Below are 70,197 nucleotides of genomic sequence, written 5' to 3'. Positions count from 1 at the left end.
TTGTCCCACTTCCATTTTCCCTCTTCCCACCAGGTCCTCTGATTAGCTAGATTCACCAGAGAGGAGTGTGGGGTGTGGACCAATGGCTGCTCAGGACCAGAGGTAACAGTAGGTGGGGTACGGTTCCTAACCTGTGATTGGTCAGAGGTCCCAAACCCGTCCCTAAAGTCACATTGGCTTACAGTAGTGGTTCAGGGGTGGAGAGGGTTGTGTGTGTACAGTATGTCAGCGTGTGTTTGTGTCTGTTGGTGTGTGTGTGTATGTGTGTGTGTGTGTGTGTGTCTCAGACTAAGGTGGTGGTCCTCTGTAGCTCAGTTGGTAGAGCATAGTGTTAGTAAAGCCAGGATAGAGGGCTCAATTCCCAGGACCACCCTTACCTAAAATAAAAAAATAAAAATCAAATCAAATGTTATTTGTCAGATACACATGGTTAGCAGATGTTAATGCGAGTGTAGTGAAATGCTTGTGCTTCTAGTTTTGACCATGCAGTAATATCTAACAAGTAATCTAACCTAACAATTTCACAACAACTACCTTATACACACAAGTGTAAAGGAATGAATAAGAATATGTACATACAAATATATGGATGAGAGATGGCCGAACGGCATAGGCAAGATGCAGTAGATGGTATAGAGTACAGTATATACATATGAGATGAGTAATGTAGGGTATGTAAACATTATATGAAGTGGCATTGTTTAAAGTGGCTAGTGATACAATTATTACATACATTTTTCCATTATTAAAGTGGCTGGAGTTGAGTCAGTATGTTGGCAGCAGCCACTCAGTGTTAGTGATGGCTGTTTAACAGTCTGATGGCCTTGAGATAGAAGCTGTTTTTCAGCCTCTCGGTCCCCGCTTTGATGCACCTGTACTGACCTCACCTTCTGGATGATAGCGGGATGAACAGGCAGTTGCTCGGGTGGTTCTTGTACTTGATGATCTTTTTGGCCTTCCTGTGACATCGGGTGGTGTTGGTGTCCTGGAGGGTAGGAGGTTTGTCCCCAGTGATGCGTTGTGCAGACCTCACCACCCTCTGGAGAGCCCTACGGTTGTGGGCGGAGCAGTTGCCGTACCAGGCGGTGATACAGCCCGACAGGATGCTCTCGATTGTGCATCTGTAAAAGTTTGTGAGTGTTTTTATGCACATGTGGCTGTAAATCGCTTAGCCTACTGATACTGCCCTTACAGAAAAACCACGTTTTCACATGTGGAAAATCACGTAAAATCATGTGAAAACGTGTTTTTGGAACACGTCACATGTGATCACATGATTTCACATGTGGAAAATCAGGTAAAATCATGTGAAAACGTGTTTTTGGAACACTTTACGTGATCACATGTGTAATTTCATGTTATTACATGTTGCTTTACATATTGCCACATCTTATCACATTAACTTCACATAAGATCACATGTGATCACATGAAAACATGTTTTTGGAGCAATTCACATGATCGCGTGAAATTCGTGTGGTTTTTCCATAAGGGTGTACATACTGCATTACATGTTGACAATGCTGATAATAAGGCCATTATCAATGCAATTTATTTTACTACTGATATCACTACTGCAAAACATTTCTATAGGAACACCCACATTGATGAAATGCTGCTGCCAATTATAAACTAGGGGTGAGGGAAGGGTTGCATGTTTTTCTCAGAACTTCAAGGGTGAGAAGATGCACATGACACACACACACAGTGAGAGAGAGAGAAAGTGTGTGAGAGAGAGAGAGAGTGCAAGACAGAGAGCGTGAGAGAGAGAGCGTGAGAGAGAGACAGAGGGCATAGACAGCCGTTAGGATTGCAGCAGCTGTCCAGTGGGATGGGTGTAACTGTGACACTCAGCACATTCCTCTAGTCTATGAGCCCATCACTGATGAACAAACGTAACCACACCACAGCGCTCATCCTCACAGAGGCTGCATCTCAATAGTTTGAAGCTGTCTCCTTGCCCTGTTTCCTCTCCTTCATCTGCACTGATCTGAAAGCACAGGATAGGACAAAGGAATACAGCAAATGCATAGAGTCGCCTGCCCTGTTCTTTCGGACAAGTGAAGGAAAGGAGTTAAGGAGACAGGAGAGGAAGCCACATTAGACTATTGAGATGCAGCCCAGAGTCTCTTCTTTCATTACCCAGTTCCCCCCTGACCCTGAAAATAACCCACTACCACCCCTTGTGTTTATCAATGAATACTGTTACACAACTGATGGCACTGTAGAGTGTGGAGTGCTACAATGGCTTAATTTGCAGCCATTTTTATTTCAATATCATATCCTTTCTGGGTAACAATTGCGTACCTTACTGCGATTCTTTTCAAATAAATTGTAAAAAATAAACAAAATCAGCTTTTTAGCTAAGAGCAATTTCTCAAGCAATAATTTGTATAAAACTGTCTAGGAGTGGGTGGGGGAAACAGGAAACTAGCTACTATTGGTAGAAAGCTTTGGAACATTATTTCTTATTGGTCTATTAACTAATTTACCACCTGGTGGTGTCATCAGGCAGACCAAAACTCCATCCCACCAACACAGGCTGAAATTTCAGGCTGTCTTTTCAAACAGCTCTTGCACTAAAAGGGCATTATAATAATTCTCTCAATTTCACAGGATCCGATCCATTGTCCTGGGTGGTGGACCAAACAGAGGATCCGCTTTGGGAAAGTTGTATTCCTGGTCGTAATGTTCGTAAGTTGGCGTTGCTCTTATATCCAATAGTTCCTCCCGTCTATATGTAATAAAACTTAAGATTTCCTGGGGTAACAATGTAAGAAATAACACATAAAAAAACGAAATACTGCATAGTTTCCTAGGAAAGCGAAGCGAGGCGGCCATCTCTGTCGGCGCCGGAAGAGGCCCCAGCCGGCGACCCAAAACAACGGCGCCGCAGAAGGGGCAGACGGAGCGGTCTTCTGGTCAGGCTCCATAGACGGGCACATCGCACACCGCTCCCGAGCATACTACTCGCCAATGTCCAGTCTCTTGACAACAAGGTAGACGAAATCCGAGCAAGGGTTGCCTTCCAGAGAGACATCAGAGATTGTAACGTTCTTTGTTTCACGGAAACATGGCTCACTCGGGATACGTCATCAGTCGGTACAGCCACCTGGCTTCTTCACGCACCTAGCCGACAGAAACAATCATCTCTCTGGTAAGAAGAAGGGCGGGGGTGTATGCCTTATGATTAACAAGACGTGGTGTGATCATAACAACATACAGGATCTCAAGTCCTTTTGTTCAACTGACTTAGAATTCCTTACAATCAAATGCTGACCGCATTATCTACCGAGAGAATTCTCTTCGTTTATAATCAGTCGTGTACATCCCCCCCAAGCAGACACTTCGACGGCCCTGAAAGAACATCATTGGACTATATGTAAACTGGAAACCACATATCCTGAGGCTGCATTTATTGTATCTGGGGATTTTAGGCTAATCTGAAAACAAGGCTCCCTAAATTTTATCAGTATATCGAATGTGCGACCCGGGCTGGAAAAATCCTGGATCATTGTTACTCTAACTTCCGCGACGCATACAAAGCCCTCCCCCGCTCTCCTTTCGGAAAATCTGACCATGACTCCATTTTGTTGCTCCCAGCCTTCAGACAGAAACTAAAACAGGAAACGCCCGTACTCAGGTCTGTTCAACACTGGTCTGACCAATCGGATTCCATGCTTCAAGATTGCTTCGATCACATCGACTGTGATATATTCCGCATAGCGTTGGACAAAAACATGGATGAATACGCTGATTCGGTGAGCGAGTTTATTAGCAAGTGCATCGGTGATGTTGTACCCACGGCAACTATTAAAACCTTCCCCAACCAGAAACTGTGGATTGATGGCAGCATTCGCGCAAAACTGAAAGCGCGAACCACTGCTTGTAATCAGGGCAAGGCGACCGGAAACATGACCGAATACAAACAGTGTAGCTATTCCCTCCCCAAGGCAATCAAACAAGCTAAGCATCAGTATAGAGACAAAGTAGAGTCGCAATTCAACGGCTCAGACACAAGAGGTATGTGGCAGGGTCTACAGTCAATCACGGACTCCAAAAGAAAAACCAGCCCCGTAGCGGACCACGATGTCTTGCTCCCAGACAAACCAAACAACTTCTTTGCTCGCTTTGAGGACAATACATTGCTACCGACACGGCCCGCTACCAAAACCTGCAGGCTCTCCTTCACTGCAGCCAACGTGAGTAAAACATTTAAACGTGTTAACCCTCGCAAGGCTGCCGGCCCAGACGGCATCCCTAGCCGCGTCCTCAGAGCATGCGCAGACCAGCTGGCTGGTGTGTTTACAGACATATTCGATCAATCCTTATCCCAGTCTGCTGTTCCCACATGCTTCAAGAGGGCCACCATTGTTCCTGTTCCCAAGAAAGCTAAGGTAACTGAGCTAAATGACTATCGCCCCATAGCACTCACTTCCGTCATCATGAAGTGCTTTGAGAGACTAGTCAAGGACCATATCACCTCCACCCTACCTGACACCCTATACCCACTCCAATTTGCATACCGCCCCAATAGGTCCACAGACGACGCAATCACACTGCACACTGCCCTAACCCATCTGGACAAGAGGAATACCTATGTAAGAATCCTGTCCTTCGACTACAGCTCAGTATTTAACACCATAGTACCCTCCAAACTCGTCATCATGCTTGAGACCCTGGGTCTCGACCCCGCCCTGTGCAACTGGGTCCTGGACTTCCTGACAGGCCGTCCCCAGGTGGTGAGGGTAGGAAACAACATCTCCACTCCGGTGATCCTCAACACTGGGGCCCCACAAGGGTGCGTTCTCAGCCCTCTCCTGTACCCCCTGTTCATCCATGACTGCGTGGCCATGCACACCTCCAACTCAATCATCAAGTTTGCAGACGACACTACAGTGGTAGGCTTGATTACCAACAACAACGAGATGGCCTACAGGGAGGAGGTGAGGGCCCTCGGAGTGTGGTGTCAGGAAAATAACCCCACACTCAATGTCAACAAAACAAAGGAGATGATCGTGGACTTCAGGAAACAGCAGAGGGAGCAGCCCCCTATCCACATCAACGAGACAGTAGTGGAGAAGGTGGAAAGTTTTAAGTTCCTCGGCGTACACATCACGGACAAACTGAAATGGTCCACCCACACAGACAGCGTGGTGAAGAAGGCGCAGCAGGCTCAACCTCAGGAGCCTGAAGAAATTTGGCGTGTCACCAAAAACACTCACAAACTTTTACAGATGCACAATCGAGAGCATCCTGTCGGGCTGTATCACGCCTGGTACGGCAACTGCTCCGCCCACAACCATAAGGCTCTCCAGAGGGTAGTGAGGTCTGCACAACGCATCACTGGGGGCAAACTACCTGCCCTCCAGGACACCTACACCACCCAATGTCACAGGAAGGCCAAAAAGATCATCAAGGACAACATCCACCTGAGCCACTGCCTGTTCACCCCGCTATCATCCAGAAGGCGAGGTCAGCACAGGTGCATCAAAGTGGGGACCGAGAGACTGAAAAACAGCTTCTATCTCAAGGCCATCAGACTGTTAAACAGCCATCACTAACATTGAGTGGCTGCTGCCAACATACTGACTCATCTCTAGCCACTTTAATAATACAAAATTGGATGTAATAAATGTATCACTAGCCACTTTAAACAATGCCACTTTATATAATGTTTACATACCCTACATTACTCATCTCATATGTACAGTTGAAGTCGGAAGTTTACATACACCTTAGACAAATACATTTCAACTCAGTTTTTCACAATTCCTGACATTTAATCAGAGTAAAAATTCCCTGTTTTAGGTCAGTTAGGATCACCACTTTATTTTAAGAACGTGAAATATCAGAATAATAGTACAGAGAATGATTTATTTCAGCTTTTATTTCTTTCATCACATTCCCAGTGGGTTAGAAGTTTACATACACTCAATTAGTATTTGGTAGCATTGCCTTTAATTAACTTGGGTCAAACGTTTCAGGTAGCCTTCCACAAGATTCCCACAATAAGTTGGGTGAATTTTGGCCCATTTCTCCTGACAGAGCTGCACGCTTTTCAGTTTTCTATAGGATTGAGGTCAAGGCTTTGTGATGGCCACTCCAATACCTTGATATTGTTGTCCTTAAGCCATTTTGCCACAACTTTGGAAGTATGCTTGGGGTCATTGTCCATTTGGAAGAACCATTTGCGACCAAGCTTTAACTTCCTGACTGATGTCTTGAGATGTTGCTTCAATATATCCACATCCTTTTCCTTCCTCATCATGATGCCATCTATTTTGTGAAGTGCACCAGTCCCTCCTGCAGCAAAGCACCCTCACAACATGATGCTGCCACCACCGTGCTTCACGGTTAGGATTGTGTTCTTTGGATTGCAAGCCTCCCCCTTTTTCCTCCAAACATAACGACGGTCATTATGGCCAAACAGTTCTATTTTTGTTTCATCAGACCAGAGGACAATTCTCCAAAAAGTACGATCTTTGTCCCCATGTGCAGTTTCAAATCGTAGTCTGTTTTTTTTATGGTGGTTTTGGAGCAGTGGCTTCTCCCTTGCTGAGTGGCCTTTCATGTTATGTCGATATAGGACTAGTTTTACTGTGGATATAGATACTTTTGTACCTGTTTCCTCCAGCATCTTCACAAGGTCCTTTGCTGTTGTTCTGGGATTGATTTGCACTTTTTGCACAAAAGTACGTTCATCTCTAGGAGACAGAACGCGTCTCCTTCCTTAGTGGTATGACGGGTGCATGGTTCCATGGTGTTTATACTTGAGTACTATTGTTTGTACAGATGAACATGGTACCTTCAGGCGTTTGGAAATTGTTCCCAAGGATGAACCAGACTTGTCTATACATTTTTTTCTGAGGTCTTGGCTGATTTCTTTCGATTATCCCATGATGTCAAGCAAAGAGGCACTGAGTTTGAAGGTAGGCCTTGAAATACATCCACAGGTACACCTCCAATTGACTAAAATGATGTCAATTAGCTTATCAGAAGCTTCTAAAGCCATGACATCATTTTCTGGAATTTTCCAAGCTGTTTAAAAGCACAGTCAACTTCGTGTATGTAATTGTTTTAATTAACAATAATTTTGATCCAAATGTGCAAATTGTCCAAACAGATCCTCAAGGTAGATGGATTATTTTAAATATGTTATTGGACAATAAACAAATATGGCTTGTTAACCTATACCGTCCGAATAATGATGATCCAAGCTTCTTTGAAAATATATATAAGAATTTATCAACTCTACAAGCAACACTAGACTCTATTATTATAGTGGGAGATTTTAATACGGTCTTAAATACCTCTATAGACCGGAAAGGAAATCACACTACAAACTATCACCCTCAGGCACTTAAGGAAATCATGAATGTCATGGATATATTGGAATTAGTGGATATATGGAGACTTAAATACCCTGATTTAGTGAGATATACATGGCGGAGGCTGAATCAAGCTAGTCGTCTTGACTACTTTCTTATACCATTCTCTCTGGCACCAAAAGTTAAAAAAGTGTTGATAGGGGACAGAATGCGGTCGGATCATCACATAATTGGCATATATATTTCTCTTACAGAATTTCCACGTGGGCGAGGATATTGGAAATTTAATCAAAGTCTACTAGATGATAAATTGTTTAGAACTAGGACAGAAAATTTTATAACTGACTTTTTCAGACATAACATAGGTACAGCAGATCCCCTTATTGTATGGGACACTTTTAAGTGTGCCTTTAGAGGCCATGCAATTCAGTACTCATCTATAAAACAAAGGGAATTTAGATCAAAAGAGTCCATATTAACAAAGGAAATTGAAGGACTAACAGTACAGTTAGATAGCAATAAAAACGGTACCATAGAGGCACAGAATAAGTTAGAGGAAAAACAAAAAGAAATGGAGGATCTTATTCAAGAAAGATCCAGTGTAATATATTATAAAAATAAAGCGAACTGGATGGAATGTGGGTAAAAATGCACCAAATTCTTTTTCAATCTTCAATATAGAAATGCTACCAAAAAAAATGTATTAAAACTTGTTACAAATGATGGAGTCACGCATGATTCACCAAATGATATTTTGAAAGAGGAAGTAAAGTACTTTAAGAATATGTTTTCGTTTCAGGCTCCTCCATCTCCACTAACTGAAACTAATTGTATGGATTTTTTTCCTATTAATAATGTAAAATTAACATCTGTACAGAAAGTCTCATGTGAAGGCCAAATTACAGAGGAGGAACTGCTTGATGCAATTGGGGCCTTTAAGGATGGGAAAACTCCAGGGCTGGATGGCATACCAGTGGAAGTATACAAAACTTTTTTTGATATACTCAAAGGACCATTATTAGCTTGTTTTAACCACTCCTATATAAATGGTAGATTATCAGACACGCAACAAGAAGGTCTGATATCGTTATTACTGAAACAGGACCCAAGTGGTATATATAAAGATCCAGTCCAATTAAAAAATTGGAGACCTCTTACACTTCAGTGTTGTGATGCAAAAATCCTAGCAAAATGCTTGGCGCATAGAATAAAAAAAGTTTTGTCAGATATTATTCATCCTAATCAGACAGGTTTTTTACATGGACGATACATTGGAGATAATATAAGGCAAGTACTGGAAACAATAGAACACTATGAAATATCGGGGACACCAGGTCTGGTTTTCATAGCTGATTTTGAAAAGGCTTTTGATAAAGTACGACTGGAGTTTATATATAAATGCCTAGAATATTTCAATTTTGGGGAATCTCTTATAAAATGGGTTAAAATTATGTATAGTAACCCTAGGTGTAAAATAGTAAATAATGGCTACATCTCAGAAAATTTTAAACTATCTAGAGGAGTAAAACAAGGTTGTCCACTATCGGCATATCTATTTATTATTGCCATCGAAATGTTAGCTGTTAAAATTAGATCAAACATTAATATTAATGGATTAGAAATCCGTGGCTTAAAAACTAAGGTGTCATTGTACGCTGATGATTCATGTTTTCTATTAAAACCACAACTAGAGTCTCTCCACGGCCTCATAGAGGATCTAGATACCTTTGCTATCCTCTCTGGATTAAAACCAAATTATGATAAATGTACCATATTACGTATTGGATCACTCAAAAATACACATTTTATATTGCCATGTAGTTTACCAATTAAATGGTCTGACGGAGATGTGGACATACTCGGTATAAAAATCCCAAAAGAAAGAAATGATCTCACTCTAATAAATTTTTATAGAAAGTTAGCAAAAATAGATAAGATCTTGCTACCATGGAAAGGAAAATACCTGTCTATTTGTGGAAAAATCACCCTGATTAACTCTTTAGTCATATCACAGTTTACCTATTTGCTTATGGTTTTGCCTACACCTAGTGACCTGCTTTTTAAATTATATGAACAAAAAATATTCCATTTTATTTGGAACGGCAAGCCAGATAAAATTAAAAGGGCCTATTTATATAACGAATATGAATTCGGAGGGCAGAAATTATTAAATATTAAAGCATTAGACCTCTCACTAAAGGCATCAGTCATACAAAAGTTATACTTAAATCCAAACTGGTTCTCTAGTAAATTGGTACGAATGTCTCATCCTATTTTCAAGAAGGGCCTTTTTCCCTTTATTCAGATTACACCTGCTCACTTTCGGTTGTTTGAAAAGGAAATAATCTCCAAAATATCCTTATTTTTTAAACAAGCCTTAGAAAGTTGGTTGCAATTTCAGTTTAATCCACCTGAAAGGACGGAACAAATAGTACAACAAATATTGTGGTTAAATTCAAATATAGTAATTGATAAAAAAACTGTATTTATCGAAGAAATGTTTAAAAAAGGTATAATTTTTGTGAATGATATCATAAATAGGACTGGTGGAGTTATGTCACACATGCAGCTAACACAGACATATGGAAATGTCTGCTCTACCCAAAATTACAACCAATTAATTGCAGCATTACCACAAAAATGGAAGAGGCAAGTAGAAGGGGAAAAAAGTAAGGAACTTGTATGTCGGCCCTGTATTAAAGAACATAAATGGTTAAAGAAAAGTGTGATAAATAAAAACATATACCAATTTCATTTAAGGACCAAAAAACTGACAGCTGTGCCATATAAATTGCAAAATAGTTGGGAAGAGATTTTCGATGTACCCATTCCATGGCACATGGTTTATGAATTGATACGGAAAACAACGCCGGATTCAAAACTTCGAATTTTTCAATTTAAATTACTGTACAAAATTCTTGCAACTAATAGAATGTTATATACAGTGGGGAGAACAAGTATTTGATACACTGCCGATTTTGCAGGTTTTCCTACTTACAAAGCATGTAGACGTCTGTCATTTTTATCATAGGTACACTTCAACTGTGAGAGACGGAATCTAAAACAAAAATCCAGAAAATCACATTGTATGATTTTTAAGTAATTCCTTTGCATTTTATTGCATGACATAAGTATTTGATACATCAGAAAAGCAGAACTTAATATTTGGTACAGAAACCTTTGTTTGCAATTACAGAGATCATACATTTCCTGTAGTTCTTGACCAGGTTTGCACACACTGCAGCAGGGATTTTGGCCCACTCCTCCATACAGACCTTCTCCAGATCCTTCAGGTTTCGGGGCTGTCGCTGGGCAATACGGAATTTCAGCTCCCTCCAAAGATTTTCTATTGGGTTCAGGTCTGGAGACTGGCTAGACCACTCCAGGACCTTGAGATGCTTCTTACGGAGCCACTCCTTAGTTGCCCTGGCTGTGTGTTTCGGGTCATTGTCATGCTGGAAGACCCAGCCACGACCCATCTTCAATGCTCTTACTGAGGGAAGGAGGTTGTTGGCCAAGATCTCGCGATACATGGCCCCATCCATCCTCCCCTCAATACGGTGCAGTCGTCCTGTCCCCTTTGCAGAAAAGCAGCCCCAAAGAATGATGTTTCCACCTCCATGCTTCACGGTTGGGATGGGTTCTTGGGGTTGTACTCATCCTTCTTCTTCCTCCAAACACAGCGAGTGGAGTTTAGACCAAAAAGTTATATTTTTGTCTCATCAGACCACATGACCTTCTCCCATTCCTCCTCTGGATCATCCAGATGGTCATTGGCAAACTTCAGACGGGCCTGGACATGCGCTGGCTTGAGCAGGGGGACCTTGCGTGCGCTGCAGGATTTTAATCCATGACGGCGTAGTGTGTTACTAATGGTTTTCTTTGAGACTGTGGTCCCAGCTCTCTTCAGGTCATTGACCAGGTCCTGCCGTGTAGTTCTGGGCTGATCCCTCACCTTCCTCATGATCATTGATGCCCCACGAGGTGATATCTTGCATGGAGCCCCAGTCCGAGGGTGATTGACCGTCATCTTGAACTTCTTCCATTTTCTAATAATTGCGCCAACAGTTGTTGCCTTCTCACCAAGCTGCTTGCCTATTGTCCTGTAGCTCGTCCCAGCCTTGTGCAGGTCTACAATTTTATCCCTGATGTCCTTACACAGCTCTCTGGTCTTGGCCATTGTGGAGAGGTTGGAGTCTGTTTGATTGAGCGTGTGGACAGGTGTCTTTTATACAGGTAACGAGTTCAAACAGGTGCAGTTAATACAGGTAATGAGTGGAGAACAGGAGGGCTTCTTAAAGAAAAACTAACAGGTCTGTGAGAGCCGGAATTCTTACTGGTTGGTAGGTGATCAAATACTTATGTCATGCAATAAAATGCAAATTAATTACTTAAAAATCATACAATGTGATTTTCTGGATTTTTGTTTTAGATTCCGTCTCTCACAGTTGAAGTTTACCTATGATAAAAATTACAGACCTCTACATGCTTTGTAAGTAGGAAAACCTGCAAAATCGGCAGTGTATCAAATACTTGTTCTCCCCACTGTATATGGGGTATACAATCTTCCCAGCTCTGCAGATTCTGTTGTGAGGAGGCAGAGTCATTAGATCATTTATTTTGGTATTGTCCATATGTAGCTCGTTTTTGGTCACAGGTCCAGGAATGGCTGAAGAATTGCAACATTTGCCTAGAACTAACGCTACAGATAGCAATACTGGGGGATTTGAAAAGCCATAGTCAATCAATCAATAATATAATAATTATTTTAGCAAAAATGTTTATTTTTAATTTACAATCTGTAGAAGCTATGAGAATAGGAAGGTTCAAATCTTTTGTGAAGCATCACAGCACAGTTGAAAAATATATGGCAAATAAAAATCCGAAATGGATGATGTTGGAAGATAGATGGGAGGGGTTGAGTGGAACTGAAGGGTGGGACTAATAACAGGATAAACAATGTAGGGCATGCGGGATCTGTGAAATGTGTATAGGTGCGGAGCTTTTGGGAAATAGCACAGTTACAAGTGGAAATAAAATTGGATGGACAACAGAAATAGAGGAAGGACTAAGAACAAACAAGAGAGAACTATTGTAAAGTAGACTGTGTCTGTAAAATAGGTATAAGATGTATAAATTGAAGGTAAAAGCAGAAGTGTTTATTAGTTTACTCCAATTGGGGGAGCGGTGGTAGGGTTGCGGGGAATAATAATAAAGGTATATTCTTTAAAAAAGTATGTATGTCTATATAGGTATGTGTATGTATATATGTGTATATGTATGCATGCGTGTATGGATATATATATTTACCCAAAAAAATATGGGGGATTGGAAATGATGCAGACAATTACATTGGAAGCAACATTCTTTCCGCAATATTAAGCTGATCCACCCCTAAAAAAAAAAAAAAAAAAAAAAACTGGAATTGTGATACAGTGAATGATAAGTGAAATAATCTGTCTGTAAACAATTGTTGGAAAATGACTTGTGTCATGTGTAACGGATGTGAAATGGCTAGCTAGTTAGCGGGTACGCGCTACTAGCATTTCAATCAGTTACGTCACTTGCTCTGAGACTTAAGTAGGGTTGCCCCTTGCTCTGCAAGGGCCGTGGCCTTTGTGGAGCGATGGGTAACGATGCTTCGTGGGCGACCGTTGTTGATGTGTGCAGAGGGTCCCTGGTTCGCGCCCGTGTCGGGGCGAGGGGACGCCGTAAAGTTATACTGTTACATTGATGCTGTTGACCCGGATCACTGGTTGCTGCGGAAAAGGAGGAGGTTGAAAGGGGGGTGAGTGTAACGGATGTGAAATGGCTAGCTAGTTAGCGGGTACGCGCTACTAGCATTTCAATCAGTTACGTCACTTGCTCTGAGACTTAAGTAGGGTTGCCCCTTGCTCTGCAAGGGCCGCGGCTTTTGTGGAGCGATGGGTAACGACGCTTCGTGGGTGTCAGTTGTTGATGTGTGCAGAGGGTCCCTGGTTCGCGCCTGTGTCGGGGCGAGGGGACGGTTTAAAGTTATACTGTTACACATGCACAAAGTAGATGTCCTAACCGACTTGCCAAAACTATAGTTTGTTAACAAAAAATGTGTGGAGTGGTTGAAAAACTAGTTCTAATGACTCCAGCCTAAGTGTATGTAAACTTCCGACTTCAACTTTATATACTGTACTCTACACCATCTACTGCATCTTGCCTATGCCATTCGGCCATCGTTCATCCATTTATTTTTATGTACATATTCTTATTCATTCCTTTACACTTGTGTGTATAAGGTAGTTGTTGTGAAATTGTTATATTACTTATTAGATATTACTGCATGGCCGGAACTAGAAGCACAAGCATTTCGCTACACTCGCATTAACATCTGCTAACCATGTGTATGTGACAAATAAAATTTTATTTAGATTTTTGATTTAGATTTAGATTTTATTATAACAAACTCATAATCTGGAAATATACAGTACCAGCCAAAAGTTTGGACACCTACTCATTCAAGGGTTTTTATTTATTTTACTATTTTCTACATCAAAACTATGAAGTAACACATATGGAATCATTCCTCATGAAGCTGGTTGAGAGAATGCCAAGAGTGTGCAAAGCTGTCATTAAGGCAAAGGGTGGCTACTTTGAAGAATCTAAATTCTAAAATAGATTTGGATTTGTTTAACACTTTTTTGGTTACTACATGATTCCATATGTGTTATTTCATAGTTTTGATGTCTTCACTATTATTCTACAATGTCGAAAATAGTACAAATAAAGAAAAACCCTTGTCCAAAATTTCGACTGGTACTGTATATAAAACACAACAAATTACATTTTTGACTGCACTAGGCCTTTAATAGGCCTTTAATAAATTAATTTGTTGTGTTTTCACTCCATCCTTTTGATGAGAGTTATGTCTAATTCTATGGGCCATGATCTAGTTCTCCAGATGGTATATATATAACAACCAAAGGGCACTGGGCAGACAAAAACTCCTTAGAATCAAAATGGGTAGCAGAAAAGTTAGTCAACACCAGAACTATAGATACACAATGTTCTAGAGAGGGACAATATTCCACTTGTTGCAACAAAGTAGTATCGACTGAAGCTGATAGGAAAATGCCTACCGCAGCGGAGAGTGTTTGTTCTTAAACCAGTACTAGAGCCAGACAGGTCTAGTTTGGTCATTAGGTTCAATGTTCACCTGAGGTGGTGGGCTGTGTGGTGAGGAAGGTTAGTAGGCTAAATTCTAGAAATGTCGAATTATCAAGCTTTCTACCAATAACAGCTTTTTTTATATGCATTTTAAAACTATAGTAGACATTATGTTCCATGTCTCAAATATAATAAAAACGTACTATTTATTCACTGGCCACGTTTTAGGGCTTAGGATAATGGTGTAACATCGTTTCTATGGAGATGGATGACGAGGCATCATTCAGTCATTTTTTACAAAATATTTTGTAAACCCTATGCAGATTTTTTGAAAAAGTCCGTGGGTAAATGCATTTTGGAGGGAATGCTGTCGGTCGAGCAACCTGTTAACCTCATCGATTACATAGCCCAAAGGAGAAATTAACCCACGAGAAGAGTAGCACATTTTTTGCTAGCTAGATAAGTTAATAACGTCTTTAGCTGTTGTTGTTGTAACGTTATTGACATGGGCTGTTGATATGGTTAGCAACACATTTTGTGATAGCTTGCCTATCAGTATAAGCAATTTTTTGTATCGTTTTACACAGTAGTTATACGTTTGCTTGTAAAAGCTATGGCAGTTTATTTGTCTGACTAGGGAGCTTCCCAGATACAGACTAAAGAGAACTATTTTTCATTCCTCTGGAGTCATGAAAGCTGGAGAGAGTTGAAAACGTCTTTAAACTGCAACATGGTCGATTGCCTCTAGGAGTCAGTGTCTTCTTGCCAATAAATAGGTCTGTATGACTGATCAGTGGCCAAGCAAGCAGACCCCCTCAAGACATTGAGCAAAACCATGGACAAAACCATTGATTTTTGAATTTGTTGTATATTCTTTATAAATGGGATATGCTACAATGTAGCTAAGCAATTAACAGCTTTGCTGACGTGGATATTCTGAAAAAGGAGCTTGAGATGTCCCAGGAGGAGGAAAGCAGAAGAGAGGCGGAGGAGGAGTCATAGGTGAGGTTAGAGTTGTGTGTGTACAGTTAAAGTAACAACTATCACCACAATTAATTTGTTTAATATTTAGGGTGCCCATGTCAATACACAACATACAGCACATACAGGGGCGACCCAAATCTCTATAGGAATGGCCAGCTCCCTCTGAGAGCTCCTGTGACTTGACCCCTGACCTCTGACCTATTTGAAAAGCGTGCAGAGCCAGTCGCAGAGGTTAAGACCCTTCCTGAGCACCCCGAGAAATAAACCCCTCCTGTTCTGGCGGTCCTGGATGAGGGGGTCAGTACAGTAGTAGCACAGTATAGTAGCAGTATTGTCTAATATCATATTAGAATAGTAGTACAAGTGGGCCACCTGTGCAGTGCTCCAAGTGGTAGGCTATATACAGTATATATGTGATGCCTCAATATCAGCACACCCTGACATAAATGTTATCCATTTGCTTTTCAGGAAGAAGATTTCTGAATATTCCAAATAAAGGCAGTTCAGTTGACAATCCCTACACCCATGCAACACCACTATCCAAAGGCAAAAGAAAACAGAGCACAGCCTAATGTAATGTCATTGAATAGAAGATCATTTCAGATCCCTCACATAAAACAGAGAGGAATTAGCCTGGTCCCTGATCTGTTGTCTTGGTGTGACAATGGTCAGGAAGGAAGCCCTGGAAAATTGTTAAAGACTCCAGCCACCCAAACCATAGACTGTTCGCTCTGCTTCCGCACGGCAAGCGGTACCGGTGCATCAAGTCTGACATCAACAGGCTCCTGAACAGCTTCTATCCCCAAGCCATAAGACTGCTAAATAGCTAACTAAATGTCCACAGGGACTATCTGAGTTGACCCTTGTATTTTTATTTTTGCACTGTCTCTATGCACACTCTAGGCCCTACCTCATCCCCATATTATTACTTACCCTTTTGCACCCCAGTATCTCTACTTGCACGTCATCATCTGCACATCTATCACTCCAGTATTAATGCTAAATTGTAATTATTTTTGCCTCTAGGGCCTGTTTATTGCCTACCTGCCTACTCTTCTACATTTGCACATACTGTACATAGATTTTTCTATTTTTCTTTTGTGTTATTGACTGTATGTTTGTTTATGTGTAACTCTGTGTTGTTGTTTTTGTCGCACTGCTTTGCTTTATCTTGGCCAGGTCGCAGTTGTAAATGAGAACTTGTTCTCAACTTGCCTACCTGGTTAAATAAAGGTGAAATAAAAATAACTAAAACTCACAGGGCCCTACACACTACACACACGGACACTCCAATACCAGAGTATGTGACCTGAGTGGAGCTAGAGCTGAGCTGGAGCGGAGCGCGCCCAATTTGACTGGAGCTCTGAGCAAGATTCCCAAAGGCTGGAGTGTTGGCAAGTGTGGTGATGTAGTGTTCACAACTAAAGAATCATTGTGGAATCTGAAAAGACACATCCCGAAAGCATGATGGTGTACTTACCATGTGGAAATGCTAAAAGAAAGGAATGAGGTGGGTAGATAACTAAGTGTCATTGTAGCGAAGTATTTATAAACAAAAAATCTGATCTCTTAAAAGTTTTGTTCATTTTTGTTCTATTTATACAATAGGCCATAATTGATTTTGGCCCAATAGGCTTGGCATATTCCCACTTTCAAGGAGCTTTCCATTTTGATTGGGTTATTTTGCCTAAAAACATTTTAGGCCTACCTATAATAAAACAACTCTGCATCTCTTCCCAGCCTGGCAAGAGTGGCCAAAAGGGTGTTTAGCATCCCCAGCGGCTCTGCAAGCGCAGAGATAATATATTCTCCGCTGCTGGCCTGCTTAGCAGGCACCATTGCCACAGAGCCTGAAGTCACTGACTGGCCAAAGTTGTGTTTCTAAAAATGAATTCAAAGGCACTGTAGACTGAGCCCAGTCATTTTTTGTTGAAGTTTTATTTAATTCTATGTAAATCACAGCCTATATGCGCAATTTATAGACTATAATGATTTAATACAAAGAAATGTTGGGCTCCCAAGTGGTGCAGCGGTCTAAGGCACTGCATCTCAGTGCTGGAGGTATTACAACAGACACCCTGGTTCAAACCCAGACTGTATCACAACCGGCTGTGATTGGGAGTTGGTTTGGCCGGTGTAGAACGTCATTGTAAATAAGAATTTGTTCTTAACTGACTTACCTAGTTAAATAAAACATGCTGAGTGCTTTATGTCCTTACCAGCATATTGTGTCACACTAGCAAATGCTTCACAATGTATTTTTTTGTAGGCTATAGCCTTGACATAATTTCAATAATATAGCATATATAATTCATTTTATGCTCTCTGTCTGGCTCCTGACCTATTTAGAGTGTTGATATGCTGTTTAATATGACATTTAGACTATTTGAAATGATGAGTGCTTCTTACATTCACCTTTTCATGTTTATTAAAACACTTTTCATTCAAATCATATGGTTTGGTTTCAATACTTAAAAATGGTAGGTCCAGGTAGTCACAAAAATAGGTGGGTGGTCATTAAATTGTGATTTTAATAAATGGAGAGAATTTGGAGCTGCAGTTGTATATCCTGTGAGCACAGAGCGGTTTTTACTGGCGCAGTTGGAAAGGACATAGAGCACCGGATGAGCAGGATTTCTGACTGCTCAACTCTGCTCACTTACTCTGTCCAACATTCAAACAAACACTCACTTCATCATTTGTTCACACACACATAATATGCACATACATTTACACTGACTCTACACACACATAAGCAATCTTCATTTACACTGCTGCTACTCTGTTACCAGAATTTACCACCTCTGGTGTGTGTGTGTGTGGACACGCATTGTCGGTACATTACACCTCAGTGTATCATTTTTTTTCACAACAATTAATCTGTCAACCTGTTTTTATTGTACAAAAATAAACTTGATTTGTGTCCAAGGTCCGTGTTATCTTGTGCGATTAGTTTCCCTGCAATGACTAATCCATTTATCTTGATCAACTGATACACCTACGCCAAATTTAGATATTTTGACCGGAGACGTCAATTGCACTCTTCTCCTTCAACACAATATTTGTGAGTATCATTCCTTTATACATTATTTGAAATATTGTTAAACATTTTGTCGCGAGCATTATTTCAATCAGCAAGCTAACGTCATCATGTAGCTAGCTAGCGTTAACCTAGATAGCCAGATGGCTAGCCCAAATGTGGTCTACAAAGTGAACAAACTAACGTTAAGTGTCATTGCTATTACTAACTTATACTTGGCCTATTTAATCCATTAATCAAAGAATGCCAACATAGATTTAGCTAGCTAGTAAAGTATACTTTATAATGCCACTTATCAGTCAACATGATTGTCTGTATTTTAGTGGACCTCAAGGTTACTTATCAAATAGGCAAGCTATCTATGTCAAATTGCATGGCAGTTGAGCGCTGCAAAATTGTCTCGAAAGGGTTTGCATGGGAAGCCACATTTTAATAATTTATGTCACTCAATTTGAAATAAGCGCTCTAAGACAAGGAATAAGAAGGTGCAGAATTCAGTTAATATTCAGATCTGTAACTAGCCTACTTTCCATTTAAATTTTGTCACGATAATCGATCCTATGTTCTCATATTTTCGTTGTCAATAATAACAGTCCGTTTCTCAACTCATTGTCACTCTATAAATCAGTATAGCTAAGCTTACAGTTACAATGTAAACATTCCTTTCCACTATCTATCTATATGGAATCCACTCAATCAGTTCATGGGCGGCTGCCAGGTAGTCTATTGGTTGCTGTTCTCATTAGGGTTCAGGCCTTTGTCCTCACTCTGAGAAGGGAAAGTCACACTGCAGTAGTTAGTCAAGACTGTCAAGTCACGGTGAAGTGCAGAACAGAGTACTTGGGATTGAATGAGCTGAACTTGAGGTAAATGAGTGCACACCTTCAGTGGGTGATTGTTTGATAAATGAATCGATGTTTGAAAATGGAATTTGAGTATTTTTTAGAATGACCATACGTGTAGGTTTGTGTTGTTTGGTTTCACATATATTGCATGCATGTAGGCCTAAGCATTTGGTGGACCATTCAGACTCTTGTTCAGAGAAAATGGAAAATAACTGAATGATCCATATGTTGAAAAAGCCATGTCTAAGCAAGCCCTGACAATACAGTAACAGTATTTTGTTCATGTTCATATAGACTACTAATAATTATCCTCAGTTGACTATACTGATGATTCACTGTGTACAGTCTAACATTGTATGTTAAGGCCCCTCTTGCTTATACAAGGGGAAGGAGGATTAGCCATGTAAGCTATGGGTCTGAGACATTAGGGTGTGTATGTGTGTCACACCCGTAACTTTATAACCACATACTGTGACTAACAGCCCAGTACAGTTTGATGGTCTAAAGATAAGCCACAACAAATGGAGCAGTTCATATGTTTGTAACTTAGTCATGCCCATCAGTTTCCTGAGGAAATGTAATGTAGACCAATAGGTTTGCTGTCATTCATTAAACAATGCCTAAGGTCATTTCCAAAAGGACCCATGAGCACCAACATGTGAAGTTCATAGGAGAATGTCAAATCTGGTGACCAATGAAAGCTAAGAGATTATATTTTTGATAAATAAGATGTTCAACCATTTTCTATCCTAAATATAAGTAATAAGCGGCGGCTTTGATATAAGCGATAGCCAAACAGATAGAAAAGGAGTCTTAGAATACATCTACCAGAAAAAGTCTTAAAATGTATTGGAAATAGACGGGTTGGTTGTTTAGCAACAAAACCCACAAGTGCACAACTATGGGGCAAAACAGACTGGGTTGGTTAGATTGTTTGCAACATGTCAACTATATTCAGTCTCCAATGTTCATTGAAAACAAATACATTTGCTCAATGAGCCACTTGTTGTCGCTCAAATACATTGCTAGTTGTTGATTAGCTAGCTATAATTTATTTTTGCCATATTAGCATTGACATGAAATCAGTCAAAACACCTAAAAACAAGACATGGTATCAAGAACAAGATTTAACAAGCTGAAAGGAGTTACTATTCCCCACATGGCAGTTTCTTGTCATTGTTGCTAGCTGTCTGACCGTCCAGAAACACAACAACGCAGACTTCTGCCTCATTGAAGCGTGACGTTGTCAGCTTACCCATCTCTGTACATCAACACACAATAATGTTGAAGTAAAGACCCCTGCCAACTAATATCAACACTTATATTTCGTTTGGATAAATTATTTGCCTTGTGTAAGTTTAAGAAACATTGCCCTGTGCCTTGAAATTCCGTTACCAAAAACACACTCATCTTTAAGATATTTTCTAATTTCTCTCCCTCATGAGGGACAATAATGAAAGTTAACAGAAGTAACAAGTAAAGGTAGACCTATCAATTAGTTAGTGTTTTTACTGATATCTATTTGGTTGAATCAGATTGGTTGAACCAAATCATAACAGTTTTTTTTTTTTCAATCTTTCTGTCGTCTGGTGGTCAAAGCAAAATTGAAAACAGCCTGGACAACCCATCCCTCTCTCTCTGTCTCTCCAGTTAATGTCACCTCTGTCTCTCCAGTTAATGTCACCTCTGTCTCTCCAGTTAATGTCACCTCTCTCTCTCTCTGTCTCTCCGGTTAATGTCACCTCTCTCTCTCTCTGTCTCTCCGGTTAATGTCACCTCTCTCTCTCTCTGTCTCTCCGGTTAATGTCACCTCTCTCTCTCTCTGTCTCTCCGGTTAATGTCACCTCTCTCTCTCTCTGTCTCTCCGGTTAATGTCACCTCTCTCTCTCTCTGTCTCTCCGGTTAATGTCACCTCTCTCTCTCTCTGTCTCTCCGGTTAATGTCACCTCTCTCTCTCTCTGTCTCTCCGGTTAATGTCACCTCTCTCTCTCTGTCTCTCCGGTTAATGTCACCTCTCTCTCTCTCTCTCTCTCTCTGTCTCTCCGGTTAATGTCACCTCTCTCTCTCTCTCCGGTTAATGTCACCTCTCTCTCTCTCTGTCTCTCCGGTTAATGTCACCTCTCTCTCTCTCTCTCTCTCTCTCTGTCTCTCCGGTTAATGTCACCTCTCTCTCTCTGTCTCTCCGGTTAATGTCACCTCTCGCTCTCTGTCTCTCCGGTTAATGTCATCTCTCTCTTTCAATTTGCTGTAACCAGCATCCGTACCGACCGACACCGGACATCCATGGACGTTGAAATATGGTCAGTCTGCCCTGGCCTTGATTTCAACGTCCACATAAGTCGTTTTTGAAGCAATCGTAGATGTCTATGTTTCACAAGTGTGGGTGGCACAGTACAGTAAAAAAAAGTTGAGTACAGTCCTGAACTGTACAGAAGAATAGAGTTTAGTACAGCACACTAGAGTTGAGTAAAATATAATGTACGGAACTATAATATACTATTACTGTACTGAACTGACCCATCCAGACAATACTGACCAGAGTGAAAGTTTTACACACAGTGAAAGTGTAGTTCTTCCTTTTCTTAGTCAACGGCCCACTGTACACATTTAAACTACATGCCCCAGGCTTAGGACTGTGACAGTCATGGATTTTTGGATGACGGTAAAAAATGAGGTAAAGAGGTTAATGGAACTCGACCAGAACATGGAAATGCGTGTGGGAAAAATCCAGAATCTCCTAATTTAAGCTATTGTTTATGTGTATTTCACACTATGTTTCGGTAAAAATCGGAGTATAATGCTTGTATGGATGTCAACCCCAATACATGTTCATGTCATCGTCACCAATTACCTGCATTACAGCTAAAAAAACGAATATCCACTTTGTTAGATCAGAATTGTTGAATGTGCGCCAATCTAGCGTCCTTCTTCTATCCCCCGAGGTCTGCGGTCCATTGACCTCTTTACAGCATCTATTGGCCAGCCAAATGACCTCAGTCACCGTAATAAACGTTCGATTAGCAAAATAAAAAAGGTTTTTCTCCTCTGCTCCTGTCTGCACGTGCAGCCATAGAAATATAATGGGCAACCCCATTCAAGTTGTTGGCCTTGTTGGAGAGGATCAAAATCGAAATGTATCATGGTTAAATTGTGACTGATCTACAAATAATAATGAGTAGTTCATTATGATGCAAGGTTCTTTGTAGATCCGTAAGGCGGCAGTTATCTGTACCTTCAGCTGCAATGTCGAACAAGCACAATGATGGCATAATGGATGGACTGGTGGCCATTGCGAGGCGCAAAGCAAGAAGTAGAAGTTGGAATTTGTGCTGTGATTTGTTGATTCAACTCAACTGACATTACCACAAATAAATTCCATTGCATGAGCCACATCAGTTAAAGGTGAACTCAGCAATATGATGTAGATCCAGAAAGTAAACAGCATAGTGGGTCAATTTCCGCTACAACTAAGAGGGTTGAAGTGTGAGGCTCAACTTCTCCGATGTTTTGGTGCCCTGGCCTCCACACTGTGAGCAAAGTGAAGTGAACCCATGCACATGCGCAGATACTGTGTGTGACTGTGTGAGAGCCAAGTCTTGCATCTCGCTCATCTCAATATCTGCGGTGCTGCTCATGGCAATGTCATTTCGCTGAGTCAACCTTTAACATTTTAATTAACATCCTATATTACCATGTCAAATATTGCATCACAATACCACGCAGCCATTGAGTGTACCCATCAGTTTACCATTCAACTTGTCACACTTTTCAGTCAGCTGTTTGTATTTTTATATATTTTTTGGGGGGGTTATGAAGGTTAATTTATTTTCATGATGGTCTTCATCCATAACTCACGGTTATATGGTAATTGTGCCAGCCCTACCTAGGCTGTCTCTGAAAAGATAAGCAAAAACATAGTTTTTAGCCTACTGTTTGAACATCGGTCACTACTTCCTAACAGTAGTTGCATGTTCCCATGCTATCTTTCAAACACGAGTGATTTCACGCTCACGATGAAGGCTTCTGTTTTTCTTGTTGTCTCTTCAGAGAACGTCTGTTTTATAAGAGTCAGAGAAAGTTCTGATAGGTTGTGTTTATACAGTCACCATGGCCCTGGCACTGGTCCAGGCCCTCTCCAGACGCTCCGCTAAAGCCCTAAGGGCCAGATGGAGGATATCTCAGACTCTGCACATCTCTTCCCTGCCTCTGGGGGGTGCCATTCACAACAGACAGCCCTCTAGCCAGACGAACCCTACAGCCAGACTCCCTTGTCTAAAAGACTTTCACCTCAGCACAGCCTCATCCAGCCCTGACCCTAACAAGCCCAAATCAGGCAAGAAGCATTACATTATCTCACTCTAGTGACACATTGCATGGAGTTTGTAATAGGCTAGTTCCCTTTACTTGTCTTATGGCCTATATCAGTGACCCTGACCTTCCCACCCCCTAACCCATGCCTAGGAATGTTGCCTCTCGCTAACAGTAAAGTACCGTTATCTAACAGTACCAGAAATCATTAGACATGTACGTGTGGCATGACAGAGTAAGAAGACCGGCCCTCTTCTCTAGGCTCTGGTTCCTCTTAGTTTCTCCTTCCCTAAGAACAATAAATCACTCTGATAATCATGTTTGTTATTTTTTTTTGGCTGCAGGGTTGTCCTCCGGCCTCGAGGTGGAGCTGTTTGAGATGGGGATGTGGTCTCTGGGTCTGGGGGCCTTAGGAGTTGCCATCGTTGGAATCCTTCTGGCCAACACTGACTTGTGTCTGACCAAGGCTGCCCAGGCCTCGCTGGAGTACCTGGAGGACGCAGACCTCCGCTCCACTGGAGACGGTACGAGGGCCCTGGTTCACCTACTTCACCTACTGGGCATGGCTGGAAAGTGCAGAAAACTGTCGATCATATTGGCACCAAACATTCTACAGTATGACAATGACATTCTGTTTTACATTCATACTAGAATGTAGCAAGGTTAGAGCTTTTGGGGCCAACATGGCAGCTGTTAAGATTTGAAATCTCAGAGTTTATAGAACTCTGAATATCTTTTGCATAGCTCTGAGCAAGGCATTTTGTGGTCCATAATATGCTAACGAATATCCGCTCGCTTTTTTCCTGCGACACTCGGAAACAATGGTAGAGCAAAGCCTAATTATTACAATTATTATCTGGGTGGTTAAAAAAAAATGGTCTAGGCACACTGGTGCTCCAAGAATAGTTTTTATCCAGGTTGCACAGCAAAATATTTAGGAACATATGCGACCAAAATTGTCACACTGCAGAGCCCAGGTACCAATGCATCACCTGCGTATATGTGTGTGTCCTGCAGATGAGAACACCATAAAGGCCAAAGCTCTGTGGGAGAAGACGGGAGCAGTCGTCATGGCTGTACGACGGCCCGGATGATTTTTGTGCAGAGAGGTGAAGTAATGTCACTGATACTATACAGTATAGTCAGCTTTTTTACTTACAGGGAAAGTTCATCCAAAATGTCAGAAATTGTCTTAAATAAAGTCTATATTCCACACCATATGTTTTTGTTGTGTAGATTCCGCTGTATGCATCAGGAGAATAAACAAGACCCCATCCTATTAATGAAATTGTACTAATTGTGTGTGTAGGAAGCTTCCAAGCTGTCCTCTCTGAAGACCCAGCTTGAGGATCTCGGGGTCCCTCTAGTTGCCGTGGTGAAGGAGAACATCGGCACGGAGATCCAGGACTTCCGACCGCACTTCGCTGGGGACATCTATGTAGACGAGAAGGTGAGACCCTGGGTGTTTCTCAGTATGCATACTACCGTGCTCCACACTATCATGCTCCAAGTGCACCACGTTCTCTTGACTACGTTCTTGTGAGGACGAGAATGTGGAGAATGCATAAAACGATACATTTGAGAAGCACTGGTACACCCCTACTATATTATCTTGCGCTTTATCTCCTCATTCACTGAACCTTCTTCCAGCCAGGACAATGGCAATAATAGGCAAAACAAGATATACACAAAGAAAATGTTTTACTTCACAACTACAGCTAGGTATAAGTGAATCTGAATAATCTAGCTATCCAGCTAGTTAAACAGACAAAAATGACCTAAAACTAATGTCATGCAAGGTAGATGTACGTTTTTTGTGCGTAGCTACCAATTCGTTGTGGCTAGCTAGCTAGCCCTATGGACTTACCCATTCAATGAACCATCTTCCAGCCAGGACAACAATGGCAAAAGTGACAAAACAAGATATACAGAAAGTAACCGTTTTACCTCATAAATATCAGCTAGCTATAAGTGAATCTGAATATTCTAGCTATCCAGCTAGTTTAACAGACAAAAATGACCTAAAACTAATGTTATGCAAGTTAGATGTAAATTTTTTTGTGGGTAGCTACCAATTCTTTGTGGCTAGCTAGCTAGCCCTATTGACTTACTATGGACTTAACTTACCCATTCACTGAACCATCTTCCAGCCAGGACAAGAATGGCAAAAGTGACAAAACAAGATATACACAAAGCAACCGTTTACCTCATAAATATCAGCTATGCGCATCGTAAATATGTAGCTAACCAGATAATGACCTAAAACAAATATTATGTCAATTCTTCGTGATTAGCTAGCTAACAATTCTTCGTGGCTAGCTTGCCAGTTAGCCCTATTGACTTATTATGGGCTTGTGATCTCCGGTACGTAGGCAGGTAAACATGCCAAAATTAACACAGCATGTATTTATTAACGTATTAAGATAAAGTATGTTGCCTGACTACAGTACTTTATGAGATGTGAACATGTTGAAGTGTATTTTCTCTCGCTTCAGCTCAAATGGTATTGATTTCAAAACATTTTGTGTAATTTTGTTTCTTGTTTTGTTCTTCAAATTTCTTGTTAACAAACTATAGTTTTGGCAAGTCGGTTAGGATATCTACTTTGTGCATGACACAAGTAATTTTTCCAACAATTGTTTACAGACAGATTATTTCACTTATCATTCACTGTATCACAATTCCAGTTGTGCCTTTAAACAGCTTGGGAAATTCCTGATAATGATGTCATGGCTTTAGAAGCTTCTGATAGGCTAATTGACATCATTTGAGTCAATTGGAGGTGTACATGTGGATGTATTTCAAGGCCTACCCTCAAACTCAGTGCCTCTTTGCTTGGCATCATGGGAAAATCAAAAGAAATAGGCAGGACCTCAGAAAAAAAATTGTAGACCTCCAAGTCTGGTTCATCCTTGGGAGCCATTTCCAAATGCCTGAAGGTACCACGTTCATCTGTACAAACAATAGTACGCAAGTATAAACACCATGGGACTAGGCAGCCATCACAGCGCTCAGGAAGGAGACTTGTTCTGTCTCCTAGAGATGAACGTACTTTGGTGTGAAAAGTGCAAATCAATCCCAGAACAACAGCAAAGGAGCTTGTGAAGATGCTGGAGGAAACAGGTACAAAAGTATCTGTATCCACAGTAAAACAAGTCCTATATCGACATAACCTGAAAGGCTGCTCAGCAAGGAAGAAGCCACTGGTCCAAAACCTCCATTAAAAAAGCCAGACTACGGTTTGCAACTGCACATGGAGAAATGAAACAAAAATAGAACTGTTTGGCCATAATGACCATTGTTATGTTTGGAGGAAAAAGGGGGAGGCTTGCAATCCAAAGAACACCATCCCAACCGTGAAGCACGGGGTGGCAGCATCATGTTGTGGGGGTGCTTTGCTGCACGAGGGACTGGTGCACTTCACAAAATAGATGGCATCATGAGGAAGGGACATTATGTGGATATATTGAAGCAACATCTCAAGATATCAGTCAGGAAGTTAAATCTTGGTCACAAATGGGTCTTCCAAATGGACAATGACCCCAAGCATACTTCCAAGGTTGTGGCAAAATGGCTTAAGGACAACAAAGTCAAGTTATTGGAGTGGCCATCACAAAGCCTTGACCTCAAACCTATTGAAAATTTGTGGGCAGAACTGAAAAAGTGTGTGTGAGCAAGAAGGCCGACAAACATGACTCAGTTACACCAGCTCTGTCAGGAGGAATGGGCCAAAATTCACCCAACTTATTGTGGGAAGCTTGTGGAAGGCTACCCAAAATATTTGACCCAAGTTAAACAATTTAAAGGCAATGCTACCAATTACTAATTGAGTGTATGTAAACTTCTGACCCACTGGGAATGTGATGAAAGAAATAAAAGCTGAAATAAATCACTCTGTACTATTATTCTGACATTTCATTCTTAAAATAAAGTGGTGATCCTAACTGACCTAAGACAGGGAATCTTTACTCGGATTAAATGTCAGGAATTGTGAAAAACTGAAACTTTAAATGTATTTGGCTAATGTGTATATAAACATCCGACTTCAACTGTACAAACGGAGTACGCATTAGAGAAGTGTCCGCCGTGCTCCGTTTCGCATACTTTGATTTTGACTCCGACCCTCCCATGCTCAATATGTGTGCTCGGAGCATGGTAGTATGCATTTTGAGAAACACCCCGACTCTCTATGGGTGCATCTCAATAGTCTATAGAAGGTGAGACGGACTTGACTATGGGTACATCTCAATAGTCTAACAAAGGCTTCCTCTCCTTGTCTCCATTCCTTCATCTGCACTGGCCTTAATGAACTGTGAACATGTTTGAATAGATTTCTACACAGGCCTGCTATGAAGGAGAGGAGCTGAACCATGTGTAGATATTGTCTGTGCCTGAGTTTTGAGTTTTCTTTTCTCCGTTGATTGATTGGTTTACTTGTGTTCTTTGCAGCACCACTTCTATGGCCCAATACAGAGGAAGATGGGGGGGCTGGGCTTCATCCGTCTGGGGGTGTGGCAGAACTTCATGCGGGCCTGGAAGGCCGGTTACCAGGGCAACATGTTGGGGGAGGGCTTCGTCCTGGGAGGCGTGTTTGTCATCGGAGCGGGGAACCAGGTACCCCACACACGGCTGTGCATCAATGGAGTATGCTCAGCCACAGCTGGGAATTATTAACTGGAGCTGTTAAGGTGTCTGTATTCTTCCCAGCCGAAACAGTAAGAGTTTGTGCATATATGACGACATTTTGTGGCGTTTTTATTCATTTTTGACTTCGGTAAGCGTTTTTTCGGCTGTTCGGGCACACAATTTTTTCTTGAGGCAAGCCGAAGTCTACTCCCCTTCGTCTGTGATTGGTCAACAGTAGGGATTCTCCAATAAAGTCTTTGTCATTCAACGAAAGATGACTCGTTTTCATTCAAATTTTACATTTAACTAAGATCTCCTCGGCAAAAAACTTAAAAATGAATGACAGCTTTCTTGAGTTATCTTAGATTAATTCGGACTATTTTGAGGAACTGTAATGTATACTGGCTACAGTGTCTCAAAATGGACAAACAGTACTATTGCTGCTTTTTTTCTCGTTTTTTAAGCAGAGGTCTATTAACTTCTCTGCGCTATGGATCCCTTTAGCGGGATCATTTTCTTAAACAACCGCTGAATTGCAGGGCGCAAAATATTACAAAAAATATTTATAAACATGCAATCACAAGTGAAATATACCAAAACACAGCTTAGCTAGTTGTTAATCCACCTATCGTGTCAGATTTTGGAAATAGGCTTTGCAGCGAAAGCAATCCAAGCTTTTGTGTGTGTGTCAATCAATGCTACAACAGCTAGCCACAAATTAGCATGGTCACGAAAGTCAGAAAAGCAATAAAATTAATCGCTTACCTTTGATAATCTTCGGATGTTTGCACTCAAGACTCCCAGTTACACAACAAATGTTATTTTTGTTCTATAAATATTACTTTTATAACAAAAAAATGCCATTTGGGTTGCGCGTTATGTTCAGAAAACCAAAGCCTCGTTCCGTTCGACGAAAATTCCAAAAAGTATCCGTAATGTTCGTAATCAATCCTCAGGTTGTTTTTAACAAACATAATCGCTAATATTTCAACCGGACCGTAACCTATTCAATGAAAGAAAATGGAGAGCTACCCCTCTCGCGCGCAGGAACTAATCAGAGGACACCTGACTAGTTTCGAAAGATCTCGCTCAGTTTCAGGCTTTTATTTTGAAAAATATGTCTAAAGCCTGGTCACAGCCTGAGGAAGCCATTGGAAAAGGAATCTGGTTGATACCCCTTTAAATGGAAGAAAGACGGGCCAGGAAACACAGATTAAAAAGATAAATAAATCACTTCCGGGTTAGATTTTCTCAGGTTTTCGCCTGCAGAATCAGTTTTGTTATACTCACAGACAATATTTTGGAAACTTTGGAGTGTTTTCTATCCTAATCTGTAAATTATATGCATATTCTACGATCTAGACCTGAGAAATAGTCCGTCTAAAAATCTGACCCCTAGCATCAAGAGGTTTTAAGGGAGAATGCTAGCACTCTGCTGGGTGCCAGCCTAACTGAAGCATGCTGACACCTTTAGAGTCCAACTGCCGACACATGTATGAGGGGAGAGACTCAACCATGAAGGATCAAGTGCAGCAGATGAGGCACACACACTATCTGTTATCAACTCAGTAATCAGTGGCCATGAGCAGAGACAAGGGAAGGAAGTCCTCCAGGACAATATTGATACAAACACATAAACCAAGAGCAGCAGCATTGTTGTTACATTGTGTTGTGAGCTTGTTTGGTATTATGTAGGTCCCTTTTTAAAATTGTACTTTTTCCTTAGGGAATTCTTCTGGAGCACAGGGAGGAGGAGTTTGGCAACAAAGTGGAGAATGAAGATGTTTTACAGGCTGTCAAGAGAATTGTTCCAGTGCAATAGATGGTTAGTTTTGTGTTCACAAACTTAGTAGCATTAGATCAATGCTGATAAAAAGGCCTCTGTTTCATTCACAACAGAACTTTATCCCAACATCAAGTGTTTTTGAGTTGTGTATGACATTTAAACTTTTTCATATCTGTACTCCTGCACCAACCTTACATGATTTCTATTATTGCTAGCTCCGCCTATCATAGAACGTGTCTCGTCCTCAATAACAATGTGAATGATGAGCTCCACTGCTTATAATATCCTGACCTCTTAACTCCCTGCACTCATAAACCCATTGGAAGATGAGGTGGACCTTATTACCATCTATTTTCTCTAGATGTGGAAACTCCCAAGTTGTACCAACTAGACAGTGTTCTGTAGGCTTATGGTCTTGGTCAGGTTGTTATTGTAAAAGATGTGTTCTCATGACTTACCTGGTTAAATGAAGTTATTGTCAACCAGGGACCTTACTGCTTCCATTTGAACATTTTCACACTTGTATTGAAGTCACTCAACTTGAGGAATGCATGGTTCTTTGCATTTTGTATGTAAAGTCAGTCTTGTAACTTTGCTATGTGTTTCATGTTATACCTGTGAATGAATGTACGTGTGGTCAATGTGTGTTTATTAATGAAGACCTGACTGTAAACTCAGTGATGAGGGGAGCAGGTTTGATATCCAAAAACACACTGCCTCAATATACTCACCATGGCCAGGTTGGCGAGAGACGGGTGCAAATCACAATAAACCCATCACGCCATCCTCCTCTCTTTTCTTCTCTGGACCGGCATGACATTCTAGAATACATTCTGAACATTTACATATGTAGATGTTTGTTTCCATAACATAGTCACAACTTCAACTTCTCAGCTGTGCACCGTAATCTGCTACTTATTGTATTTTCAAAGGTGGCCTATGAAACAAGTGGAGAGTTTCTCAGTCCATGCTTGAGTACTAAAGGGAGTAAGGGCTGAACTCAATCCATAGTGCAGCATATTAGCCTTACAGCAAGATGAACATTTAAAGGCAATGTTTCCGAGGAGACAGCATTCATTGTAAACGCTGCATATGTCGGCTCATTACCTTTAAATTTCAACACGACAACACAGCTCTTCTGTGCTACGGACTGAATGAAGCTAAGTCAGGCTGTAGGACCATTCCTTTGTTGTTGGAAGACTGCTAGCACTGCGACATGAGTGACCCACCCTCAAATGGGCACAATGGTGTGGAACGTTCACTTTGTCTTAATTTTGTTCCTGAACAGTACAGTAGGTCTGTGGCCTGAGAAAGAAAACTCACATTTCAATCACTTTATTCTATAGCTCTTAGTAAATGTCTTACATAGTCCAGGTGTGCCAGAACATATTCCAACTCAAAATGGAGAGGGGAAAAACAAGTAGTGAGCACCAATACTGACAACTACATGGGTACTGAACAACCGTGAATTACTGGACATGGACACACATTAACATGAAAACATTCATGGAGTGTAGCGACGTCATAGATTGTCTTCAGTGTTGTGCCTTCAATGTGCTGCCAAGACCAAATTCCATGACATGCCAAAGCTAACCTAGAGATATATTTAATAATATATAAATACAATAATGACATGCCTAAGCACCTAGAGATATATTTCATATGAAAGTTATTGCATGAAAATATCCTGACAGAGGATCGTCATATTAAGCTGAAGCCGATGACAAACGCTAAAGACCACTGCTTTTTCAATCTCAAGCCTTGCATGTTTCTGTCAGCACAATCTAGCTATAAAAAGGCTGGGCTATAGGTTCATTTTTGTTCTAGTCACATTTCCTTGCCCTCCCCTCCAAAAGGACCAGAAAACAACTAAATGGGGAAAGCTAAATGGCGGTGATAACATAAAGCTAGCTACTGCTGGATAACTTACTCTAAGCTCATAGTAAACTGTGACTTGGTTTATATCATACACATTGTCAAGCACATTATGGAGACAGTACAAACATTTCCAATACATATGTGTATATATAAAAAAAAATAAAAGAAAGAAAAGTGGTACCCCCACCCTTTACATTGGTTATTACACAGCACCCAATCCAGGCCCAAACATACAATGAAGAGGGTACCTCCTTTTATAGTAATAGGTGAGTGAATGACTTTACAATGGTGTCAACTTGCTCATGAAATATATGGTATTTTATTCAATTATGGACACAAAAACATTGTGACTAGTGGAATAACAATTTACTCTGTGTGTGTGTGTAGGTACAGTACAGATGAACCAGTATCTACTGGAATTGGGGTTAATTCCATTTCAATTCAGTCAATTAAGAAGGAACTGACTCCAACCCTGGTATTTACAGTTGAAAGCCATGGCATAATGTAGTGTTTACTGTATGGCCATAACACTGTGCTGCAGTGCATCTGATCGTCTATAGACAATATACATTTTCAATAAAATGTATGAGGAGCCTAGCCTGGTTCCACATCGGTTTGTGTTATCAAAATCCTATGGTCATTGTCACCCTAAACAAGACCACACAAACAGAACTGGGACCAGGCTATGCGGATTCATTACAAAAAAAAGCGTGGGGGGAAAAAAACAAGTTTCGTATCAGTCTGTGAGGAGGAGATTCATTCATGTCTTCTTTGCATAAATATCCACTGATTTCATTCAGAGGGAACTACCAAGCAGAGTGGTTTGGTAGACATGCAATACTGACTGACAGAGGAAAAGGTGACCTATAACCTGGCAAGACCGCACAAAAAGATTTGGGACCAAGCTACATGGCGAAGCCGTACTAAAGTCAGCCGGGACAATATTGATGGGTAGTTTTGACAACTATATTCAAACTCTGACTCACAAACACACTGAAAATGTGTAATAGTTGTTCTAACTTCTAGCTGAATAAAACATTGCCACCAGGTGGAGAAATGGAACAGTGCACCCTGAAGTTTTAAATCTCCTAATACCTCGCCACCATTTATTTGTTAAATATATCCTCTGTTACATCATCTTAATCCCAGAAAAATATACCTGTTGTACATACTATATTTCCACCACAAAGTTACTCAGTTGATACGGTACTATGAAATTGTCTAGACTACTAAACAACCATATCATTACTACACTTGACATCTAGCTGGATATTCAACAACATTAATATACTGTATTATAGCCCAGGTTTGATCAGGAATGCTCTAACTAAGCCCAGATTTTCCACACAGGAACTAAAGATCCAAGCATTACTTCCAACTGTCCTACAATCTAATCGACGATTTCCTTTTACACAAGGTTAAAGGGATACTGCCAGATTCGAGCAATTAAGCGTATGCTAGCGAACATGTAGACTACCAATCATTGTGCTAAAACTAGTTAGCCTTGGCCCGCAGAAATATCTCTAACTTCCATCACACTGCATGTAGAGACATACAACTGGTATCCACGAGTTCATCAGAATCTGGGTAAGTGGAAAATGCCAGAATCTCCCTGTATCCCTTCATGACCATGGGCTGCATTTACTAAAGACAACCACGGGCCACATTAAATCAGCTTGGGAGCCACATTTGGTCAGCGGGCCTGTAGTTTAAGAGCCCTGGTTCTCACAACTTTGTTTTATGACAATAAAACGATATTTGGTACACATCACCACAACACAATTAATCTAAAGCTAACATATAGACTGGGATTCATATTTACTCCCTTGCCTCTTATTGCATAAGTTGGCCCCACCACACATCTAGGTCACCACGGCAAGTTAACTCTTCTCTATTGTAACAGAAGAATGACTAAAGAGTCAATAAGCGTCACAAACTGACAGGAGGGCTGTGGCAGGGTGGTTAGGACAAAACAGACACAATTCCTTTAACATTTAGACAACACAGTACCTTCCCCTTCAATGGCAATAGTGATACACGGCACAAATGTCACCAACAATCATTCATGAGTTCCGTTGAAACTGCACAGACACGATCCAAATTCATCCATAGTGTTTCCAAATCAAGAGAGGCCTTGATATGGGGCTTAAACATTAAGCCTTGGATCCTGTCCTATAGAAACCTTTATTCTGCCATATCATTGACATCAGTGCTACTGGGGATGTGCTTACTGAAATCTAATTTAGGAGTGCTCATGCAGTGTCATTGCACCTCTAAAGGTTTTCTTGATAACACAAACACACAGGGTTCCCGGTGCACTAGGCTGAGAGAGGCTGAGGTGGGACAGCGTGTGTGCAAATACACTTCCAAGGGAGATAGAAACTGTGCTCGTCAACTGTGTCATGTTCATTGGGGCACACTCACTGGAGCAAAACATTTTGCAACAGAAAACAAAACCCTGGTAGACCCAAAAAGCAATTCAATAACAGGTCAGTCTAATGTGCTCATAAACCAACTGTTATCCTTCACTACCTGTACTAGACTACAGTTAAGCCAACTTGAGGGAGTGGATATCTAGCAGATTACATTTGACTATTTTCTAATTGCAAGTCATGAATGGGTTTCAGTGCACACAGCTCAAAATGGTACGATCTCAAACACAAGGGCAATAAATAACAACACACTTTGGGGAGAGAGAGAGGGAAAAAACAAACAAAAAAACTCTGGGGTCAAATACAAGGGGTGACATGTATGTAGTTAGTGGTGATGGAAGTAGATTTTGTCATTCTGTAACATTCACAGCAGTCAGTAACTAAACAGCCACAACCCCAGGAAGGACAAATACACCAGACTAAACCATGGTCTGTTTGTCTGTCACACTACTCTCACCTCAGGTGCATCTCATTACTCTGAAGTGGCTTCCTCGTCTCCTTTCCTTCATCTACAATGATGACCAAAACCTGACTGGTAGGCTCCCCCCCTTATTCCATCCTTTCAGATAAGGAAGCAACTTTTTAGGATTGAGACGCACCCCTCACCATCACCCTAATCAAATCCTAAAGCCTATAACAAACATAGTAAACAAACAGGTAAATACAAAAATAAGCATAAATATAATATTCTCTTTGCCTGCTGAGCTGTACTAGCAGGGTCCAGCCAGCAGAGGGGGCTGGTCTGTGGTGTGTGTGGTTGGGTGGTCCTACAGGCCTTTGTTGAAGAAGACGGTAGTAGTGTGGGGACTGTTCTGTCGTATCCTCTCCTGCAGATCTGGCTCCAGGCTGCTCACAGCCATAGAACTATATAGAGAGGGAGAGGTAGAGAGAGAAAGAGGGGATGAGAGAGTGAAAGGGAGAGGGAATGAGAGAGAAAATGATTGATTTGACAGTTGTGTAGGAAAAGCAGATCCACGGTCTATATCTAAGGTATGTAACAGATCCACGGTCTATCTCTAAAGTATGTAACAGATGGCCATAATGTACCTCTTCTGTGGGAACAGGGCACAGCACAGAGGAGTGGCAAACACCAGGCTGAAAGAGACGGGAGGTTTTGTCCAACCAGAGTTTAAGTAAACTGTGCAATACACATGGTTTGCAAATCGCGACGTTCAGTATTCAAAGCTCCAGTCCATTTAAAATGTTATGGTTAGTTTGCTTACAGTGCATGTCATTGTGAGAGGACTTATAACTGATAACATGGATGAAACGTGTACCAAACAAACAGTTTACAGTAACATTAACTATAGATAGATACTTACCACAGACCCACCAGTCCCACCTGTACTGGAGCGTTTAGGACTGGGAACCGCTGAGTAGAGAACACAGTGAGAGAGAGAAAGTGAGACTCCAACCTGAAGCAGTTTTTCATAAAAACAAAACGTATACAGACATTACACTGACAGTATTGTAGAGATTTACAGGCGTGGTCCAGATCTGTTTGTGCCATCTTGCTTATTCATATGGTCATTGGCAAAACAGCACAAACAGATCTGGGACCAGGCTAGAGATTTACTGGATGTCAGACAGACAAAGCACAGAAGCCTGGATTTCCAACAAAAATTGCATTGCATGTGTAACACAGCTGAACCATCCAGATTGGTTTGAACTCCAAATAGAGGGTAGGCCTAGTGCACCAGAGGGTAGGCCTAGTGCACCAGAGGGTAGGCCTAGTGCACCAGAGGGTAGGCCTAGTGCACCAGAGGGTAGGCCTAGTGCACCAGCAGCTACATGCCACACTCTCCCTACTGACTATAGAACCAGCTCCAGTATGCCCATTTGCTGTAGAAAGCATGACAGGCATCTGGCTGTTGTAACATTACCTTCATAAAGGCTTTCTTCTCCAGGGCGTTCATGATCACAGGGGGGATAGCTGTAGACAGACAGAAAACAAGGAGTATTTTCAAGAGCAACATTTCTGTTATTTCACAACACGTTGCTGATTCTGATAGTCATCTACGGTTTTAAGGAGGCTTTGCTAAATCATCTTTCCCAGAAGTACTGCTGTGAGGACAGTGAGTTTCAGACCAATTGATCTGGTTTGAAACTGCATGTTAACTCCTTACCCAGTGGTTCCCAAACTTTTTTGCGCTGAGGGACAAGTCAAGTCAAAAGCAACATTCATTGAACACCGAACGTGACAAGTCAGGCAAAGACAAGATGCACCAATAATGATTGGAATGGCCCCCCAGTCTACATGCTCGTTCCATGACAGACACAATTCCTTTAACATTTAGACAACACAGTACCTTCCCCTTCAATGGCAATAGTGATACACGGCACAAATGTCACCAACAATCATTCATGAGTTCCGTTGAAACTGCACAGACACGATCCAAATTCATCCATAGTGTTTCCAAATCAAGAGAGGCCTTGATATGGGGCTTAAACATTAAGCCTTGGATCCTGTCCTATAGAAACCTTTATTCTGCCATATCATTGACATCAGTGCTACTGGGGATGTGCTTACTGAAATCTAATTCCATCCTCTGGTTTGATCTGGTTTGAAACTGCATGTTAACTCCTTACCCAGTGGTTCCCAAACTTTTTTGCGCTGTGAAATATTGTGTCCCACCAGATAAAAAAAACACTAAACAATGTTCAATCCATCATGTGTGAAACACAGTGCTTACCCATAGCTGGCACAGCCATGCCAATCCTGGACACCACCACCTGAATGATGCCCGACTTGGCAGCGGTGACTGACTCCCCTAACCGGTTTCCATTCTCATCTGTCACTGGGATGCCGTACTTCAGCTCCCTAAGGAGAGGGACATAAGGAGAGGATGGAATTCAACCAAACCTGCCAGTCATGTTAATCCATGTATAACTTTTTTTTTTTTTTTTTTTTTTTTTTTACAAATACATTTGAAACAAAGTGTGTGACAGCAACCCAGTCCTAACCCCTCACAGAGCTGACCAAAAAGACAGTGCTAAGGAAAACCTTTGTCCCTAGTTAGGAGGTGTGGTCTAAACTCTAGCTCACCTCTGCCTCATGAAGGGGATGTTGATACAGTTGGCAGCAGCTACAGCAAAGAAGGGGACGAACCGGCTCATGACGGCTGGAAGGCGCTGGGGAGGGATTTTGTTTCAATGTAGATTTTTCACAGCGCTCAAATAAAATGCAAAGCAAATGTGCAAATCCACTAGAACTAAGATGATCCAGAGACAGTACCTTGGCTAGAGACTTGAGTCCCAGGGCTGTGACTACGGCTCCGGTGGTCGCACTGACGTACGCTGCAGCCAGCTGACTGAGAGAACGTCACACAAAGACATTTACACCTCTCAATTTACTGAGCCTCAATACGGTTCCTGTTCCAGGCATTTACCAAAGTCAAGTCTATCTGATTGATAAAATAATGTATATGTTGAAAGATAATGATAAAATAATTTGACTCTGAAACATTATAACTGTATGAAATTGATTAGAATCATATTATAATCGGATGATGTGTAGTTTTAGTCGGAATTAGGTTAAACAATGTATCTGTATAGTGGAATAACACAGACTGTCTGAGCAAGGCGTAGCTTAAGATTTGAACTTGGATGTGAGTGCCTAGGAAAATACCGAAGAACAATTAAACCTGTGTTTGAACCGACCTGGCTAGACCTCTGAGGAACCTATGAGAGCATAGGGAGTACTTCTCAAGGTTTCCCTAATCTCGGTGTGATGGAACTGTCGGCTGGGCAGTGATACACAGTGGTGAGAACTAGAGAGATAAAACTCACCTACTGTTTGTGCGCAGCTATAAAATGGATGTCTTTGTATAATGGACTTCAGAACATTCTCTGAATAAACTGTACAAGCCTTTTGCATAAACTGAGTCTTTTGACTAATTATTATTAAACTCATGGTCTTACAAACCTCGGGGATTGGTCAAAGCTATTGATTGATTGATAGTTATTATGATTGGGATTGAAAATTCTCGTGACACTGATACACAGACAGAATGATCCTAAATACAGAGGTCTCAGGTCACAATACATACGGAATGTAGTCAAGGCGGTCAAGTCAAAAGCAACATTCATTGAACACCGAAACGTGACAAGTCAGGCAAAGACAAGATGCACCAATAATGATTGGAATGGCCCCCCAGTCTACATGCTCGTTCCATGATGGTTTCCATCTGCATATGAACTGAGAAGCACCAGCATCGCTGGCTCCTATTCCTCATGTGTCCTGGTTAGAGTGGGTGCATCTCAATAGTCTAAAGTGGAATCATTTCCTTGTATCCTTCACTTCATCTGCACTGATTTGAAGGAACTGGACAGGTGAAATCTGATAGCAACATAGTGTAAACCTTTCACCGATCATGTTTTCAAATTGGTGCAGATGTACGAGGACGCCCCTTTAAACTATTGAGATACAGCCCTGGTTTGTACAGCCTCTCCACCAGAGGCTGTATGTATCAAAAGCCTCAGAGTAGGAGTGCTAATCTAGGATCAGTTCTCCCTTTTAGATCACAATGCATGGGATTACATGCATGGGGGGGGTGACATGATCCTAGATCAGCACTCTTACTCTGAAACATATGTTCCCAGACCAGAAAGATGTATGCAAATGCCTTGCTTCCTCTACCAGCTGCAGACATGGACGAAGGGGTACAGCTACAGCCATTCAGTTCGAATGGAGGAGCATGCTGAACTAAACAGTGGGGTGTAATACCGCTGTAAGGGGAGGAGTGTAGTGGACTGGGGTTCCACTGGCTAGCCACTGCCGTGCCCTGCAGGCCTCCATACAGAGCTAGGGGTGCATCGCAATAGTCTACTATGGTCTTCTCTCCTTGCCTCTTTTCCTCGTCTGCACCAATAGGAAGAGAGAAGACGGGTGAAAGCAACATAGGGGAAGTGTTATGGGGATTTGCTCCCACCTATCCATGTCCTTTCAGATCAGTACTGATGAAGGAAAGCAGATGCAGAGAGGAAGCTAGCTAAGGCTATGAGATGCACCCTAGTACAGGTACAGCAGGGCTGGTTAAGTAATGTGGCGTTAGTGTTCCCAGTCCCTACTTGGTGGTGAGGGCAGCATCTCCACTGCGGTTGGTGTAGTTGACCACAGCGTTGAAGGACTGGTTCACCCACTGCCAGAACACCACTGCTGGAGTCGTCCTGGAGGAGAGATGATGAAAACAAGGGAGAGAAGGGTAGGGCAAGGATAGAAAGGGAGACAAAGAAAGTGTGTGAACAAGCATTAATCATTTCAGATATTTAATTCAGAGGCAGAATGCTTGAATTAATCATTCAAACAAAGCCAAACCACAACTTGTAAAAAGGTAAAAATGTCACTTTCCACTTCTGTGCACGGTTTACATAATTTAGTGTTTTTATTTGATTTAACTAGGCAAGTCAGTTAAGAACAAATTCTTATTTAGAATGACGGCCTACCCCGGGCCAAACCCTAACAACGCTGGGCCAATTGTGCGCCGCCCTATGGGACTCCCAATCACGGGCGGCTGTGATACAGTCTGGATTCGAACCAGGGTCTGTAGTGACACCTCTAGCACTGAGATGCAGTGCCTTAGACCGCTGAGCCACTCTGGAGTCCAGTGTGACTATGATTGTATGCCCTTTACTCTTCAGACACACAACAATAGCTGCAGTGTGCTACTCTGGTCTTGCCCTGTGAGCAGGAATGTAAAAGGCACAGTGGAAGGTATGCAGACAGAACATGAAAACAATCCAAGGCATCCACATGCTACAAGGACAATGGCGGTATCCTGACCCTCATTAAACGGCTTAGGAATTTTCCTTTCCGATGCCCTCAAGATAAAACATTTGTTTTTTAAAAGTTTGACATATTAGCATATGCTCTTATCCAGAGCAATTAGGGTTAAGTGCCTTGCTCAAGTGCCCATCGACAGATTATTCACAGTCGGCTTTGAGATTCTAACCAGTAACCTTCCGATTACTGGCCCAACGCTCTTAACCACTATGCTGCCTGCCGCCCGAATACACAGAACACTGCCATCGAACCCAGTCTTCAGTTGAAAGAGAAGAGACCACACCGTTTGGGAAAGTCAACTGCATAGGTTGTTTATGCCATTTGGTGAGAAATTCTAACATGCTACATTTATTCTATGCACTTTTTGTCCTGGCATAACTTACTATACAGCAAGAGAGAAGAGCATGAGCAGCCCATATGGTGTATGTGATTAAGTTAAGCCAGCCAGCAACAGCACGCACCATCCACAGCGTGGGTGGAGATTTAATCCTCATGAAGAATGTTGAAATATCCCTGCTGTGCGGTTAGTTGCCGCATCTCTGACATGTGCCTCTACATTTCAATCTGCAACATTCTTAACATTTCACCTCATCAGATCTTCCTCTTCCAGTACGCTGCTCTGTGCGTTTTTAATTTAGGTGTTTTACACACAAATTGCATTTAACATGTATTGAATTGAAAGGTCATCCACCCCAGTGGTACCTGTAGAATGTGAGCATACAGCCGGTGATGGTCATGTTCATGGGGACCTGGGCAGACATGCGTCCCACCACCACCATCTTCTCTCCGGTGTCAGGGTGGAAGGCAGAGTCATAGACGTACTTGGCTCTCCACAGCTCATCTTCTGTCAGACCTGGCTTCACCACTCCTAACCTGGACACAAGCACATCCTCTAAACAATGAATGAAACACATCAATTCTTAGCATCGGGGCAAATTATTGCAATGTTTGATTCACAGAAACAAGGGCTAAAATAAATATAGGCTAAAGCTTCACCTACCTACAATGTTTTAACAAATCAAATTGTATATTGGACATGTTTTGCAGATGTTAGCACAGGTGCAGCAAAATGCTTATGTTTCTAGCTCCAACAGTGCAGTAATACCTAACAATACACACAAATCCCCAAAATATTTTTGCATTTCTTTATAACAAAGACAGTCTTAGACATTTATTTTGGTGTTTTCAGTTCATCTCTGATGTAAGAGAGAAACCGGTATGACAGATGTTCCAACCTACAAGCCTAATTAGTGGCCTATGTCTACAGATGTTTGTTTGTTTATCTTATTACACCATGGGGGGACAAGAGAGATATCAGGTTAAGGTGACCGCTAGCTAGCTCCTTGAACTCCTCAGTTTAGACTAGAGACAATGTTGATTGAGTTCATACTCATACATAAATGCATTAATGAAAATTGATTCCTACCCAGAGGCCAGTGTAACTTCCAAATTACCATTCACATTTTAGGCCACAGTAAACCACCCCTCTAATATAACCCAATGTCAACTGCACTACCACCCCTACATTCATCTCATCCCATTAATCTCTCACTCTACACCCTTTCAATACCTGTAGAACTCTACAGAGACTGGTGTGTTCTCCAGCATCAGAGAACTTGAGGATGTTCCTGGGATCAACCACCCTCCTCCCTTAGGTGTCCTCCCCCCTCCGTACCTGTAGTTCTCCACAGTGACCCGTGCGTCCTCCAGTGTCTTAGAGGACTTGAGGATGTTCCTGGGGTCGGTGACGAAAAAGAAGTGCTGGGCGCGGCCCATGAATGTGCTCTGGTCCCATCGCGGCTCCTTGATGTTAATGTCCAGGGACAGATCTCCAGACATCCTTGAGTTTACTATAAAACCGCCTGACAACAGAAACAAGTGTTAGTTAGAAATGTGATTATTCTCTGCATATTTGACAAAGACTTTCTCATTTAATTTCTTTTTTTTGCCCTGTAACATTAGAAAGACAAAAATTGGCCTTGGATGAATTCAACCAGCTCATGGAGCCTAGTGACTCGAGCAGAACTCAAAAGGCAAATGATAAAAGATTACTCCTCCTTCCTAGTTAGGACTAAGCCCCCCCCACCTCTCTGATCCATGTATAACTCCCTCCCTCTACATAACCTACCTCAACAGCCAAAACACACCTCCTGATTGGAGGGGCCCTCGCCACCTCTAGTATTCTCCCCAAATCATAATAAAAGGACAAGGAGGCTATCATCAGGGCTGTTTCTATTTGAGCCAACTGGTCACTGTAGGAAGGTAACGGTGTTGTTAAATACAGAAAGTCTGGCCTTAACCAAATTCTCTGACTATGGAGATTGTCCCAAACTGCATCAGCATTATTGAAGTGAATTACATTGCCATCCTGAATCTTCTGCCAGCATTTTACACCCAAATTCAACCTGAATGACGAGCAGCCCAGCACTCAGTTTGAGAATAGGCCTACTGGCTGTCTTTTACATGCATATCTAGGCCATGAATCATCTGACCAAAGCTATATCAGAGCCTGGCAGTACAACAATAAACAAACTGAGGCATGAAAAGTCTAGCTTCAAACCACTGGAGTTATCATGATGTTTGGTTTCCTAGGTAATGAGGTGATAAACAGTTCTTTCAAGCTGAAGGTTACCAAAGTAAGTTCATTGCAATGTGGCTCAAAACATGATTACCGCTACTTCAAATTAATGTTGTTTCTAGCTGCCTGAAACATGTTTAGGCTATGTGCAATGACATGTTTAGGCTATGTGCAATGAGAGGATTTTATTTATTTTATTTTTATTTATTTTACCGTTATTTTACCAGGTAAGTTGACTGAGAACACGTTCTCATTTGCAGCAACGACCTGGGGAATAGTTACAGGGGAGAGGAGGGGGATGAATGAGCCAATTGTAAACTGGAGATTATTAGGTGACCATGATGGTTTGAGGGCCAGATTGGGAATTTAGCCAGGACACCGGGGTTAACACCCCTACTCTTACGATAAGTGCCATGGGATCTTTAATGACCTCAGAGAGTCAGGACACCCGTTTAACGTCCCATCCGAAAGACGGCACCCTACACAGGGCAGTGTCCCCAATCACTGCCCTGGGGCATTGGGATATTTTTTAGACCAGAGGAAAGAGTGCCTCCTACTGGCCCTCCAACACCACTTCCAGCAGCATCTGGTCTCCCATCCAGGGACTGACCAGGACCAACCCTGCTTAGCTTCAGAAGCAAGCCAGCAGTGGTATGCAGGGTGGTATGCTGCCGTAGTGACACGTCATTTTAGCAAAAAATTACATGTCACATATCAGTTTGCAAACAATGTAAAAAAAATATATAATTGAGTTAAGAAAGCCGCACACAAACATGGTCTCTTTTTTGTTTTCTTGAGTAAGGCAGCTCCAAAATGCAGGTGTTTCAGTCTAGCTCAGTGCTTTCTGTGGTCGTAGGGCAAGCCAGCAGAAAATACGGAGCGTTGCACCGTTATTGGCTAAGTGTTTGGTCACTCATGGGGACACTACATCACCGCCAAGTCTAAAGGCAGAGCTAGAAAATTCAAGCCCCTTGGGTGCTGCCATAGAGTTACATTAGAAGTGCCCATCTAAGAAGGCTCAAGGTCATTGGCCACAGATAAAACTACATCCAATCACGCTAGATCTACAGTAGTTTTCAAAATCTTAGCTAGTAGTCATCATCATGAATCAAGTCAACAATGTACTGGCAAATCCTTTTTAATCTTGGTCATATGAAGAGAAATTATAGATAAAACGTATCGGTGCTAACCGGCCATAAACATTACACAACAAGCTGGAAATTGTAAATTCAACAATGAGTGGTTTGGAAGGAATCAGTGGCTAACAGCAAGCATTGCAAAGCAATCATTAGCCTGGCTATATGGTCCCAAGTCTAAGATTAAGGGTCTCTTTACCTAGTTTAAAATTATAAACATTCAATATTAGCCATGCTGTCAATGAAGCATGATTTGTGCCCCCAATCAAAACAACTTAACTCGGGAACAGCAAAATCTGACTTTAGTGAGTTCAAGACAACTGGGATCTCGGGAAAAACAAGCTACGGCTGGGAAAATACATTTTGAACTTTCATCCAACTCGGAATTGTAAATCGGGAATCTTTCTAGAGCTACAACCTCATCATGATTCAACCTTTTTGTTTTGTTCCCAGTTGTCTTGAAAAGCACCATAAATCCAGAGAACGACAGACCTTGATGACAAAATTTGCCCACGAAGGACCGCCGTGCTACCTTCCTGTTCAAGTGAGCACAGCACAACAAGGTGAGTCCAAAAATGTATTGTATGCTGCTGCATAAATGATGTAATATGCCAGGGAGACGTGTATACTGTAGCTAAGAAAGTAATACTAAGTGTATGTTGTGTAGTAAGCTGTTAGTAGGCCATGTGCTTCACCCTAATAATTTGGTCCTTTTCCCCCTCATAACTTAGCCTACTGTTCTAACTTGTGGTGCACATGTAGCCTATAACCTGTTTTTGAGGAATGTAATTGAATATTGTAAGAGCTTTCATTGTCTGCATATATGCCCCCTTTATTTATCCTATAGTTCTGACTTGGTGTACAGGGAGAACACTAAGAACGGCCAATGATTATTAAGGATTTGCCTGTATATATTGTTTTTTTTTACTGCTGCTCTTTAATTACTTGTTACTTTTATCTCTTATCCTTATTTTTTTTAAACTGCACTGTTGGTTAGGTGCTCGTAAGTAAGCGTTTTACTGTAAGGTCTACACCTGTTGTATTCAGCGCATGTGACAAATAAAATGTGATGTTCTGAATTCTGTACATTTCAAAAGTGCTGAACAAATAGTTTTATTGACTACATCCGTCCTAGCTCACTCATTAATGTCTTAATCGAAATTACAGATGGCCTCTTATCCGCTTGTCTTCCCCTTATGCCTTAGCTTGTACATCTCAATTGTCAGAAGAATCCACATTTGTTAAAGTAAGTCAGCCATGTTTTTTTAAGACCGTAAATGAGTCTGAATGAAGTGCTTTGCTGCCAGACACGGCACCGCTGATAGCCAGGTGTAGCAGTGGTATAGTGCAATTACTGTATTGTTTAGTGTTGTGGCTTTGCTGGCATGCATCCCATCCCCAAATTTTTTTTTGTTGCCCCACCAAGATTTACATGCTAAAATCGCCACTGGAGAGGATAGTGCATATGCATTGGCCTATATTTTGTTATGCAAATCAAGTTGTAAGCCTAAACACATCCAAAACAATTTGCAGTTGTTTTCACATAATAGTAAACCAATTGTTATGTCTATACAATAACCACCTGTGTAGACGTCATTGCGACATGGTATGAATTTACAAATTCTGTACTTAAGCCAACTGGACAACAAAGCTGACCATCAAATACATTGTTACACCTTCCTTCTCTTTGTCAACATATTTCAGTAAGACAACGTGGGAAAATAAGTAACGTTAGCTATTGTAATCAACAAAGTGAACCTTGATGAACCCAAGATTTATTGCAATAAGGTACGTGACCGGTGCAGAAGCTGACAGATGGGCTGTCTGTCACAAGACATTTCTGGCATTACTATAGGCAGTATCACTCAATGCGTGACACTCACGAAAAGTAAAGGAGAAAGCAAGACCAAAACAGAACTGTGCCTAGGTACAAATTGTTAACATTACTTGAATATAACGTTAGGTGACTAGAAATCAACCTGCACTTAGCATCACGCTATTGACAAGTCATTGATTCAGCGATGTGACATTTAGTGAGTGCAGTTGACATTAGCTAGCTAACGTTACTTAGCTAGCTAAAGTTAGCATGCTCACGTTTAGTTAACCAGCTACTTTTCTCAGTTTGCGTGTCAAATATTGAAGCAGTAGAATGAGAGTCTGACAGACACGGTCTTGGTATGAATTACTATATTGTGAACGAACATGGTGACTTTAGTTAGCTAGTTATATGGCTAACCTCTAACTAGCACGTCACCACGTTGAAAAAAAGGAAACGACCGAACGACAGCATCTTCGTGTTAGCTCGCGCTAGCTATACATTTACTGCATGCACAAACCCTGCCAACAAAAACATACATACCTTGGTTCAATGTCCACCAGCTGTGTTCACTATATAATTGCAGAGAGCTGTAAAACTGTGACCTCTCAGTGATATCACCGAATGGATTGATGTACACGGTGCCAGTCTCTCTACCTTGAAAGCTGAGGAGAAAAGACGGGGTCGTCCTTTGTTACCACAACCACAAAGTCATAATTATGACTAAACCCCGCCTATTTCTACAATTGATCTTCTTAAAATCTTAAACCTGGCCCTAACCTTAAACTTGACAACTTAGCTAACCGTATGCATAGCCCTAACATTAAATTAAGACCAAAAAGCAAATGTTTGTTTTCATGAATGTTTACGATATAGCCCATATTGACTTTGTGGCTGTGATTACTAGCTAGTGACAACCGGAAAAGGGCGGTGTAGAACTACAGCATGTTTGTCATTTGTTCCATAGCGATGGGAGGTTGGCTAGAATCACTGGGCGTTGGTAGCAAACGGAAAATGATTGGTTTATTGTATCTGCCTAGCCAAATACTTTCAAAAACAAACTTCTCAAATTGTAAAATATATGTATTTCAATAAGATTGACCTGGACAAATCAAGATTATATAAGAGATAAATCGTTTTTTCCCCGGACATAAATATATATTTTAAATAATATTTTTCTATTTCTCAGTCTATCAACGTTGCTACATTTTGGTGCGAGACCTTCCTCAAGCCTTCAAATGTTCCTGTGTCCCTCAACTGAAGGTGAACAAAACAGTATTTTCCAATCCCACCAGAGCCCAACTATGCATGAACAGCCCAGTGGAAACTAACTGTGTGACTCACCACAGTGATCCCATGACTCACCAGAGGTTCTTTCACACCCACTATTTGAGAAACAGCTTGAACTGAGCAAAGTCTTGAGAGAGGGAAGTATAAGAAGTATGTTTTGCATCACAATGTGTGCGTATGCAGCACCATATGATTCATCATATGATTAATGATTGATTCACTGACAATCTATATTTAATAATAAACTGAAGATGCTTTCAGTCATAACTGAGTTTATAAACTACAGTAGACTACTGGCCTACATTTCCTTCATTATCCGAGATTTTATACTACTACCATGATATGGGGCATTACTCAGACAGAAGATTGTAGCATTACATCTCTCCCTGTCACCCAGGAACACTAGCCATGTATTCTTGTCAATTACAATAAGTTCTAGCTTTAATACCTAAAATATTTGTAATTGTGCTCCTACATTTCCCAACTTTGGTGCTCTGCCCTTTGCCTACTTTGTGAACCTTGTAATGTAATTACAGAGGGATAGACACAAGCTATAGTATGGGAGTAGTTAAGACACTAGCTATAGTATGGGAGTAGTTAAAGGAGTAGATAAGACACTAGCTATAGTATGGGAGTAGTTAAGACACTAGATATAGTATGGGAGTAGTTAAGGGAGTAGATAAGACACTAGCTATAGTATGGGAGTAGTTATGGGAGTAGTTAAGACACTAGCTATAGTATGGGAGTAGTTAAGGGAGTAGTTAAGACACTAGCTATAGTATGGGAGTAGTTATGGGAGTAGTTAAGACACTAGCTATAGTATGGGAGTAGTTATGGGAGTAGATAAGACACTAGCTATAGTATGGGAGTAGTTAAGACACTAGCTATAGTATGGGAGTAGTTAAGGGAGTAGATAAGACACTAGCTATAGTATGGGAGTAGTTATGGGAGTAGTTAAGACACTAGCTATAGTATGGGAGTAGTTATGGGAGTAGTTAAGACACTAGCTATAGTATGGGAGTAGTTAAGTAGTATTCTTATACCTCCCAAGACAATTGTCACTGTCCAGAGCAAATGAGATGGTGCTAATGTGTCCTAAGCCATCCACAGGTGTCCAATGGTAGGGCAGATGGGCGTGCTGTGCATCTCTGTGGGCGGATTTGATTATGCTGAGCCGCGGGGCACCGGTCTATGGCCTGTAACGTGAACAGGCAAAGCGGTGAGGGAGGAGCACTCTTCTCAAATGGAACAGTAATCTGCACCGTTTGGTGATGTTGTCAACAAGGCAGCATGGTGCATTGCCCAGAAACATACAACATCTCTTTTCCATAAAATATACACTACCGGTCAAAAGTTTGAGGTCACTTAGAAATGTCCTTGCCTAGAAGGCCAGCATCCCGGAGTCACCTCTTCACGTTGACGTTGAGACTGGTGTTTTGTGGGTACTACTAATGAAGCTGCCAGTTGAGGACTTGGAAGGCATCTGTTTCTCAAACTAAACACACTAATGTACTTTTCCGCTTGCTCAGTTGTGCACCGAGGCCTCCCACTCCTCTTTCTATTCTGGTTAGAGCCAGTTGTTGCGCTGTTCTGTGAAGGGAGTAGTACACAGCGTTGTACGAGATCTTCAGTTTCTTGGCAATTTCTCGCATGGAATAGCCTTCATTTCTCAGAACAAGAATAGACTGACGAGTTTCAGAAGAAAGTTATTTGATTCTGGCCATTTTGAGCCTGTAATCGAACCTACAAATGCTGAGACTCCAGATACTCAACTAGTCTAAAGGCCAGTTTTATTGCTTCTTTAATCAGAACTACAGTTTTCAGCTGTGCTATCATAATTGCAAAAGGGTTTTCTAATGATCAATTATCTGTCACGATCGTCAACGGGACTGAGAGAGGACCAAGGCGCAGCGCGTGGAAAGTACATCTTCTTTTTATTTAAAGAAGGAAACAACAAAACAAACCAACAAAACAGACGACCGTGAAGCTATACAAACATAAGTGCTGACACAAAACACTTCGACATAGACACAGCTAGACTACTATACTAAACATAAACCCAACTACTCTAATAAACCCCCTAAACCTTACAACCACCCTAGACACTACAAAAAACACATACATTCCCCATGTCACACCCTGACCTAACTAAAATAATTAAGAAAACAAAGAATACTAAGGCCAGGGCATGACATTATCCTTTTAAATTGATAAACTTGGATTAGCTAACACAACGTGCCATTGGAACACAGGAGTGATGGTTGTTGATAATGGTCCTCTGTACGCCTATGTAGATATTCCATAAAAAATTTGACGTTTCCAGCTACAATAGTCATTTACAACATTAACAATTTCTACACTGTGTATTTCTGATCGATTTGATGTTATTTTAATGGACAAAAAACATGCTTTTTTTTCTCCAAAAACAAGGACATTTCTAAGTGACCCCAAACATTTGAACGGTAGTGTTAGTTTTCATTGAGAAAGCAGATAAAGCATTTTAATCACTTTTGCATGTGAATATGCAGAATCAAATCAAATCAAATTTTATTTGTCACATACACATGGTTAGCAGATGTTAATGCGAGTGTAGCGAAATGCTTGTGCTTCTAGTTCCGACAATGCAGTAATAACCAACGAGTAATCTAACCTAACAATTCCACAACTACTACCTTATACACACAAGTGTAAAGGGATAAAGAATATGTACATAAAGATATATGAATGAGTGATGGTACAGAACGGCATAGGCAAGATGCAGTAGATGGTATAGAGTACAGTATATACATATGAGATGAGTAATGTAGGGTATATAAACATAAAGTGGCATAGTTTAAAGTGGCTAGTGATACATGTATTACATAAAGATGGCAAGATGCAGTAGATGATATAGAGTACAGTATATACATATACATATGAGATGAGTAATGTAGGGTATGTAAACATTATATTAAGTGGCATTGTTTAAAGTGGCTAGTGATACATTTTTACATAATTTCCATCAATTCCCATTATTAAAGTGGCTGGAGTTGAGTCAGTATGTTGGCAGCGGCCACTAAATGTTAGCGGTGGCTGTTTAACAATCTGATGGCCTTGAGATAGAAGCTGTTTTTCAGTCTCTCGGTCCCTGCTTTGATGCACATGTACTGACTTCGCCTTCTGGATGATAGCGGGGTGAAAAGGCAGTGGCTCGGGTGGTTGTTGTCCTTGATGATCTTTATGGCCTTCCTGTGACATCGGGTGGTGTAGGTGTCCTGGAGGGCAGGTAGTTTGCCCCCGGTGATGCGTTGTGCAGACCTCACTACCCTCTGGAGAGCCTTACGGTTGTGGGCGGAGCAGTTGCCGTACCAGGCGGTGCTCAGCCCGACAGGATGCTCTCGATTGTGCATCTGTAGAAGTTTGTGAGTGCTTTTGGTGACAAGCCGAATTTCTTCAGCCTCCTGAGGTTGAAGAGACGCTGCTGCGCCTTCTTCACAACGCTGTCTGTGTGGGTGGACCAATTCAGTTTGTCCGTGATGTGTACACGAGGAACTTAAAACTTTCCACCTTCTCCACTACTGTCCCGTCGATGTGGATAGGGGGGTGCTCCCTCTGCTGTTTCCTGAAGTCCACAATCATCTCCTTTGTTTTGTTGACGTTGAGTGTGAGGTTATTTTCCTGACACCACACTCCGAGGGCCCTCACCTCCTCCCTGTAGGCCGTCTCGTCGTTGTTGGTAATCAAGCCTACCACTGTAGTGTCGTCCGCAAACTTGATGATTGAGTTGGAGGCGTGCATGGCCACGCAGTCGTGGGTGAACAGGGAGTACAGGAGAGGGCTCAGAACGCACCCTTGTGGGGCCCCAGTGTTGAGTATCAGCGGGGTGGAGATGTTGTTACCTACCCTCACCAACTGGGGGCGGTCCGTCAGGAAGTCCAGGACCCAGTTGCACAGGGCGGGGTCGAGACCCAGAGTCTTGAGCTTGATGACGAGTTTGGAGGGTACTATGGTGTTAAATGCTGAGCTGTAGTCGATGAACAGCATTCTCACATAGGTATTCCTCTTGTCCAGATGGGTTAGGGCAGTGTGCAGTGTGGTTGCGTCGTCCGTGGACCTATTGGGTCGGTAAGCAAATTGGAGTGGGTCTAGGGTGTCAGGTAGGGTGGAGGTGATATGGTCCTTGACTAGTCTCTCAAAGCACTTCATGATGACGGAAGTGAGTGCTACGGGGCGGTAGTCCTTTAGCTCAGTTACCTTAGCTTTCTTGGGAGCAGAAACAATGGTGGCCCTCTTGAAGCATGTGGGAACAGCAGACTGGGATAAGGATTGATTGAATATGTCCGTAAACACACCAGCCAGCTGGTCTGCGCATGCTCTGAGGACGCGGCTGGGAATGCCGTCTGGGCCTGCAGCCTTGCGAGGGTTAACACGTTTAAATGTTTTACTCACCTCGGTTGCAGTGAAGGAGAGCTCGCAGGTTTTGGTAGCGGGCCGTTTCAGTGGCACTGTATTGTCCTCAAAGCGAGCAAAATAGTTATTTAGTCTGTCTGGGAGTAAGACATCGGGGTCCGCTACGGGGCTGGTTTTTCTTTTGTAGTCCGTGATTGACTGTAGACCCTGCCACATACCTCTTGTGTCTGAGCTGTTGAATTGCGACTCTACTTTGTCTCTATACTGGCACTTAGCTTGTTTGATTGCCTTCCGGAGGGAATAGCTACACTGTTTGTATTCGGTCATGTTTCCGGTCACCTTGCCCTGGTTAAAAGCAGTGGTTCACGCTTTCAGTTTCGCGGGAATGCTGCCATCAATCCACGGTTTCTGGTTTGGGAATGTTTTAATCTTTGCTGTGGGTATTACGTCACTGATGCACTTTCTAATGAACTAGCTCACCGAATCAGCGTATTCATCAATGTTGTTGTTGGACGCAATGCGGAACATATCCCAATCCACGTGATCGAAGCAGTCTTGAAGCGTGGAATCAGATTGGTCGGACCAGCGTTGAACAGACCTGAGCGCGGGAACTTCTTGTTTTAGTTTCTGTTTGTAGGCTGGAAGCAACAAAATTGAGTCGTGGTCAGCTTTTCCGGAAGGAGGGCGGGGGAGGGCCTTATATGCGTCGCTGAAGTTAGAATAACAATGATCTAGGGTTTTACCAGCCCTGGTAGCACAATCGATATGCTGATAGAATTTAGGGAGTTTTGTTTTCAGATTAGCCTTGTTAAAATCCCCAGCTACGATGAATGCAGCCTCAGGGTGTGTGGTTTCTAGTTTACATAGAGTCAGATAAAGTTCGTTCAGGGCCATCGATGTGTCTGCTTGGGGGGGAATATATACGGCTGTGATTATAATCGAAGAGAATTCCCTTGGTAAATAATGCGGTCGACAGTTGATTGTGAGGAATTCTAAGAGTTCCTGTATGTTGTTGTGATCACACCACGTCTCGTTAATCATAAGGCATACCCCCCCGCCCCTCTTTTTACCAGAAAGATGTTTGTTTCTGTCGGCGCGATGCGTGAAGAAACTAGCTGGCTGCACCGACTCCATTAGCGTCTCTTGAGTGAGCCATGTTTCCATGAAGCAAAGAACGTTACAGTCTCTGATGTCTCTCTGGAATGCTACCCTTGCTCGGATTTCATCAACCTTGTTGTCAAGAGACTGGACATTGGCGAGTAGTATGCTAGGGAGTGGAGCGCGGTGTGCCCTTCTCCGGAGCCTGACCAGAAGACCGCTTCGTTTGCCCTTTTTACGGCGTCGTTGTATAGAGTCGCCGGCTGGGATCAGATCCATTGTACTGGGTGGAAGGCAAAACACAGGATCCGCTTCGGGAGAGTCATATTCCTGGTCGTAATAATAGTGAGTTGACGTTGCTCTTATATTCAGTAGTTCCTCCCGACTGTATGTAATGAAACCTAAGATTACCTGGGGTACCAAAGTAAGAAATAACACGTAAAAAAACAAAATACTGCATAGTTTCCTAGGAACGCGAAGTGAGGCGGCCATCTCTGTCGGAGCCGGAAGTAGAATCCTAGTCATTACTCATGCTTAATTACGCCATTTTTGTTTTGAGCTCACTTCGCCGTGGGCAGCCCAGTTCCAAAACGAATGCAAAACGCCTTCATGGGCGCCCAGGCCAGATTAATCGAATCTCCTCAGTGTTAGTCACAGGTGAGGTCATTGAGCATAACATGGATACACGTAATGTTATTTAACTTAATAGTGTGCACGAATGGAGGCTGGTGAGAGGAGCTATAGGAGGCTGGGCTCATTGTAATGGCTGGAATGGAATTAATGGAACATTATCAAACAGATCAAACATATGGAAACCACGTTTGACTCCGTTCCATTGATTCCATTCCAGCCATTACAATGAGTCCGTCCTCCTATAGCTCCTCCTATGAGCCTCCACTGGTGTGCATGCATGTGTGAATGGGGAAGGTGTGTGTGTTTTTCAACTTTAGCCTACTGTTTAGGTCTTTACAAAAGAACTATCTATAATTTGATACCGAGCCAATTTTGGTGATGTGTTTTGTGTGCCCCAGTTGAGACTCTCTGACTTGTTTAGGATCCTACTCTATATATACAAAGTATGTGGACACCCCTTCAAATTAGTGGATTCATCTATTTCAGCCACACCCATTGCTGACAGGTGTTTACAATCGAGCACACAGTCATGCAATCTCCATAGAGAAACATTGGCAGTAGAATGGCCTTGCTGAAGAGCTCAGTGACTTTCAACGTGGCACCGTCATAGGATGCCACCTTTCCAACAAGTCAGTTTGTAAAATGGATGCCCTGCTAGAGCTGCCCCGGTCATCTGTAAGTGCTGTTATTGTGAAGTGGAAACGTCTAGGAGCAACAACGGTTCAGCCGTGAAGTGGTAGGCTGCACAACCTCACAGAACGGGACCGCCGGGTGGTGAAGCTCGTAACATGTAAAAATTGTCTGTCCTCGGTTGCAGGACTCACTACTTCGTCGGGAGCTTCATGAAATGGGTTTCCATGGCCGAGCAGCCACACACAAGCCTAAGATCACCGTGCCTAAGATCACAATGCCAAGCGTCGGCTGGAGTGGTGTAAAGCTCGCCGCCATTGGACTCTGGAGCAGTGGAAACGCATTCTCTGGAGTGATGAATCACACTTCACCATCTGGCAGTCCGACGGACGAATCTGGGTTTGGACGATACTAGGAGAACGCTACCTGCCCCAATGCATAGTGCCAACTGTAAAGTTTGGTGGATGAGGAATAATGGTCTGGGGCTGTTTTTCATGGTACAGGCTAGATCCCTTAGTTCCAGTGAAGGGAAATCTTAATGCTACAGCATACAATGACATTCTAGACAATTCTGTGTTTCCAACTTTATGATTTCAATTTGGGGAGGGCCCTTCCCCAGATTCTACAAGGTGTCGAAAGCATTCCACAGGGATGCTGGACCATGATGCCACCAATGCTTCCCCGTCTCCTTATACTGGCCCAAGAATTCTGAGCATTTACATTTTTTTTTTATTGTTGAACATAAAAGACTGTTAAAACACCAGCAAATCAGCTCCAAGGGATTTTCATTTTGGTAATCTGTTCCAAAGTATTCCCCGAATAATTTTGAGATATGTACTGTATGTACAGTAGATGATCATATTATGCAAATGTAAGCAAGGTTTGAAATGATTATGTTTTAGTCTAATATTATATCTGTTTGGGCTTCTTGCGGTCAATTTTCAGTCTACAAATTATTTGTAATTATGTGCTGGCCCCATGACCATCCACTCTCATGAAAAAAAACAGTCAATACAGTGCTTTCAGACAGTATTCACACCCATGTACTTTTTACAGATTTTGTTGTGCTACAAAGTGGGATAAAAATGTATTGAATTGTCTTTTTTTTGTCAATGATCTACACACTCTATTTTATAAATTAAACACTAACACTGTATATGTTATGCTGATGAATGAGGACCCAAAAGCGACGTAATAGTAACAGAGTCTTTATTCCAGTAATAAACAAATAATGATTCTCCTGGATATTATCAATGGTCAAATCCTCTCGTCAATAGAGAGGAACGACTGGAGACGCGACCACAGACTGCAGGTCGCTTCAGGAAGGCACTGGCCGTAGCTGACATAGACACCTGCTCACACGCAGCATCTGAAGAAGGCAAAGAACACGACAGGGCGGAACAAGGACACAGGAACAGCAAACATCAAACAAGAATCCGACCAGGCAGAAGCGGAAAACAGAGGGAGAAATAGGGGACAGGTGTGAAAGAGTAAATAAGGTCGTTAGGAGAATGAGAAACAGCTGGGAGCAGGAACGGAACGATAGAGAGAGAAAGAGGGAAAGAACCTAATAAGACCAGCAGAGGGAAGCACAGGGACAAGACATGAAGATCAAAGACAAAACATGACAGTACCCCCCCACTCACCGAGCGCCTCCTGGCGCACTCGAGGAGGAACCCTGGCGGCAACGAAGGAAATCATCAATCAACGAACGGTCCAGCACGTCCCGAGATGGAACCCAACTCCTCTCCTCAGGACCGTAACCCTCCCAATCCACTAAGTACTGGTGACCACGTCCCCGAGAACGCATGTCCATGATCTTTCGTACCTTGTAAATAGGAGCGCCCTCGACAAGGACGGGGGGGGGGGAGGGAAGACGAACGGGGGCGCGAAGAAAAGGCTTGACACAAGAGACATGGAAGACAGGGTGGACGCGACGAAGATGTCGCGGAAGAAGCAGTCGCACAGCGACAGGATTGACGACCTGAGAGACACGGAACGGACCAATGAACCGCGGAGTCAACTTGCGAGAAGCTGTCGTAAGGGGAAGGTTACGAGTGGAAAGCCACACTCTCTGACCGCGACAATACCTAGGACTCCTAATCCTACGTCTATTGGCGGCTCTCACAGTCTGCGCCCTGTAACGGCAAAGTGCAGACCTGACCCTCCTCCAGGTGCGCTCACAACGTTGGACAAAAGCCTGAGCGGAGGGAACGCTGGACTCGGCGAGCTGGGACGAGAACAGAGGAGGCTGGTACCCAAGACTACTCTGAAACGGAGATAGCCCGGTAGCAGACGAAGGAAGCGAGTTGTGAGCGTACTCAGCCCAGGGGAGCTGTTCTGCCCAAGACGCAGGGTTTCGAAACGAAAGGCTGCGTAATATGCGACCAATCGACTGATTGGCCCTTTCTGCTTGACCGTTAGACTGGGGATGAAACCCGGAAGAGAGACTGACAGAAGCACCAATCAAACGACAGAACTCCCTCCAAAACTGTGACGTGAATTGCGGACCTCTGTCTGAAACGGCGTCTAACGGGAGGCCATGAATTCTGAACACATTCTCAATGATGATTTGTGCCGTCTCCTTAGCGGAAGGAAGCTTAGCGAGGGGAATGAAATGTGCCGCCTTAGAGAACCTATCGATAACCGTAAGAATCACAGTCTTCCCCGCAGACGAAGGCAGACCGGTAATAAAGTCTAAGGCGATGTGAGACCATGGTCGAGAAGGAATGGGAAGCGGTCTGAGACGACCGGCAGGAGGAGAGTTACCTGACTTAGTCTGCGCGCAGTCCGAACAAGCAGCCACGAAACGGCGCGTGTCCCGCTCCTGAGTAGGCCACCAAAACCGCTGGCGAATAGAAGCAAGCGTACCCCGAACGCCGGGATGGCCAGCTAACTTGGCAGAGTGAGCCCACTGAAGAACAGCCAGACGAGTAGAGACAGGAACGAACAGAAGGTTACTAGGACAAGCGCGCGGCGACGCAGTGTGAGTGAGTGCTTGCTTTACCTGTCTCTCAATTCCCCAGACAGTCAACCCGACAACACGCCCTTCAGGGAGAATCCCCTCGGGGTCGGTAGAAGCCACAGAAGAACTAAAGAGACGGGATAAGGCATCAGGCTTGGTGTTCTTATTTCCCGGACGATAGGAAATCACGAACTCGAAACGAGCGAAAAACAACGCCCAACGAGCCTGACGTGCATTAAGTCGTTTGGCAGAACGGATGTACTCAAGGTTCTTATGGTCAGTCCAAACGACAAAAGGAACGGTCGCCCCCTCCAACCACTGTCGCCATTCGCCTATGGCTAAGCGGATGGCGAGCAGTTCGCGGTTACCCACATCATAGTTGCGTTCCGATGGCGACAGGCGATGAGAAAAGTAAGCGCAAGGATGGACCTTATCGTCAGACTGGAAGCGCTGAGACAGAATGGCTCCCACGCCCACCTCTGAAGCGTCAACCTCGACAATGAATTGTTTAGTGACGTCAGGAGTAACAAGGATAGGGGCGGACGTAAAACGCTTCTTGAGGAGATCAAAAGCTCCCTGGGCGGAACCGGACCACTTAAAGCAAGTCTTGACAGAAGTCAGAGCTGTGAGAGGGGCAGCCACTTGACCGAAATTACGAATGAAACGCCGATAGAAATTAGCGAAACCAAGAAAGCGCTGCAACTCGACACGTGACTTAGGAACGGGCCAATCGCTGACTGCCTGGACCTTAGCGGGATCCATCTGAATGCCTTCAGCGGAAATAACAGAACCGAGAAATGTGACAGAGGAGACATGAAAGGCGCACTTCTCAGCCTTCACGTAGAGACAATTCTCTAAAAGGCGCTGGAGTACACGTCGAACGTGCTGAACATGAATCTCGAGTGACGGTGAAAAAATCAGGATATCGTCAAGGTAAACGAAAACAAAAATGTTCAGCATGTCTCTCAGTACATCATTAACTAATGCCTGAAAGACAGCTGGAGCATTAGCGAGACCAAACGGCAGAACCCGGTATTCAAAATGCCCTAACGGAGTGTTAAACGCCGTTTTCCACTCGTCCCCCTCTCTGATGCGTACGAGATGGTAAGCGTTACGAAGGTCCAACTTAGTAAAGAACCTGGCTCCCTGCAAAATCTCGAAGGCTGACGACATAAGGGGAAGCGGATAACGATTCTTAACCGTTATGTCATTCAGCCCTCGATAATCCACGCAGGGGCGCAGAGTACCGTCCTTCTTCTTAACAAAGAAAAATCCCGCTCCGGCGGGAGAGGAAGAAGGCACCACGGTACCGGCGTTGAGAGAAACAGACAGATAATCCTCGAGAGCCTTACGTTCGGGAGCCGACAGAGAGTATAGTCTACCCCGAGGGGGAGTGGTCCCCGGAAGGAGATCAATACAACAATCATACGACCGGTGAGGAGGAAGGGAGCTGGCTCTGGACCGACTGAAGACCGTGCGCAGATCATGATATTCCTCCGGCACTCCTGTCAAATCACCAGGTTCCTCCTGAGTAGAGGGGACAGAAGACACAGGAGGGATAGCAGACATTAAACACTTCACATGACAAGAAACGTTCCAGGATAGGATAGAATTACTAGACCAATCAATAGAAGGATTATGACATACTAGCCAGGGATGACCCAAAACAACAGGTGTAAAAGGTGAACGAAAAATCAAAAAGGAAATGGTCTCACTGTGGTTACCAGATACTGTGAGGGTTAAAGGTAGTGTCTCACATCTGATACTGGGGAGAAGACTACCATCTAAGGCGAACATGGGCGTGGGCTTCCCTAACTGTCTGAGAGGAATGTCATGTTTCCGAGCCCATGCTTCGTCCATAAAACAACCCTCAGCCCCAGAGTCTATCAAGGCACTGCAGGAAGCAGCTGAACCGGTCCAGCGTAGATGGACCGACAAGGTAGTACAGGATCTTGATGGAGAGACAGGAGTAGTAGCGCTCACCAGTAGCCCTCCGCTTACTGATGAGCTCTGGCTTTTACTGGACATGACATGACAAAATGTCCCGCAGAACCGCAATAGAGGCAAAGGCGGTTGGTGATTCTCCGTTCCCTCTCCTTAGTCGAGATGCGAATACCTCCCAGCTGCATGGGCTCAGTCTCTGAGCCGGTGGGAGGAGATGGTTGAGATGCGGAGAGGGGAAACACCGTTAACGCGAGCTCTCTTCCACGAGCTCGGTGACGAAGATCTACCCGTCGTTCTATGCGGATGGCGAGTGCAATCAAAGAGTCCACGCTGGAAGGAACCTCCCGGGAGAGAATCTCATCCTTAACCTCAGCGTGAAGTCCCTCCAGAAAACGAGCGAGCAACGCCGGCTCGTTCCAGTCACTGGAGGCAGCAAGAGTGCGAAACTCTATAGAGTAATCCGTTATGGATCGATCACCTTGACATAGGGAAGCCAGGGCCCTGGAAGCCTCCTTCCCAAAAACTGAACGATCAAAAACCCGTATCATCTCCTCTTTAAAGTTCTGATAATCGTTAGAACACTCAGCCCTTGCCTCCCAGATAGCTGTGCCCCACTCCCGAGCCCGACCAGTAAGGAGTGATATGACGTAAGCGATCCGAGCTCTCTCTCTTGAGTACGTGTTGGGCTGGAGAGAGAACACAATATCACACTGGGTGAGAAAGGAGCGACACTCAGTGGGCTGCCCAGAGTAACATGGTGGGTTATTAACCCTAGGTTCCGGAGACTCGGAAGACCAGGAAGTAGCTGGTGGCACGAGATGAAGACTCTGAAACTGTCCAGAGAGATCGGAGACCTGAGCGGCCAGGGTCTCAACGGCATGACGAGCAGCAAACAATTCCTGCTCGTGTCTGCCGAGCATTGCTCCCTGGAACTCGACGGCAGTGTTGAGAGAATCCATAGTCGCTGGGTCCATCTTGGGTCGGATTCTTCTGTTATGCTGATGAATGAGGACCCAAAAGCGACGTAATAGTAACAGAGTCTTTATTCCAGTAATAAACAAATAATGATTCTCCTGGATATTATCAATGGTCAAATCCTCTCGTCAATAGAGAGGAACGACTGGAGACGCGACCACAGACTGCAGGTCGCTTCAGGAAGGCACTGGCCGTAGCTGACATAGACACCTGCTCACACGCAGCATCTGAAGAAGGCAAAGAACACGACAGGGCGGAACAAGGACACAGGAACAGCAAACATCAAACAAGAATCCGACCAGGCAGAAGCGGAAAACAGAGGGAGAAATAGGGACTCTAATCAGAGGGCAAAATAGGGGACAGGTGTGAAAGAGTAAATAAGGTCGTTAGGAGAATGAGAAACAGCTGGGAGCAGGAACGGAACGATAGAGAGAGAAAGAGGGAAAGAACCTAATAAGACCAGCAGAGGGAAGCACAGGGACAAGACATGAAGATCAAAGACAAAACATGACAGTATATCTTCATTAGATAAACCCCATGAGTCAATACATGTTAGATTCACCGTTGGCAGCGATTACAGCTGTGAGTCTTTCTGGGTAAGTCTTTAAGAGCTTTCCACACCTGGATTGTGCAACATTTTCCTATTATTCTTTTCAAAATTCTTCAAGCTCTGTCAAATTGGCTGTTGATCATTGCTAGACAACCATTTTCGGGTCTTGCTATAGATTTTCAAACAGATTTAAGTCAAAACTGTAACTCGGCCACTGACTTCTTGGTCAGAAACAAAAACAGGAAACGCCCATGCTCAGGTCTATTCAACGCTGGTCCGACAAATCGGATTCCACACTTCAAGATTGTTTCGATCACGTGGACTGGGATATGTTCTGGATAGCCTCAGACAACAACATTGATGTATACGCTGATTCGGTGAGCAAGTTTATTACCAAGTGCATCGGTGATGTTGTACCCACGGTGACTATTAAAACCTTCCCCAACCAGAAACTGTGGATTGATGGCAACATTCGGCAAAACTGAAAGTGCGAACCACTGCTTTTAATCATGGCAAGGCGACCGAAAACATGACCGAATACAAACAGTGTAGCTATTCCCTCCGCAAGGGAATCAAAAAGCTAAGCGTCAATATAGATACAAAGTAGAGTCGCAATTCAACGGCTCACGAGACGTATGTGGCAGAGTCTACAGTCAATCACGGATTACAAAAAGAAAACCAGCCCCGTCGAGGACACCGATGTCTTGCTCCCAGACAAATTAAACAACTTATTTGCTTTGCTTTGAGAACAATACAGTGCCACTGACACGGCCCGCTACCAAAACCTGCAGGCTCTCACCGCGGCCAACGTGAGTAAAACATTTAAACGTGTTAACCCTCGCAAGGCTGCCGGCCCAGACGGCATCCCTAGCCGCGTCCTCAGATCATCCGCAGACCAGCTGGCTGGTGTGTTTACGGACATATTCAATCAATCCCTATCCCAGTCTGCTGTTCCCACATGCTTCAAGAGGGCCACCATTGTTCCCTTTCCCAAGAAAGCTAAGGTAACTGAACTAAATGACTATCGCCCCGTAGCACTCACTTCTGTCATCATGAAGTGCTTTGAGAGACAAAGATCATATCACCTGCACCCTACCTGACACCCTAGACCCACTCCAATTTGCATACCGCCCCAATAGGTTCACAGACCATGCAATCGCTATCACACTGCACACTGCCCTAACCCATCTGGACAAGAGGAATACCGAGGGAGCAGCCCCCTATCCATATCGACGGGACAGTAGTGGAGAAGGTGGAAAGTTTTAAGTTCCTCGACGTACACATCACAGACAAACTGAAATGGTCCACCCACACAGACAGCGTGGTGAAGAAGGCGCATAAGCGCTTCTTCAACCTCAGGAGGCTGAAGAAATTTGGCTTATCACCGAAAACACTCAAACTTTTACAGATGCACAATCGAGAGCATCCTGTCGGGGTGTATCACGCCTGGTACGGCAACTGCTCCGCCCACAACCGTAAGGCTCTCCAGAGGGTAGTGAGGTCTGCACAACGCATCACCGGGAGCAAACTACCTGCCCTCCAGGACACCTACACCACCCGATGTCACAGGAAGGCCATAAAGATCATCAAGGACAACAACCACCCGAGCCACTGCCTGTTCACCCCGCTATCATCCAGAAGGCGAGGTCAGTACAGGTGCATCAAAGCGGGGACCGAGAGACTGAAAAACAGCTTCTATCTCAAGGTCATCAGACTGTTAAACAGCCATCACTAACATTGAGTGGCTGCTGCCAACATACTGATTCACATCTCTAGCCACTTTAATAATAAAAAATGTGACTAGTCACTTTAATCAATGCCACTTTATATCATGTTTAGTTACCCTACATTACTCATCTCATACTGCATGTACGGCCATCGCTCATCCATATATTTATATGTACATATTCTTATTAATTCCTTTACACTTGTGTGTATAAGGTAGTTGTTGTGAAATTGTTAGATTACTTGTTAGATATTACTGCACTGTTGGAACTAGAAGCACAAGCATTTCACTACACTCACATTAACATCTGCTAACCATGTGTATGTGACCAATAAAATTGGATTTGATTTGACTTTATTTGAAGCAACTCCAGTGTTGTTTTTTAGGTTATTGTTCTGCTAAAACGTGAATTAATCTCCCAGTGTTTGGTGGGAAGCAGACTGAACCAGGTTTTCCTCTAGGATTTTGCCTGTGCTTAGCTCCATTCCTTTTCTTTTTTATCCTGAAAAACTCTCCAGTCCTTAACGATTACAAGCAGACCCATAACATGATGCAGCCACCACTATGCTTTAAAATATGGAGAGTGGAACTCAGTAATGTGTTGTATTGGATTTGCCCCAAACATAACACACGTCTAAAGTAACACACAGGCCACATCACTTCAACTAAATCCTCTGCTGTGTTCATCACAGTCCCCAGATCTTATCCTCTGCTTTTTGCTTAATATGAGTGGGTCTGGAAATAGCCCCAGAGTGGTGCTGTGTGCTCAGATACAGTGGGGCAAAAAAGTATTTAGTCAGTCACCAATTGTGCAAGTTCTCCCGCTTAAAAAGATGAGGCCTGTAATTTTCATCATAGATACACTGCGGCAGATCTCTCATCATAGGTACCTATGATGAAAATTACAGGCCTCTCTCATCTTTTTAAGTGGGAGAACTTGCACAATTGGTGGCTGACTAAATACTTTTTTGCCCCACTGTACAGAGCAGCAGTCTGGGGCACGGCTTGTTACGGCAGATGGGTGGCTGGATGGGTCCGAGTCCCAAATGGCATCATATTCCCTACTCAATGCACTTTTGACCAGGGTCCATAGGGCTCTGGTCAAAAGTAGTGCACTATATAGGGAATAGGGTGCCATTTGGGATATACTGTGGGTGTATTTAGGTTACTGGGATCTGAGAATACTGAGCCATTTATGCGATTTATATGATTGTTCCTGATGATTCATGTAGTTGAATTGATCCTCTGTTGCTCTGTACTGTAGTTAAAGCCAGTGGGATTAGCTGAGACTGAGTTCAGCCAGATGTCTGTCTGTACCAACTACCAAGACTAGTGTGAGAAATGTGATGAGTGTTATGTATACTGAATGAAAATATAAACACAACATGTAAAATGTTGGTCCCATGTTTCATGAGCTGAAATAAAAGATCCCATAAGTTTTCCATACACACAAAATGCTTATTTATCTCAAATTCTGTGCACAAATTTGTTTACGTCCCTGTTAGTGAGCATTTCTCCTTTGCCAAGATAATCCATCCACCTGACAGGTGTGGCATATCAAGAAGCTGATTAATCAGCATGATCATAACAAAGGTGCACCTTGTGCTGGGGACAATAAAAGCCCACTCTAAAATGTGGAGTTTTGACACCCAACACAACAAAACCTCACGGAAGGCTGGGTACAACGGAAACCAGCTGGAAATAAAAGCCTATGATAAAAGCCTATCCACAGCCTATGATCTGTATGAAAAGCCTATGATAAAAGCCTATCCACAGCCTATGATCTGTAAGGAATCCAAAGGCATAAGAGAACAGAGGCCACAAAGCTACAGATTTCAAAGTATCAGAAATGGGAAATGCATCCCTCCGTCCTGTTTTTTTATACATGAATTAATTTCTATATCTAATCCTAACCCAGAGCGACTATCCCCTTCACCACACTAGAGTTTACACAGAGTTCAGTTTAGTGCCTCTGGCTGTGGGTGCCTCTGGATAACGAGATATGCCCTCGGAGCTTTAGGGAGATCCCCTCTGAGCTGTAGTCTGTTGATCTGCACACGACCCCACTAGTCCTCCCTCTCACTAAGAAATCAACAAAAACAACAACACTTTACTGTTTTGTTTGAGGGTACAGCTCAATAGTTTTCACCCGCTTCCTCTCCATCATCTGCACTGAACTGAAAATAAAGAATAGGGGAAAACAATATGGTGGGGATACCTGAAGTTACAGGTATTTGATTTCACTCGATTGCAGTTTTCACAGATAAGGGAAAGGAGACCAAGAAAGACACTTCAGACTATTGAGATGCACACCATGAGTCACACTTTATTTATGTTAGTCAGAGGACTGCGGCAGATCTCTCAATACACCAGAGAATGTAACCATCTGTCTACAACACATCAATATTAGCGTGTTGTCTATGAATGATTACTGGAGAGAACAGAGAATGTGACTGGATTAGGGATGACCAGTCTTTAACCTTGTAGTGAAGAATGTGTTTCATCCACTTTTATTGGCCAGCGTGAGCATGGAACCTAATGAACTAATGTTTGGTATCCCAGGAGACCTACCCCGGGGGATGGTAATAGAGGGGAGGTACGTGATGAGACGTTGGCTCCCTCTGCTGGGAATACGGGAGATGGGCACCCCAACACGGACAGCTCCAAGTGAAGGTAATTAGTGGAAAGTGCCAACCAGCCGTGGAGGCCAAATAAAATGAGCACTGTGGCACACCGCGATGGAGAACGGGGAGAGACCGACACAGAGCAAAAGCAGAGAAGAAGGACTGAGCTAAACCTACGTGATTTTCTTTGTAATGTTTATTTTCTGTCCTAGTAAAGTTGTTTTTGCGGCATAGGCGGAAATCCCAGGGGGGATGGGGGGGACACGACCCCCCCATCCTGGGGAAAATATGATTTGTCCCCCCCAATATATCACTGTAAACATAACTATGTAATTTCAATAATATTAATAATACGCAATGAAAGCACTTGTACTGATTATAGACACTTAATAGCGCGTTTTTAAATTTCACAAGATTGCGACCCCCCCGCCCTTTGCCTCACAATGGTTTGATCCACTGCCAGTTCTTTAGCTGGCAAGGTAATAGAGGGCTCGTATCTACTGTCCGAAAGGCACTCAATGTACGTAACTGACGTGAGGTAATCCAGTCAATCGCGCCTTAGCAATGTATATATTTGTTTCATGTTGCAGGGTTCACACACTAGCTGAATTTGCAGAGCTAGCGCGCAAACTAAAGCAAACATTAACTATCAAGCTAGCTAGTACCTATTCCATTTATGTGGCGTCGTCAAAGATGGAATATTTGCTATCGTCAGTTTATTCCAAGATTAGCATGCAGCTGTAGTGCTTCAAAGTCCCTGTGATAAGGTTAGCGATAAACTGAAGTCCAAACTGAACAAAACTACACTCTCTTATACCATTGTCTTAAATATATTTAATGGTCTCGTTGCAAAAACTAAATTGTCGCTAGTGAATTTTTTATTTTTTTCACCTTTAACCAGGTAGCAAAGATTATAGCAAACACCACAGAAACGGAATTGGTGCTCGCTAGCTTTGCAAATTCAGCTATTGTTGGAAGCCTGCCAATATGAAACAAACTATGTTAAAATTTCAAAACGTTGCAGCATGTGTTGTGTAAATGTGTGTGTGCAGCTAGACCGGTCAGCCAGCCAGCCAGGTAGAAAAATGTCAGAAAAAAGTAAAAAGACGGACATCAGAGTATTTTTCAGTACACCAAAACGCAAAGTAAGAACTCTAGTAGCCTAATATCTCAAAGACCAGTTGATAAAATGTTCATAAGAAAGAAGTGAAATGCTAATGGAAATATTTCACAATGATGTCATTAGGCAGAGCAGGCAACAGATGGCACACAGACAGCAGAGCTGGGGACAGATATGCAGGGACAGACTGGCAGAGACAGGGAGTCTCAGGTAAGTTTGTTGAGTCTTTGTTTGGCAACATTATGAAAGGTTCTCAATTTTTTTGATTTGTAAAATAGGGACATAATTGGAAAATGCCATGAATACCCCCACTCTCAATTTAAACTGGTGACTGAACCAAGATTTGTTTAAGGCAATGGTATTGCTGTTGTGATTAATTGTGTAGTTTTGGGTACCGGTAGTTAGGAGTACAGCAAACACCTTATTTCTTTTCTAGGAGACAGACTGTGAGTCAGTGAGGGTGGTGAAAGGGAAAGAGCCAAGGAGAGAGACTTGAGGACAGTGTCACAGCCACGGCAGGACCAGGTGTCACCCTTGTTGCCAGCAGCACCAGTATAGGGGACAGTGGCACAGCATCGTCCAGTTACCTCAGTGATGACACAAAACCATATCAGCCACACCCACAATTTATAGAACCGCAAACTCTTGCAAACGTTTCAAGAGAGAGGAACACTGCACTGATAAGGAACATTGCTATAACTATTATTATTAGTAGTATTATAATGATTTAAACAAGTTGGGACAACTCTTCAGTTAACTACTGTACCTAACAATTATCCAGTAGTAGTGATTATGGTCCCTCAATATACATTTAACATATTACAACATAGTCTATGTGTTACAGCACTACTTTTGGTGTCCCCCTCAGGAATTGCTCCTGAGAAAATTTCATGTAATTGTCCCCTCCAAGGTTGATATCAGATTTTCCTCCCTGTTTTGCAGACTAACCGCTCCCTGTCTCTGTGTTAATCTCTGCACGCTCAACCCAACACCCCACGGGTTACCACATATGCTTTGAAATAACACACACATACAATTATTTTTGTCATTTTTCTCTGTAAACCTCAATCTGGCAAAGCTACATACACAAGCAAGGCATTTCTAACAAAGACCCGTAAGTTACAAATCAAATTCAAATTACGTGTTATCCGTCACGTAAGGATAGATAAACAGTAGCAGCAGCTTATGTGATTAATCAAAAATGTTTGTGCAAAAAGGATCAATGCAGATAGTCTGGGTAGCTATTTGGTTAACTATTTAGCAGTATTATGGTTTGGGGGTAAAAGTTGTTCAGGTTCTTGTTGGTTCCAGACATGGTGCCGCTTGCCGTGCAGTAGCAGAGAGAACAGTCTATGACTTGGGTGGCTGGAGACAATTTTTAGGGCCTTCCTCTGACACTGCCTGGTACAGAGGTCATGGATGGCAGGGAGCTCTATCCTCTGTAGCGCCTTGCGGTTAAATGCCAAGCCCTTCAATACCAAGCAGTTATACAGCCAGTAAAGATGTTCTCAATTGTGCAGCTGTATAACTTTTTGAGGCGCTGAGGACCCGTGCCAAATCTTTTCAGCCTCCTGAGGGGGAAGAGGTGTTGTGTCCTTTTCACAACTGTAGATGTGTGTGGACCATGACAGTTCCTTAGTGATGTGGACAAAACCGAATTGCACGGCGGGAGAATAACGTCACGTTCGTCTGTAGCTGTACCCCAACTAGCCACAACCACCTGACGAGGGACTTAAAGAGCTACTTAAAAATTCCACTCCGACGCATGCTGCTGCTAGCTAGCAGGCGGTTTTAAGAAATAATGCTGAACAGATCTGTGAAGTCAACTTTTTGTGTCTCGATTTTCTTTAAACACAATGCAGACCAAGGGATTTGCTGTAGTCCACCACCAGTAAGGGTAACGGTACGTTATCTTAGGTAGGTAGCCTAGTAGCAAACTTAACGCTAACTAGTTATGTTACGGACAACTAGCTAGCTTGCTAACGATTGGTTAGCAGTTGCTAACCGCATTAACCTAGTTAGCAAAATACAATAAAAAGTTAAATCTAAATAGCTAACGTTAGATACATCGCCAAATACGATTTAGGCGTTTGTTGCCATTTAGCTAGCTAGCTAGCTCGTTAGCTAGCTAGGAAGTTGGCTGGCTAGCAGCTAGCTAGCTAGGAAGTTGACTGGCTAGCTTGGTCAGATCAGTTGTATGGTAATTTTTATAGCCCATGCATGTATTGGAAAGACACGGGTAGTCGCAAATTGGTGAATTATATATTTTTAGCAGTCTGACAGGGAGTATGATTCCCGGGGGGGTCTGAAATAGAATTTACAGTGTTTATCAATATTAAATAAATGACCAATTGCTGCTGGTGACTGGTTGTACCGTAAAGTGACGTTGACATTCCTTTTTTTTAATAAGTTGTTCTGTCAGATATCTAACAATCGACTGTTCTCAGTTTAGAGATTGTCATTTTTGACGAGTTTGTTTTTGTAGTTTATTGGTGCAAAATGGATGTTAAGATGGAGGACGATGAAGCAGAGAGTTCCCAAGTAACCATTTGGTCTGATTCAATTAATGCCTGCATAGATTACCCACATTCTCCAGTGTCAGGAAACACAGAAACAAGGTATCTGGAAACCAAAACCAATTCAACATATGAACATGACTATACAGTGATCCAAACTACCAACAATTTATCAGACAGTTATTTTCCTTCTGAGATTGATGTAAAGCTTGAGGAGAATGACATGGGAATAACCCCAACTGTCCCATGGTCTTCATGTTCCTATGTGGGTTTACCAAAAGAGCATTCACATGTACCTTCCATCAGTTCCCAAACAACAAGTCAAGGGCAGATTTTACGTCTTTTCCCTGAAAAGACAGGCACAAGTGATGGGGAGAATAACGCTGTCAAAGTGGTTTATTTCTGTAATGCCCAAGATCCCGTTAGTACATCTGAAGGGCATTTTCTCAAAGAGGAGTCATGGCATGGATCACCGTCCAGTGATATTCCCATAGCAAATGCATTCACCCTATGTGGTTCATTTGAAGCTCAAATCAACCCATCTTCACAGGTGTTTAGCGTAAACCAAACCCAGACCAATAATGAATTGCCATTGCCTGCTGAAAATGTTCATCTAGCAAGATATAGTACTGACATTCCTTCTGTGCTAACCTCACCTGCTACAGAAAGCGGATGTAATTTAGCTGTATCTACTAGATCGAGGCCTATTCTTTCTGACTACTGTGAGCCATTCAACTTTCCTTCTGATGAAGACGAAGACTACAATGGCGATGGAAGACGAAGACTTCAATGCCAAAAAACAGTAGAGGATGAGTATATACGGCAGTGTCGTGTCAGTTACTCAAGAAAAACCCCAAGACATGTTGGAACGTATTGGAAAGCTCCATACAAGAAGTGCAAGGAAATGGGTGTAGTTTTCAATGTTGGATCTGGAGCGAAACAGAAACTTGATCGTCATTTACTGACAAATGGTGTAATGGTTGAGGTGTCTGAATATGCTAAAGAGATTAAAAGAGCTCACCGGCATGTTATCTATGATATTCTAGAATACAACTTTGATCTTGGTGTTGGTAGTGAATTACAATTTGATTTTGGCAGCCGGATTATGTTAAAACTAAAAGACATGAAAAAGAATTACAAGAGGACACAACCTGGATGGTTAGCAGAAGTGTTTGAATTTCCTGATCCAAAGACAATGAAAGCAAGTAACGTCTCTCTTCAATGGGCAGGGTCCAATTTGCATAACGGCGTCTCAAAAAATCTAACACCCTTTGACACCTGTATAAAGGTTGTGGACCTGATATCTCCTCCGCATGTGAAGACTGAAAGCCTCTTTACTGAGACAGTTTTAACACGGTGTGCGGATGAGACTGCACTCCTTGGCCCTGAAAATGGACCTAATGAAATATGCACAAAGGATGAGGCTGATCTGGATGAGATCTATCCTCAACATGTCCAGACAGAAAGCGTCTTCTCTCAGACAGACATAACAATGGAGCAATCCTCAATGATGCCCACATTAGAAGAAGCATTGGAGTACCTCTACCCTCTCTGTAAGGAAAAGGGACTTGACCTGGATGTGAAATCTAAATGTGTGAAAAAGGAGAAACTTGACTTGCATCTATTGACCAGAGATGTAATGTTTGAAGTGGCTGATTTTGCTTCAGACGTGTGTGGAAATTACAGGCAGATTGTCTGTGATGTTCTAGACCAAAATTTTGATCTGGATTTACAAATTGGGGAAACTGAGCTGGCTCAAGAGATTATGGTTGCGTTAGCAGCAGTTTGGCAGAGAAAGAAACATTTACATGGTCGAAAGAGATGTGAATTTTACAAGGATACTTTCATGAAAAAATGTCGCAAACGAAAGAATCCTGCAGAGATTTGCAGTAACCAGAATTTCACTACATCATCACTTGAGCTGAAATACCGAAGACGGAAAGAAGTAACAAAAAGGAGGAGGTTGGATTTAATGAGAAAAAAAAAAGAAATGGACATGTTATTAGCCAGGGTGTCGAAGGGAGGCGATTTGCTGGAAGTCAGACAAGTAGAACCT

General features: G+C 42.6%; 3 protein-coding genes across 5 annotated transcripts in view; 2 read left to right on the top strand and 1 right to left on the bottom strand.

The window, feature by feature from the left end:
• The first annotated feature begins 18,416 nt into the window (after positions 1-18,416).
• On the top strand, positions 18,417-30,848 carry LOC120017729 (peroxiredoxin-like 2A). Of its 2 annotated transcripts, XM_038960680.1 has the most exons (7): positions 18,440-18,518; positions 23,442-23,672; positions 23,992-24,171; positions 24,665-24,756; positions 24,957-25,097; positions 28,097-28,261; positions 30,000-30,848. In XM_038960680.1, the coding sequence occupies exons 2-7, from the start codon at positions 23,447-23,449 to the stop codon at positions 30,093-30,095; spliced, it is 900 nt and encodes a 299-aa protein (XP_038816608.1). In that variant the 5' UTR covers positions 18,440-18,518; positions 23,442-23,446; the 3' UTR covers positions 30,096-30,848. The 2 variants fall into 2 exon arrangements, with proteins under 2 accessions (XP_038816609.1, XP_038816608.1); XM_038960681.1 differs by lacking the exon at positions 23,442-23,672 and having other exon boundaries at positions 18,417-18,518.
• Positions 30,849-31,378: 530 nt separating this feature from the next.
• LOC120017728 (sideroflexin-1-like) lies at positions 31,379-46,563 on the bottom strand. Of its 2 annotated transcripts, XM_038960678.1 has the most exons (11): positions 46,225-46,563; positions 41,827-42,013; positions 40,854-41,024; positions 39,440-39,538; positions 37,605-37,680; positions 37,416-37,501; positions 37,063-37,190; positions 36,253-36,302; positions 35,692-35,741; positions 35,417-35,464; positions 31,379-35,233 (listed from the first exon to the last, which is right to left on the bottom strand). In XM_038960678.1, exons 2-11 carry the CDS (start codon positions 41,988-41,990, stop codon positions 35,137-35,139), a joined length of 969 nt encoding a protein of 322 aa, XP_038816606.1. In that variant the 5' UTR covers positions 41,991-42,013; positions 46,225-46,563; the 3' UTR covers positions 31,379-35,136. The 2 variants fall into 2 exon arrangements, with proteins under 2 accessions (XP_038816606.1, XP_038816607.1); XM_038960679.1 differs by lacking the exon at positions 35,417-35,464.
• Positions 46,564-67,329: 20,766 nt separating this feature from the next.
• LOC120017726 (PDZ domain-containing protein 7-like) overlaps positions 67,330-70,197 on the top strand; it is a 17,102-nt gene continuing 14,234 nt past the window's right edge. Inside the window, exon 1 of the mRNA XM_038960676.1 lies at positions 67,330-67,542. The gene's annotated coding sequence lies outside the window, so the exon portion shown is untranslated. The remainder of the gene's footprint in view (positions 67,543-70,197) is intronic.

Source organism: Salvelinus namaycush, chromosome 22 (genome assembly GCF_016432855.1).
Source record: "Salvelinus namaycush isolate Seneca chromosome 22, SaNama_1.0, whole genome shotgun sequence".
NCBI classification, from domain to species: domain Eukaryota; kingdom Metazoa; phylum Chordata; class Actinopteri; order Salmoniformes; family Salmonidae; genus Salvelinus; species Salvelinus namaycush.
The sequence above is the reverse complement of the archived record's forward strand: the minus strand, read 5'-3'. Positions and strand labels throughout refer to the sequence as shown.

Bases quoted from the DNA above. Each gene is read 5' to 3' on its own strand.
- LOC120017728 (XM_038960678.1), bottom strand. From the start codon at position 41,990: ATGTCTGGAGATCTGTCCCTGGACATTAACATCAAGGAGCCGCGATGG. The intron at 36,303-37,062 runs GTAAGCACTGTG...GTCTGTCTACAG, and splicing joins CATGGCTGTGCCAGCTATGG to CTATCCCCCCTGTGATCATG. The intron at 35,742-36,252 runs GTAATGTTACAA...TTCTCTACTCAG, and splicing joins AGAAGAAAGCCTTTATGAAG to CGGTTCCCAGTCCTAAACGC.